The 60,361-nt window shown below is 48.9% G+C and overlaps 4 protein-coding genes across 8 annotated transcripts; 1 reads left to right on the forward strand and 3 right to left on the reverse strand.

Moving 5' to 3' along the window:
* Nucleotides 1–539: 539 nt before the first annotated feature.
* On the reverse strand, nt 540–9,912 carry LOC142360538 (uncharacterized). 3 transcript variants are annotated; one of them, XM_075413665.1, is made up of 7 exons: nt 9,504–9,912; nt 8,703–8,886; nt 5,143–8,397; nt 4,257–4,427; nt 3,760–3,932; nt 3,323–3,440; nt 540–2,294 (listed from the first exon to the last, which is right to left on the reverse strand). In XM_075413665.1, the coding sequence occupies exons 1-7, from the start codon at nt 9,707–9,709 to the stop codon at nt 2,037–2,039; spliced, it is 4,365 nt and encodes a 1,454-aa protein (XP_075269780.1). In that variant the 5' UTR covers nt 9,710–9,912; the 3' UTR covers nt 540–2,036. The 3 variants fall into 3 exon arrangements, with proteins under 3 accessions (XP_075269780.1, XP_075269779.1, XP_075269781.1); XM_075413664.1 differs by having other exon boundaries at nt 4,257–4,442; XM_075413666.1 differs by lacking the exons at nt 540–2,294; nt 3,323–3,440; nt 3,760–3,932 and having other exon boundaries at nt 4,275–4,389.
* A 213-nt stretch (nt 9,913–10,125) lies between these two features.
* Nucleotides 10,126–21,842, forward strand: NAPB (NSF attachment protein beta). The gene is made up of 11 exons (XM_075413669.1): nt 10,126–10,443; nt 13,252–13,331; nt 13,965–14,081; nt 15,251–15,297; nt 15,420–15,497; nt 16,471–16,526; nt 16,981–17,065; nt 17,796–17,900; nt 18,165–18,233; nt 18,625–18,675; nt 18,991–21,842. Exons 1-11 carry the CDS (start codon nt 10,346–10,348, stop codon nt 19,093–19,095), a joined length of 891 nt encoding a protein of 296 aa, XP_075269784.1. The 5' UTR covers nt 10,126–10,345; the 3' UTR covers nt 19,096–21,842.
* On the reverse strand, nt 17,894–42,233 carry LOC104337849 (GDNF-inducible zinc finger protein 1). Of its 2 annotated transcripts, XM_075413667.1 has the most exons (7): nt 42,159–42,233; nt 37,065–38,431; nt 35,059–35,153; nt 27,430–27,597; nt 25,780–25,937; nt 25,012–25,240; nt 17,894–18,087 (listed from the first exon to the last, which is right to left on the reverse strand). In XM_075413667.1, exons 2-7 carry the CDS (start codon nt 38,408–38,410, stop codon nt 17,945–17,947), a joined length of 2,139 nt encoding a protein of 712 aa, XP_075269782.1. In that variant the 5' UTR covers nt 38,411–38,431; nt 42,159–42,233; the 3' UTR covers nt 17,894–17,944. The 2 variants fall into 2 exon arrangements, with proteins under 2 accessions (XP_075269782.1, XP_075269783.1); XM_075413668.1 differs by lacking the exon at nt 17,894–18,087 and having other exon boundaries at nt 22,391–25,240.
* Nucleotides 42,234–42,492: 259 nt separating this feature from the next.
* On the reverse strand, nt 42,493–57,702 carry LOC104337848 (uncharacterized). Of its 2 annotated transcripts, none has more exons than XM_075413670.1 (7): nt 57,636–57,702; nt 50,110–51,426; nt 48,037–48,975; nt 46,391–46,485; nt 45,958–46,125; nt 43,868–44,025; nt 42,493–43,063 (listed from the first exon to the last, which is right to left on the reverse strand). In XM_075413670.1, exons 2-7 carry the CDS (start codon nt 51,423–51,425, stop codon nt 42,818–42,820), a joined length of 2,922 nt encoding a protein of 973 aa, XP_075269785.1. In that variant the 5' UTR covers nt 51,426; nt 57,636–57,702; the 3' UTR covers nt 42,493–42,817. The 2 variants fall into 2 exon arrangements, with proteins under 2 accessions (XP_075269785.1, XP_075269786.1); XM_075413671.1 differs by lacking the exon at nt 57,636–57,702 and adding an exon at nt 57,207–57,360.
* Nucleotides 57,703–60,361: the final 2,659 nt, after the last annotated feature.

The raw sequence follows: 60,361 nt of genomic DNA on the forward strand, positions 1-60,361 counted from the left end.
CTGTTGTCTCCATGTGTAACTGCTTCCTTCCTTCCTCCTTCCTACATCGTGCCGTACCCAGTCAGCAGGTCCTGGGCCTCCCCAGCTACAGTGCGAGGGTCTGCGGGCTGCTGCTTGGCTCCTCCGTCCGCCTGTGCTCGCTGGTTTATTTGCTGCAGATTTCTTCCCTGTGCCTACGCTTGCTCTGGTGTGCCTGCTCCTACTACGCTCTCTCGAAATGTGGAGGAATTTCATTCATTGCTACAGCGCAAGTACCAAACTACCTGGTATGGGGACGGGGCTGGGGGTGCCAGAGGGGGCAGGTGGGGACAGTCCTACCACACCGAGGTGGGCTGGAGTGGGCTGCAGCCACCAAGCAAGTCAAGTCTGATCATCTGTGCGGATTGATTGTGTCTTTGGCAGGGGAGGTTTGTTTCCACCGGCACGGAGCAGCGTTTTCCTCAGTCACTTGGAACTCATGGCCCTGAGGCTGTGAAGCACGGGTGCAGAGAGCAGTAACAGGAGCAGCTGGTATCGTTGGTCCTGGATACTCTGGAACCTTGTAGCTACAAGGTGGGTGATCATCAGCATTGAATGTTTTACTCTGGGTAAAAAGAGACATGGGGCTGAGAGGGATTTTGGGAGAAAAGCCTTATTTCTCTGCAGGCTGCAGGATCTGCAGAGTCAGGGGCAGCAGGTGAGACAAAATGCTTCCCACACCAGCTAGCCTTGGAGATGTGGAAGAGTAAAATGTTTTTCTCTGATCTTCTCTGCTCTCTGCGGTTCAGAAAGACTGAGCATTGCTAGATCACCGCCTGGTGTTTGCTGCCCCATGATAAAAATACTCGCAGGGAGATTTCTAGGCTCCCTAAGTAGCCTGTTTTGTTTTTCTACCATGATGAAAAGACTAACATGAATCCTTCATACTGCAAAGTAAATCAATTTGTTCTTGCAAAGTAAAGAATACTTAATCACACTTATGTTTTGCATTTCAAAAGTGAGTGATCCTATCCCTTACTCTTCCTTCTCATTCCGCTCCTCCTTCCCCCACCTTTTGTACTGCATATTACCCTCTGAATTTGTATTTTATGTATGAGCTCCACCCAGTGCGCTGGCTGTTCTGCAGGGTTATGTATCTCTGGCTGCCCCTCCCGTGCAGCATTTAGGATTGCTACCCTTAGAAGAAAATGTGACGTTTGCTAAAAAGGTGATAGTTGCAAAAAAGTTTGATAGTGTGCTAAAGATCAGGGCCTGAGAAAGACTTCACAGCTCTGAGGCTTTCTTGTACAGGAGATGAGCAATTCAATCGCTTACAGAACCCCCTGATCCTTCCCTTCAGACAGATTTGCTGGTGCTGCTACAAATGTGTTCCTACATCCTTCTGTTCACATCTTGGGTGCTGAAGAACACAGAAGAACTGGCAGTTACTGAAAGAAATATAATGAGGATACCTCATCAAATGCTGTCTTCCCTGTATCGATGTTTGTCAAAGAAAAAAAAAAGCCTGACTAACTACATGAGAGCCAGAGCTGGCTTACAGCTGGACGGGGGCATGCATCATACCAATAAAAAGAATTGCAGCCCTGCTTGGTGGCCATTTATTCAAGAGTAATGGTTTCAGAGTGACTGCCATGCCAGATAACAAAGATCAGTGAATGATGTTTTACTGAACAGGAAACCCTCTGATTTCCCTTTGACTGGGCCTTAAAGCTCTTCCCCAACTCCTGTGTCCTCTGCGGCTTGGTATCACATCTTAGTACTCAACTTCAAATGCCATCTGGACGAGAGGCCTCTCAGGAAATACACTAGCTTGTGGCATCATTTTATTCTTCTCTTTGTTCAGTCGCCAAAGGGAAGCAGTGTCTCTGCAAGGTGGAATTTGCCATAGGAGGAACGGCCAGCACACAAAGCCTTTCCAGGCCTTGCACTCAGTCCTCCTGCAAGAGCAGCTCTAGCAGAAGAGATGTGAGCCGGGAGGAGGGCAGCATGGGCTGTGTTCTCGCTGCTGAGGCCAGTTAGCAATGCAGTTCACGTCCAGCAGAAGTCCCTTCCTGTTTTTACAGGTGGCTGTCCGTAATTGTATGTCCTTTAATAGGTTTTGGACGCTTGGGGGTATTCGTGGTCTGAGGTGATTGTTCTTGCACCATAGCCGCCAGGGTGGGTTCGGCCCTTGCCCAAGTCTTGCGGAGCCCTAATTCATCCCTGTCTGAGTTTAAAGACTCCTTGGCTCTATGTCGCAACAGGTTTTTTCTCCACTGTATGCAAAAAGCAGCTACTTCTTCTTCTTCAGAGTCAGGCGGGGGCTGTCGCAAACCCTATTAGACAAAATATTTGCACGCTTAAATATATTGTACATGAACTCGTTTAAAACACCTTAAATGATATAAAAGTCTGAATGTACCAACGTGCGTGTGACCAATGTGGCATCTCTACCTGCTAATGCTTTAAAAATGCTTAAAATGCTTAGAAGTGCTTGAAAACCTGCTTACAGAGAGATAAAAGGAATGCAGTATAGTTAGTTTATTGATAAGCAGGGAAATTTCCAAAGGGAAAAAGCCAGGTCATAAAGGATTTTGTAGTCTAGACAATCAAGATAAAAGAATGGCTGGTTACTTCACACTGACATCAGCAAAGTGAAAAATAGACATGTATAGTATGTTTTTAACAGTTTGGGCAATTAACTGCAGGAGGAGCTTTTCCACACTTGTGGCTGATTCTCTCTCCATCAAACAGAATTCTAGTCAAAGCCATGTCTCTTTCAAAAAGACATGCTGAAGCTCAGCAAAAGTTGTAGGATTATATAGGAGGCTAGCGTGCGCGATGAAAAACTGCACCAGTGGAGGGTCTGGTTATATTTGCACTTGTTTTCTGAGTGCTTTCAGATAAAGTCTGCTCTCACAAACTATTTACAGTTGGATCAATCAGCCATCGCTGGCAGCTGCAAGGGAAGCTCCTGGGAGTTTTGATCAAACGTCATCTTGAGACAACATGAAGGCTAAGACTGACATGGACTACGGCCAAATAAAGGTCTCCAACGAGATCCTGCTGCTGCTTTCCTACCCAAAAATGAATTGGGAAACAAACCAGCTAAAGATGATTCTAGAGTTAGTAGCACTGACAGAGCAGATTCAATGCCTGGAAAGATGCAGAGTGGGCTTTGGAAACAAGACAGAAAGGCATGAAATAAAAACATCACAGTAAGATTCTTTACCCCTAGCTGGAGTCAACAGAGGTCCCACGGCAGCCGGCTCCCACCTCCCCATATCCAGACTTGGCTGCAGGAGCTCCCCACAGCGTGGACTCACCTTGAAAAACCTGTTTGATGCCATCAGCATTAACTTACTTTGATACATGCTGCCTCGGCTGCCCTCAGAATGTGTAAAACTGCTTGAATTAGGTTCTGCGCGTTGCTCACGAGCAGCTCAGAAGAGGACTTGCTCTCTGTAGTGACTGCTTTTACCCTTAAAAGACATTTTAAAGGATTTTACTGGAAGAACATCTGACAGCATGCCTCCCCTGTCTGGCCAGTACTCGGTCATTACTCCAAAGCCAGAAGATTGTCCCCTGCACTAGGAGAGCGGGTTTCCATAGAGGCAGGCAAACCAGGGGAGGAAAGGGCTGTTTACAGCAACAGGAAGAGGAGAGGGAGCCCCCTGAATTGTAACTGAACTCTAAGGGCTACACCCTGATCCAACAAGGACCTCTGGAGACCACCATGCACATCTCTGAGAAGGGGGCCACCAGCCTTGGGAAAGACTGCCCTTGACCCCAGCAACTCACCGGGCCACCATGCCAAGCTGGCTGCTGATGGTGTGGGTCTGCTCTGCGGCGCACAGCAGCTCTGCGGAGCACCTCGGGTCGAGGCAGTGCTTTGCAACAACAAGGCCAAATTTAACAAATACCTGCCCGTCGGAAGCAATTTGACTTGCGCAGGCGACAAGCTGGTCCTTACTCTAAAAGAAAATAGAAAGAAATGTGTCTGGGGAGGGAAGGAGAAAAAAGACCGCTTTTCCTGCCAGACAAGGGAGGCTCCAGGAAGCCCAGACAGATTGTGAAACAAGGAAAGGACTGGACGCCAGTTCACATCTGATCAGGACAAAGTAATTTCTAGTGCTTTGCATAAGTGCAGCCGGTGCCACTCTTACAAGAGCGGGGTAATGCAGGGGTTTCAGCAGGTGCTGGGCAGCCCTGTCACTGGCTTTGACTGCGCGCTTGAGGAAAAAAAAAAAAATCTTTATGCCTACTAAAGTGCTGGGGTGGAGTGAAACACTCCATACCGTAATGGGGCCCTTCTTCCTCAGGAACTGAGTCATGTGAAGCATCCTTGTTGCCATGTCCTTGGTGACCTGGGACAGCTTGCTGGGGCCACTCTGCCACATGTCACTGTCTTCTCTCTCATGCTTCGCAGGGCTGCTGGCAAGGGAGATGCTGGGAGGACCGTTCTGGTGCTGTCGAGACAATAACTGAACAGATTTGAAGTCTGGAGCGTGCGGGCGCACCAATGCTGAGAAGTCTCCACCTGCGTGTTTCTGAAGCAGTTTTTGGTGAGTAAAGGAAACGGGAGAGCTGCCCGCCACCTTGCTGGGTCTGCTCTGCCTTCCCAACCAGCCCTGCCTTCACCCACAGTGGGACTATCAAATCCAAATGCCCTGTGCCATTGTCTCCTGGAGCTATTAGCTGTCACGTGAGCTGACAGCGCCCGCAGTTGAGAGGTGCGATTAAGTGCTCCAAACCACTCTGCTGAGTGATCTGGATCGTGTTGCTGAAGCCTTTGCCAGCTCCTGACAACCGACAGCAGTTGTTGTGGGAGTGGAGTTGCTGGTACTCCCAAAGGGTGCTTGTGCGGAGATGAGAAGCTGAGCAGAGACAGGCAGTGTTTCAGGGGACAGAGAGGAGTGCAGCTCCTCAGAAACAGCGTTCTGCAGATGGGTTTATTTATGCAAGAATGCCCATCAGATCAGATATCTGGAACTCGGCTGAATACGGCAGCCAGCAACCTTATCTAACTTTGAAGGTGGCCAGGGAGACGGACTACTGACCTCCAAAGGTCCCTGCCAACATCACTTATCTTAATGCTCCCTGGTGTGGGTAACAGGACTGAGCGTCAGACCTGACCATCACTTTGCAGTAAGTGTTGATGAGGGGGGGAAGAAGCTACTGTACCATTTCATGTGCCTCCCTGGCAGCTCCACTTCCTCGTCTGCGCCTGCTTGGGCAAGTTTCTGCTGACTTAGTGTGGTTCAGAGCATCAGGCTCTTGGGCTGGGAAGAGCTTGGCTGTGCTGCTGTGTTTTCTTGGAGAGTGCTGGTCCCCTGCATTCTGCAAGCGTTCTCTGATGAGCTGCACAACATGTCCACTGATGCCCTGGACAGCCTGAAGCTGCGTGACAAGGTAGTGCGCCTTTGCTGACCAGTACCAGGCAATACTGTCTAGGTGGAGATGACGCCCTTCGTCCTGGCAGCTCTGGAGGAGCTGGCTGGCGCTGCTCACTGCATCAGATGTGAGGACCAGGAGGTGGTCTGTGATGGAGAGCAGGTTTGCCTGCGACTGCAGTTGAGTGCTGGCCTCCAGAACATCTTGGAGGGTGGTTTTGACCCACTGAACATTGGACATTAGCTGACTTGCCTTCTCTTCAAAGGCCTCTCTTCTCCTCTCCCTGTCCTCTTGAGAGAGGGGGGACAGGGCTGGTTCAATGACACCTCGGATGACCCGCAGGTGTTCAGTATTGACCTTCTCCAGGTGCAGCAATAGTGCCTTGGCCCTGAGGGCCAAGTCTCTCTGCAGGAGCTCAAAGCGAATGTACAAGCTGGCAGTAGACAGTGGGGAGACCGAGAGGGTATTGGAGGCATCCAGCAGTGCTTCCATTAGCACCTTTATCTCCTCCCTGAGCGCTAGGATTTCGCTGCGATCGCAGTCTTCGGAGCAGGACAAGTAAGAGAGCCGGGCGGCCTCCTGCAGCCTCAGGGAGTTCTCAGACACAGCAGCCAAGAGGCTCTGCGAGCAGAGCTTGTTCTTCATGGCGCTCCTTAGCTCCCTCAGGAGCAGGACGTCCCTGCCTATGAACCGATCCACAGCGCCCAGCAGGACATGCATGCTGACGGCCCACTGGACACAGTGCAGCTCCAGCGTGGCCTCTCCTGCCCTGCAGGAGCCCTCAAAGGACGCTGCTTTCTCCAGTAACACTTTGGTGTTCATCTGAGCACGTGAAAACTTGGCTTGGACCTCTAGAAAGCTCTTCCAGACATCAGAGGAAGTGGGATTTCCCTTACTACAGGCCATGCTTGCAATGTCTCCTGCTAACTGAACCGCTCCTGCTAAACCCATCATGGTCTCATCCAAAGCCTGTTTGCCTCTCAGAAAGTCAGCAGACAAGATAAAGCCAAATACTTGCTGAGACAGACTATACCAAGAGCCTGCCACGGCTGCCAGGCACTCTTTGGTCTCACAGATCCTTTCTGAGAGCATGAGTGCCATTTGGAGAAGTCTGCTTGGACAGCAAAGCTGCCTTGGGGCTGTTTCCCTGGCCAGGCTAATCACACATGGTGTCAGTAATACAATCTTCGGGTACTGCCCCAGCATCTCCATCTGGGGAGACTGGGCAACGGGCAGCACTTCCTTTGCCGCATCAATACAGCCATTGGAGAGTTCAAGCAAGGCAGAGCAAGCAGCGTTGACAGCTGCCATATCACGGGCTCTTGTCGCTGCTAGGAGAGCCGTAATGACAGGGTGCATATCTCCTTTCCTTGGGACACCATCTGGGTGTAAGTTACCCACTCGTGGAGACGGACGACTTAAGATGTCTTCTTGCAACACCGCCTCACCTGTAATGTTTTTTAGCCCAGCACACAATGGGCTGAGTTCAAGCACCTTTGCAACATCAGTGCTTCGTGCTTGTTCCCGGAGAGGGCTGAGGATGTCTGGGTGGTTGGACCCATCCAGCCCGTCCTGGACATGGTGAGCAGTATCCATCAGGCAGCTTGCTGCCTTTGAAAAGACATCCCTGGCTTTGGGGCAGGAGAGTCTCGCTGGGCAAAGGGCTGCGACTGCTTTCAGGTCAAGGATGGAGTTGGCCAGTTGTTGAACCCAAACCAGCAGGCCGTTCCTGAAAATGGGGTCTGTGGCTCTGTCCACGTACCTGGTGGTAGCTTCAACCACCCACTGAGCCCCACTGGTGAGGTGAGTTGCATGCCAAGAGAACCTCTCAGGGTTCTGACTTTCCAGGGCCTTTTCACACCATTCCATGTGCTTGGCCATTTCCTGGACAGACAGCTTAAGGAATTCAGGCATGCCGACCGTCTCCTCGAAACCCCGCAAGAGGCTTTCTGTTGTCCCAGCCCACGCGTGGTACAAGGACTGCAGTTGCTCAGCAGCGCTCACCTGGGCTGTATTTCTGCTCATTTCTGTGAGCAGGGGAGGGAGACTGGCAAGGAGTCTCTTCAGATACTCTACGCACTCCCCAATTTCTCTAGCGGTTTGGGTTTTGGTGCACCTGGCCAGAACAAAGTCTGCTGCTCTGAGCATCTGCTGGGCGTGTCTGAAGAAGGTGGCAGTGAGGGGCTGCAGCTTCTTTAAAAATCTTCCTTGTCCTGCTGGAAAACCCCCTGTACCAGCAAGGCGAAGGGCATTTTCAACTAACTGCCTCAGGGGCTCCTTACCCTCAAAGGTGGTGTCGAGGATTTGGCACAGAGTAGCTGTGAGCACCGCCTGGTCGAGAGTCTCCACCTCCTCTCTCATGGTGTGACATTCCTCCTCCAGGCTGCTTTCTCCCCAGCTTTGCCCTGGCCATCCCTCCTGCTGTCCTGCATGGCTGCAGATGCTCTTCCTCAGCCGTAACAGAATGCAACAACGTTTTACCAGGTCCAGCTTCAGATCTGGCCTGGACAAGTCTGCTAGAAGCATGCAGCAGGAAACAACCGCTTCCACATGAGCACTGAACTCGCTGTCAGAGAGGTGCACTGGGTCTGGGCGAGAGAGGAGAGCCAGCAGCCTGCTCACGTGCTGGGAGAAGGTCCCATTTCTGTCCCGCGGCTCCTTGCTGCCCGTATTGTCGATGAGCAGGGATGCGAGCTCTTTGATGGTCCTCTCCGTCAGCTGGAAAGCATAGTCTTTGGAGAGGTTGACTTGCCGATCACAGGGGTGTTTAAGATCGGTGTGCTTGGCTGCATGGAGCAAAGGAACGCACTTCTGAAGGAGCTGCAAAGTCTGGGACAAGCTCTTCTGTCGAGGACAATCTCCGAGTTCCTCGAGGCGCTTTGCTGTCAGATTGCTCAGCAGAAGCAAGGCCTTGGAAAAGGCCTGGAAAGCAGCCAGCAGTCCTGGCATGTCCCCTGCATCCCGCAGCATGCTCAGGCACTCCAAAAGCCAGCTGGCAGCCTGAATTATCCTCCTCACCCCAGCAGCATCTTCGATCTGAAGGATCTAACCAGAAAAAAGGGCAGAAAAACTGGTCAGAGTGGCTAAGGCTCAAGAATCCCCATTCACTATTTCTCCCCTTGTGCAGCCAAAATGACACCGCAGCCCTTGTAGGGAAGAGGTGTGTTTTGCCCAGCAGACCTGCCCTGGTGAGCACATGGTGAAGAAATAACCATTGCTCCAGTGAGGACTTCCCCCAAGCTCCGTCTGGTGTCCTGGTGGAGGGCAGCTCTTGTCCCTCTTGCAGCTGCACCCTTACCAGCCCGACCTCCTCCCCTGCTCGCTCCGGCAATGTTCCCCTCCGCGGTTACCTTCAGTGTCTCTGTTAGGACCCTTTTTGCCGAGGCAGCCAGCTCTTCCCTGTGGCTGGGATTGTCGGGCTGTACCTGGAGCTTGCGGGCTGCCAGCAGCACGCACCTCCCTGCCAGGACGAGGGACTCGGCCGCGGGACACGTCTCCTCCCTGAACACGTCGTCACTGGACTCCTCAGCCAACCTGCAACAGAAGTCGCTGGGCTCAGCTCTTCGCCATTGCATGAGTGCCAGCCTCGGCGGGTAGCACGCGCCAGTCTCGGGCTTTATTGCAACAATTGGCCACGCCAGACCTTAACTGGGCTTGAACGGGTTTCAGCTGTATTTGCAAACTGTTTCAGAACCTGTTGTTGTGGCTGCAGTTCACTTTAAGACAGCGTGTCTGCAGTCTACCAGGTCCTAGGTGTAACAGCAAAATGACTCAGTGGCCAGTGCCTAATCTGTGGTTTTGGGCTCCAGTTCACAGAGGCGTTCAGTAAATTCACTGCAGCATTTGCTCAGTTGTCCAACTGTTATTTGCAGACTTGTTTAGCTTAAATGTTGCATGTTGAGGTTCCGCTTACTTTGCCGTGTCCCTTCCAAACATGCATCCCTGCTTTGTCCCATGTCTCCTTTTCCCTTCCTCACCCAATTCCTCCCCTCACGTTTCCCATCCCTTCATGCTCGTGTTGCCACCTCTCCGGCGGGGCGCAGGCGAGGAGGACCAGGCAGGAGAGGCAGGCTCCCTGCCCTTTTCTTTGCCATCCCTCCCTCCTCCTTCCCAGCCCCCAAACCTGCCCGAGAGGCACCCGGCAAACTTACCTTCTGGCAACAGAAGCGAGTTCTTCCGTGGCTTTGGCTAATTTTTCCGCACTCTCCCCTAAATCGGGAAAGGCCTGACGAATCCCATCTTCCCATTCCAGGGTGAGGATTAGATGGCAGAGCTGCGTGGCCATGGGGCAGAGGAGCCTCCGAATAGCTTTGTTTTCTGTTAGGAGTCCGAGGTCGTAGAGATAAAAAGGCTCCATCGTGTCCCGCCTGGAAAGGGGAAACAACACAACCTGGGATTATTTGGGACCCTTTGCTTTCTTCGTCCCGCGGTGGCCCCCCTGCCCGCCTCTGGGCTGCAAGGCCCGGCCGTGTCTCCGGGACGCCGCAGCCCCACGCGTGTGCGCACTAGGCCGTGTGTTTTACATCGTGACGTGAGCCCGAGGACAGGGCCGCTGGCCTGGGGGCGGCTGTCGTGTGTCGTTATCCCCCCCCCCCCCCCCCCCCGTCGCCATGGAGACGCGGGGCAGGCGGTCGCAGAGAGGTGACGACGCGGCGGGGCGCCCGGCCGCGGGGCACGCTGGGAGCTGTAGTCCGGCCGCGGGGGCGGGCAGGGCCGTGGCGCCCGAGACGGAGGCCCGCGGCCTGCAGGCCTCCGTCTCGGGCGCCGCGGCCCTGCTGCTTCTCCCGGGAGCGTGAGCTTCAGCCGAGGTGATTCCGTAGAAACTCCCCGCCAGGGACCCCTGCTTTCCCCTCCCCTCCCCACGCCGGGGTGGGCGTCCTGCGTGGATCCGGCAGCCCGCGTGACGCGCGCGCCCCGCCCTCCCCCCCCCCCCCGTTACGCCGCAGAAGGAGGAGGAGGAGGAGGCGGCCGAGGCCGAAGGATCGCCGCCGCCATGGATAGCACGGGGAAGGAGCGGGAGGCGGTGCAGCTGATGGCGGAGGCCGAGAAGCGGGTGAAGGGCTCCCACTCCTTCCTGCGGGGGCTCTTCGGGTGAGCGGGGCCCTGCGGGCGGGCGAGGGGCTCCCGCGGCCTCTGCAGCGGCTGGGCCGTGTGTGAGGGGGAGAGAAAACGCAGCCCCCTTTCCCCCCCGCCCCCTGCGGTGCTGCCTCTCCTGTCCGTGAGGGGTGCGATGAGCCCGCTCGGCCTCTGCAACTCGGGGTGCCTGCCTGGGCCCCCTCCCCCCCCCCCCCACGCGTGTCCAACCCTCCGTGGGTGCCCCCGGGTCCGGCTCCACAGCGGCTCGTTCGCTCATCCCGGCTTTATCCCGCTGCTAATCCTCTCACGGCCTCTCCTGTACACCCCCCCCCCCCCCCCCCCCCCCAGCATCCCCGAGGCTTTTTGGCAGCTCCAGGCAGGGTTTGGACCAGGGTCGGGGGGTTTTTAGGGGCGAATTTTCTGCCCCATGGAGCCCGCCGTCTCTTCATGGCACCGAGCCCTTGGCCCCTCCAGAGGGATGGGTTTGCTAGGGGCAGCGATACCCCCAGAAAAGGGCAAATCGTCCTTTTTACTAGGTCTTTTTGCTCAAAAGTAAGATGTTGCTGGAGGTGTGAGAGCTCCACACCTCCAGCAACATCTTACTTTTGAAAAACTAGCAGTTTTGGCGACCTTGATCTTTGCTTCCACCCCCCCTTCAACATATTTTAGGAAAAGAGCGTTTATGGAGCGATGCTCCCGTGGAGGCCTCGATCTTTCTAAACAACAGCCTGGAAAAAAACCTAGTGCCCACGGCCCGAAAAGCAGAAGTTTTAAAAATAAATTCCTCCCTCTGGCATCTGGCAGATTAATCGGGCAGGGCATGCTCCAGGGGCGTAATCCAGGCGGGAAATTGCTGAAAATCCTTGGAGTGAGCCGGCGGAGATTTCAGGAGGCAAATTTCTCGTGTGCTTGGGCTAAAAATAGATGCAGGAAAAATCGCTTTTAAAATGGAAGAAAAGGTGATGGGTGACTTAGCTCTAGGCGTCCTTCTGGTGAAAGGGAGTGCCCAGGCTGCCGAGTGCCCGGCCAGAAGCATTATTGACAGCCGGGCTTTTTCCTGAAGAGCTCCATTAACTTGCACAAATGCTTTTCTTTTTTATTTTTTTGAGACTAAAAGGCTGAAAACCGCCCCGTTTTGGATGCCTTGCAGGGTGTAGCGCTACCTTGTGCCGCCTCCTCTGGCTTGAGTTCACGCAAAAGGCGGCTTTCAAGGGCAAGGAAGAGCAGTCCAAAAAACCCGCCTGTGCTTAGAAATGAAGCGTGGTCAGCTGCCAGAAGAAGGAAGGGAAAAAAAAATGGCAGTAATAAATGTTGTCACCTCCCGCGCTCCAGCCCTTTTTTGTGGGGTCAGCAGGGCTGTATCCTGGGGTGCATTAGGAGCAGTGTGGCCAGCAGGTCGAGGGAGGTTCTCCTCCCCCTCTATTCTGCCCTAGTGAGGCCCCATCTGGAGTGCTGTGTCCAGTTCTGGGCTCCCCAGTTCAAGAAAGATGAGGAGCTACTGGAGAGAGTCCAGCGGAGGGCTACGAGGATGATGAGGGGACTGGAGCATCTGTCCTGTGGGTGTCAGGAGGATGGGGCCAAGCTCTTTTCATCGGTGCCCAGCGACAGGACAAGGGGCAATGGGCACAAACTGAGGCACAGGAAGTCCCGTCTGAACATGAGGAAGAACTTCTTCCCTCTGAGGGTGACGGAGCACTGGAACAGGCTGCCCAGGGAGGTTGTGGAGTCTCCTTCTCTGGAGATATTCAAGACCCGCCTGGACAAGGTCCTGTGCAGCCTGCTGTAGGTGACCCTGCTTTGGCAGGGGGTTGGACTGGATGATCCCCAGAAATCCCTTCCAACCCTGAACATTCTGTGTGCTGGAGAGGGCAGTACCAAGCTTGTGGGAGTAAGTCCATGAAGAAATCTGCATTTAATTATCAAAAAAACTTCACTCTCAAGATAAATTAATCATTAATCATCCTTTCTGAGGAGCCGAGTTACGCTTCTGAACCCTGTCAGTTAGACTTGAGTTGTTCTTTCGCCCGCATTCCCTACCGGAAGATGCAGAGGTGAAAACCCACCGGCGTGTTGGGGCGTGGCCTGATGAGGTTGGTTTGCTGGGACCCGGAGAGTGCACACTGGCTGGCGTGTGTTATGCAAGCAGCGAGTTGTCGGGCATCTCTTAATTTTTGATTTGCTTTATGTTCTCGAAATGATGCAGTTGTTCGTCACATACCAGAGTTTGCATTTTGCGGGTGTTTTTGCTGAGTGTCTCATGAGACTCTTATGAGCTGGCTGCTCCTGCCCAAAAAGGAGGGACCCAAGTCAAGGAGCAGATGGGGGCTTGCTCCAGGCTCCAACTCTTTAGCAACGTGCCAAAACCTGAAGCTGCCATTTCAGGAGTGGGTTCCCCTCTCCTTCCTATCCCTGCTTTATGCAATGAGAAACTGCCTCCCCTTTCTAGGAGGGGCTTGGTTGTTCGGTGCCTGCCTACTCTGCCTGCTCCCTGTTCGCAGCGGGGTGGGGGACCCCATTAGGCGCTGACCGAATTTCTCCCCGCTCCACCGTGCATCGGTACCAAGCTGGCACCCCTGAGAGAGGGTCTGGCAAGGGTGGGGGGCTGCTGGTCCCCCAAATCCGGCTTTCCCCTCTCTGAGCAGCGTGGTGCTCATGCTGTGTTTTAAAATGAAGACGATCAGCCTTGTCCAGCCCGGAGGGGCCATGTCACCTGAGCGCACGGGGGGGCTCCAACATCCCAAACCCCATTTCAGCTCTCAGCCCCCATTTCGGGCCGGTGTTTCGTTCCGGCCCAGCATCAGGGGCTCTCTCGCTGCGTTTCAGGGGCAACACCAGGGTGGAGGAAGCCTGCGAAATGTACACCAGGGCTGCCAACATGTTCAAGATTGCCAAAAACTGGAGCGGTGAGTACAGCCCCTGCCGTTGGGGGGGCTGTGAAAGAGGGTGGCTGACACCAGGGTGACCCACAAGTGCCTCAGCATCTTCCTGCGAATTATCGCAGTGGAGCTTTACATCCCAGGGTGTTTCCATGGGGATGGTCCCTGTGGCGATGCAGTTCCTCTGCTCCGCCCGGCCCTGCGATGATTTAAGTATTGGGAGGGTGGGCAGAGGGTTTCGACCTGAACGTTCCTGCCGGGCTACCGTTTACTGTTTGAAAATGAAAGCAGAGAAGCCTGCTAAAGGGGCGCTGCCCTGGGCTTGCCCTGCAGCAAGGAAATGCCTTTGGAGTGGGATGTCAAATCTGCTGGGTTTCCAGACGCGAGGGGTCCCCCCTGCTGATCCTGTAGATGCAGGGCGCAGCATAGCGAGGGTGACCACGCACTGCCAAGGACGAACATGCGGGTGGGTGGGATGCTCCCACTGCCCCCCGTGGGGACCGGCTCAGCCCCCGGCAGGCGAGCAGCACCTGGCCGTGCATGATTTGGCATTGTGGCATCTCTCAAGCTCTCTGGGTCCTGGGAAATGACTTGTGCTTGCAATCCCGCTGGTTGCCGGGTCGGAGGGGTACATGGGGTCGGTGTGTGCTTCTCTCCCAGCTGCAGGGAACGCGTTTTGTCAGGCGGCCAAGCTGCACATGCAGCTGCAGAGCAAACACGACTCAGCCACCAGCTTCGTGGATGCCGGGAACGCCTACAAAAAAGCAGACCCACAAGGTAAGGGGAGCAAAATCGGGACTGTTTCTTGCAAAGCTGCTTCGTGGCAGAGGAGGTTGTGTGCGGAGGCTTTCGGTGGTCACTGGCTCCGCGGGGCTGCGGTCCTCACTGCAGGCTACCCGAAAGCCGTAATACCTCCTGCACCTCTGCTTCTCCAGAGCAGTCCTTCAGATGATGTGAGGTAGTCAGCATCATCTTGATCTGCCGCACGGACCAGCATGCATAGGGCTGTCATCTCCTTGTAGGGGATCTCTGGTGCTTTGGCTGTACCTTTGGTGAACTTCAGTACGCTGCAGGGCGTTGGTTGTGAAGCGCTGCCCCTTGGTAGCTTCCTTCCTGGTTTAGCTTGGCCTTGGAGAAACACTTGCTGAAGGAACATTTCAGGCAGGTTGCAGGTCTGGATCGCAGTGGGATCCCTGCCCTTGGCCCTGGCTCCCTCTCAGGGGGTTTCCCCGGGGCAGAGGCGAGGCTGGAGGAAAACGGGCTGACCTTTCATGGGATGAGGAAAGAGGATCTGGATTCTTTACACCTGGTCATAAGGAGCAGGGCTGTGGTTTTCTGGAAGACCTCCGATTCCCCTTACCTTACCTGAGCTTTTGGAAACCAACCAACCAACCTACCAGTATTACCCTTGCTTTCCTGTGCCAGCAGGCTGAAGAAACTAACTCAGGGCTGATAATACTGTTTTATAGTTGTAAACCACCCAAATTTCCTAGAAAATGGCAGCCTTTGCATGTTTATGAGATAGGCATTTTGAATTTTGCTGTTTGAGGATGCAGCCTGACAGACCTGTGGTAGAAGTTGTTCGTATTTTGTCCATCCTAATTTTTGATCGTTACCTTTCAGCGTCGCAATTTCTGCGCGGGTGAACTGGCGAGCTGTCGGTGGGATGGGAGTGTTCGGGCTGTGTGAATCGGGATTAGATCTGCAGGTGCAAAAATGCAAGAGACGTTACTTCTGTAGGTCGTGGGGTTGAAAATGCTGTGTCTGCTGTTCCAGACCTTCATACGTACATGCGTGAGCAGATACTTACTGAAGAAGCTGGTTTGTGGTCTGATGAAGAGAAGTGTTACCGAGATCTGATTTTTGGAGGTGGGGGGAAGGTCTTGGGCTGGGAATTCTGACGTGCTGGCTGACTTTGTTGTTTTTCCTGAACACTCATGCTGCAGAGGCCATCAACTGCTTAAATGCAGCTATCGATATCTACACTGACATGGTAAGAAGCTGCACTGGCAGCTCGTGGACCAGTGTGCTTGTGAGAGATGCAGCTCGGTAAATGCCGTGCGTGCTGGGCGGAGGGAGAGCCCTCGTCTCACGTGCAACCTCTGCCTTCTCTAGGGGCGATTCACTATCGCTGCCAAGCACCACATCACCATCGCGGAGATCTACGAGGCCGAGCTGGTGGACATTGAAAAGGTAAAGATGCTGGGTGCTGTTCCGCAGGTGCTGCGGTGACGGCTGCATTTCCTTCCCCGGCCAGAGCAGCGCCGAGCTCGGCGCGGCCGACAAAACCCGTCTCCCATCCGGCACCAGCCTTCTTTGTGTAGGTGCAAGTCACCCATAACTTGAAGTTAGTATTAATGTGGTGGGTGATGATTTTTGCAGCACGGGTCTGACGGGGTAATGCTGGCTCTTCCGTGTGCCCCTCTGCTGAGCAGCACGGCAGGGCTGGCAGAAACACCCAGGTGAGAAACCTCCTCAACCGCAGTGGTGTTTCACGTCTGAAGAGCACTTTGGGAAAGTTGTGGGGGCAGTTTTGTAGCTATTTTCTGCTGCACCCAAAAGAAGCTGCTGTTACTTTCAGTTCACGCTTCAGCACCAGCCCTCTCTCGTTCCCATAACTGAGGGCCCTGCGCAGGAATCCTGCAGCAGCTCAGCTGGCTGCAGATCTTCTGCCTGAAGTTTGCAGAATGAAAATTTAGGGTTTCTAGACAACCATTTGCTTCCTCACTCCACTTCATTGGATCCCATCTATCTCTCTTAATGACTTCAGTGTTGCCTCTCCATGCGCAGCCCCACTTAAATCAAGCCCTGCTATGTCAGGGCTGTTCTGTTAAGCGATTTATTCTGTCGTCGCAAACCTGGCAGAAGCCTTGTCGCACTGTCATCATGAGCGTTTGTGGTTGTTACCCCAAGCATGCTGTCACCTGTGTTAAACCTGCACTGGCATTCGGAACTCTCTAACAAGTTCACAGTCAAACTTCCAAGGGCAGGCTCGTGTTTTGAGTGTGCAGGGGATGCGCGGCAGCGCCTTGCTCCCCCAGAAACCCCCGCAGCGCGCTGTGCCGCTGCTCCCTTTGTGCGCAGAATGGAAAAGCTTTTGTGAATGCGGTCTGACCAAAAATCGTACTTCAGAAGTGGCGCTCAAGTGTGCTGTTTCTGTCCCCAGGCGATTGCACACTACGAGCAGGCTGCAGACTATTACAAAGGAGAGGAGTCAAACAGGCAAGTGGTCTTTTTGTAAAAAGAGTCGCAGCAGGGAAGGGCTGGAAATGGGGATTTGTCCTGGATGCCCCACGCGCTTGCACACCTCGCCTGCCAGCCTCTTCTAAAATGTCGTTTGGTGGGATGCCCGAGTCCTGCTTCGACAGATTGCTGTTTGAGGTTCTCCTCCTGCACGCAGGCTTGTCTGGTTTGGGGTGCCCGTTTTGGGTGCAGAGAAAGCACGGAGGGATTGAGTGGTGTCCTGATGCCAGGTCTGTGCTGAGCTGAAGCTCTTCGCACCTTTCCGTGTGTTTTAATTTTGCCTGTTAAAAAAGAAAATTCCCTCAATTTGCAGCTTTTGGGTCCCACTTTTATATACGCTAAGTAGTACAGGTAGTGCTTGGAGGTACCAGGGTATGGATTTCCTCCCCCCCCTGGACACAATTACTTACTTTAATGCTATAATTGATTGTAGCTCAGCCAACAAGTGTCTGCTGAAGGTGGCTGCCTACGCCGCGCAGCTGGAGCAGTACCAGAAGGCGATTGAAATCTATGAGCAGGTGAGGATGTGTGCTTCGTCCAACGGGGCAAAAATGTCTTGAAAATGCAAAGTGGGTCAGTGTGTCAGTCTCACAAAACTGCTGTGGCCTAGAAGCTGCTAATCTCACTTGTTTCGGGGCTCATTATGCCTTTACGAGACCTGGTTTGCTCCTTCACTTGTAAGGGTTGCTCTAATGTACTAAAGGCATTTTTTTCCCCCTCCCGAATCCTATTGTTTCTAGAGAAAGGCTAGGGGAAGGAAATCTGTAATTAGACTTTTGATGGTATTTACAAATATGTTTGGCAGAAAATTCCCCCCCTGGTTTGTAAACTTGATTGCGTTTGTGCCAGGAATTTACCTGAGGATACTTGCAGTGCTGCTTTTGTGCTTCTGAAGAGTTAATGTTCAACTTGGTGAAAATCTGCTCCGCTTGCCTTCCCCTTGCTGCATCAGATAGGGCACATTGAGGTTCCAGCGCGGTACCCCTGAACTGCGGCGGCAGCTCCCTGGGAGGACGGGCTGTGTGGGTGCGCTCTCGCAGCTGCCTGCGGGTTTCTGATCTCCCTTGGCATTAGTTAAAAGTCTGTCTGGCTTCCCAAGAGCTTTTTCTACGGACGCTGGCATTTTTTCCATGGTCTTTATTCGCGTTATGGTGCCGTGTGTCATTGCAATCAGCTGTCCTGTTTTTAATTCCATTCTTTACGATGCAGTTTCCTTTCCCAACTCTAATAATATCTTTTTGTGCCTAGGTCGGAACAAACACGATGGATAATCCTTTGCTCAAGTATAGCGCGAAAGAGTATTTCTTCAAAGCTGCTCTGTGCCACTTCATTGTGGACGAGCTGAACGCAAAGGTCAGTGGGCTCAGAGTGGTTATCCCAAACCTTCTGCATCCCTCTTAATCGACCTTTGTTGGCAGAGACATATTCTTGCGTGCACAGGGATTTGCGTGGCTGGTGCACAGACTGAAGGTTGAAGTGCCGTCGTGTCGAATTGGATTTGCCATCAGTACTTTCACAAGCTCTCTGTGTGCTTTTAGGACTGGAAGGCAAAAAAATAAAATAAAAAGCAAGTAGTTTTGTGTGAAGTGAGCGTAAGGGTTGTCTTCTTTCTTTCAGCTTGCACTTGAGAAATATGAAGAAATGTTCCCAGCGTTCACAGATTCACGGGAGTGCAAGCTGTTGAAAGTGAGTAAAGCCAGTATTAAAATAATAGTCATGCTTGAAAATGCGTACTGCCCTGCCCTTTGTGCTTTTTCACCTTGCCATAGACTTGCTCACTTATTTGAACGTTTTAGAGGACGTCAGACTCCCTTTGCACTGGGTTTATACCAGACTTGTGGAAGCAGCTGCAGCAGAAAGATGATTATTCTAGCTAACTTAAAAAAGCCCAAATGATTTCCATGTTCATGGCAGGTGGTTTGAATAGGTTGGGAAGGTGCCACTGCTGGACACGTGGGTGCCCTGCAGTGTTGGGGCAGAGGTCCCCTCTCCTCTGGGGATGAGATGCCCACGCACCAGCCCTGCGGGAATATGCAGTAACAAGAGTATTTTCTAATTTTTAATGGTGTTTTCCTAGAAACTGCTGGAAGCCCACGAGGAGCAAAACTGCGAGGCATACACTGAGGCAGTAAGTAGTGACGAAATTGCACTTGTGGATGGTGGGTTGTTCCTTTTTTATCTTTTTTTTTGGGTGCGCGTGCTGTTAAATGTTGGGTAACGGTTTGTCTAAGCTCCGAGTGCTGCGACCGAGTCCAGCAGGGCAAAACACCGGGCACTTTGCTGCTGAGCCATCCTGCCACGAAACTACCCGCAGGAGAGATGGCCGTTAGCAGAGCTGGTTTCAGCCTGTGCTCTAGCAAGTCCCAAACTTAATGCTGTAAAATTAGTAGTTTGTCTCTGAGAGTTAAGGATTTTAATTTAAACCTTTTCTTTTTCTGGATAGGTTAAAGAATTTGACTCAATATCGCGGTTGGATCAGTGGCTTACAACCATGTTGCTTCGCATCAAAAAGTCAATCCAAGGAGAAGGGGATGGGGATCTGAAGTGAATTGCACGTGGTATTTGTGGCATGCAGCCTAAGTAATTTGTTCTTGTGTTACAGCCAAGGACCACTATGGGATACGTGGTAAAATATCTAGCTTTATTTTGTTGCTCACAAATCCGATGACTTGTGTGTTTCTTTAGTATCCTGCTCTTTGTCGTGACAACATGGGTAGATGAGAAGCGATGCTCTGGGTATGACTGGCAGATCTTTCTGAGGTGAAAGAAGCACTTCTGGCAGAAATCCCTTCTTGGTTTTGTTAGCTGTGAACCCGAAGTCTGCACTTGCAGCTACTGTTTTTTTCTCGCTGTTCTGTCTTAAGGCTCAGTACCGTTGACTCCAGCGTGTAAATATTTTGTCCACGCCAGTGCAGTACAAATAATGGCTTCTGATCTGTTGCTGTATTGTTACTGTTTTCCGTTTCTAAATGGACCTCTGTCAGATGCACTCGGATCGTGTTTTTTTTTTTTTAAATGATGGAGCTTTCTCAATGGTGCTAGTGAAAGGCTTTGTGACTCTCATATACAGCATGCATGTGTGTGTATACGTCCTATACAGATACATGTGTGCATGTATAAATACAGAATCCGTCATGACCTAGTGCTGAAAGGGTTACACGCGCGGGGACGGGACCGCTTAGATTGGTGGCAGCCCTCCACGCAGTCATTGTGAGTAGATGTAGCTAATGGTGTATTTTGTATTTCAGATCTAAATATAAAATGTAAGGTTCTTCTATATTTTCTTGGATCTATTTTTCCACTTCCTTTATTTTGTGGTGCATCCCATCCCTCCTACCCCGAGATGACTTGACCCAAGTAATATCTATTTTTCTAGCTTTTCATTTACATGAAATCCTGCTGCTGTCTCTACCACAGGTCTTGTGTGTGCGCCGGGCAAATACCCGTTAAGAGTCTGACCTCTTTGCCTCCTTCTTGTGACGTGCAAAGGTGTTGCTCGAGACTTATGTTACACAGAAACCTTGTTTTGGTTGTCTGGGTGACAGATGAATCGAGCTTGCTTTGAAAAGGTGTAGACATGTTTAAAATTTCCTGCAGTAATTTTAGAAATATATTTGAAAATGTCTGCACCCAAGGCTCTTCCATGCAATGCTTTATTCAACTAGAGCTGATTAAGCTACCTGTTATTTCATGTGCATGTACTAAGAAGGACTCGGGAGCCTATACAGTTTGGCAGTGGGAATTGTCACTCAGTATTTCTCTGTAATGAAGTGATTTTCAGCTGCACTAGTGACACATAAAGAATGAATGAGTAATTAATTAATTGCTTTATTTGGCACAGCTGCTGTTCAGGTGGGCCCTTTTCCATGGCCAGAGCAGTAATATCACAATAGTCTCCAGCAGCACCTTCGGGTGGTGCTGCCGCCCAGTGTGGACTCTGCCTGTTGTTTCTCTCGATGAAGTGATTGTCTCCGCTCGTATTCTGGCAGCCAGAATGCTGCCTTTCACACTTCTCTTCAGTTTGTTTTTAATCTAGGTATCTATTTGTGTTAAACAGAGGTTGGCTTATTGGTCTAAGGGGTTTAGTTCTGCTGAAGGTGGTACTTTCTCTCTACCACCTGCTTATGAAAAACAAAACCAAAAAACGCTCCTGGCACCTGCCAAAGTACTACTTTTGTTTTGTTTTCCTGACTGATCTCACTGGTCACTTATTTTCTGTAGACTATTCTGTGCATGCCAACTTGATAGGAAAGACCCATGAGCTGCACAGAACTGGCACAGTGAGTGCACTGAAAAAGCCGAGACAATGCTCATTCTTCCAAGCGACTTCAGTTTCTTCACTTCTCAGATGTGCTTTTAAGGCTACAGCTCACGATCAACCTCTGTCTGCAACAAAACTATCACTTTAACTTAGACCACCATGTGTCACGTCCGGCTTTCCCACAAACTTGGTGAAGAAATACTTTAAATTTTGTTTAGCTTGGGGTCCTGGTCTGTGTCCACCCGAGACGCCGTGAGAGGCAGGTGCACACCTCAGCTCATTGGAAACGAGGACTGACTGACATTTCTGAGGGTGTCCCCATCCCTGCACCAGAGTCCTTCATGTGCTTGTGCCACCTCCACTGGGCAGAGAAAGTACTGGGCTTAGGACACGGCCCGCGTGGTAGGTAGGTCATCCTACTGCTGGAGTTGGAGTAGCTGCAGATTTGCTCTGATTTTCTACAAGAGGGCCCAAAGCTGTAACTGCTGCTGGTAAAAGGACGGGGTTGGAACCATTTTTGTTTAAAAGTTTACCTGTCTCCCTAGCCAGCAAAGACCCATCGTACTGACAGGTTTGTCTTCACTTACATCCAACACCCTTGGAGCCCTGGTGAGGGGCAGTGCAGGCTGTGAGGTTTACTTTTCCTAGTGTCGTCACACAGAACCGAGGCAAATATTTGATGCCTTTTTTTGTTCACTTTTCCAGTTGTCAGTATTATGCACGGTTCTGATAAGATGCATACGGAGCTGGTGGACCAGAAGACCGTACCCATGGGGTTGTGTGGTCTGTTGCTGTGCTCTGGAGTAATATAATTAAAATACAACTGTTAGTTCTGTATAAGTAGGCTACAGCATGTCCTCCAGTGTATCAGTGGTAAATTGTGACAGTTTTAAAATGACAATCTGCCACTCTGCTGTATTTTCCCCTCAGTACACAACTCTGTACTATGAAAACTTATTAATGAAATGGCCTTAGCAAGAATATAATGTTTTGTGTGAATCTGTACATTAATAAAGTGAAAATCATGAATGTAAGTGGCAATAAATGCTCTTTCCTGGAAAATGCAGAAGGCAGGCTCAAGCTAGAGCCTGACCCGAAACTGCGGGGTGTGACGACAAAAGCCATTGTGCATAGTGCTTCCTTTCAGTTACTCTGGCGGCCTGTGAAGGTACCCGCTGAGGGCGAGTACTCGTATGGGAAAGCACGGGCTGACCATTTTACAGTGACTGTCACAACCCTTCACTGCCTGTTGTACAAGGTGTCAGCTCCAGGAAACTGGAGTGTCCCCAAGGGTCACGTTCCCTATTTTTTTCCAGGAGCACTTCTTAACGCCTAACGAAAAGTATGCTCCAGGAAACTGATCCTGGCTCACAGAAAGGTGCGGTCTAGCCCAGGCTTCCGCAGGGCTGCGCTGTCACTCTGGCAGCAGGGCCTGAGGAGGGAGAGTGGCACCCGCAGCTTCAGGCCTGCAGGCGAGCCGAGTTGGGACTTACCCCAGTCTTCGTGCATTCACAGCGACGGGTGTCTATGCATTATGTGGAGGGTACAGAGACGCTCGATACGATCATCAAGTCACCGGCAGGGTCAGGCTTAAGGGTTCAGTATTTTAATAAGAACAGTTCATACGAGTAACTCACTTCCGAATATCCACGGAGTACAAAAGTTTCCCTGCCTACAGGTGCTAATGCTCAGACTTTAAATATATCTACAGATTCTTTACGTTGGCCATTGGGAATACCGCACTTCAACAGGAACGTCGTGCTTTGAATAAATATTTCAAATATAACCTCTTGGAAATGTTATCTTTAAAAAAAAAAAATTCCCTTTCTATAGATTAAGTTAAGATTCCATGGTAACATATCAGACATCCCTTTAAGGTTCAAAAATAGCTCTGTGCCAGGGTTTGGGTATCTTTATTGCTTTGCCAACCCCTAAGCCTCAGGACAGGCCCTAACAAGGCTTGATTGTGCTTACCTTTACACTAACGCAACCTTTCAGAAAGGTTTTTCTCACAGCTTCAGCTGAGAAAGTTTCTGTGGAAATACTACATTAATACTAAACTAAAGAGAGCAGAACAGAAAAATGGTTTAGAAAAGCTCCACATTTTATGTGGTGGCACTGGGAATCTGGTCCTGAGTTTTGAAGCGTTAACCATGCCAGCAAGTTGCGGCTGATAGACAGCTGCTCCCAAAACCAAGAGTCAGCCCAGTCAAATGTTTCTTTTTGTCAGTGCCAGCTATTTCAAAGATTCCTTCCCTGCACAGGGAAAATAGCCCAAATCCTCCCAAGTGCTCCAGTGAGATGAATCTGAAGGCAACCAGCTCAGCTTTGGTGTTAGCACAGGTGCCTGAGCTTCAGCAAACGCAGCAAATGCTTACCCTGGACAGAAGCGCTCTCGGGTTTCCCTGTGCAACAGCTTTCCCAGCTGCTGGACGTGACTGGGGGGACACGGGGATGCATGCCCTGGGGTAGGGAGGAGCTAGTAAGGAAAGATCTGTCTGGCTTGGTAAGAAATGCCCAAACAGAACGTGATTCTCACAGCAATTGGTGGTGCTGGGATCCAAGCCCGTGGCTACTGGAGCAGGCTGTGTGAAGTTGCAGGTGTGAGGCATGGGCTGAACAGGAGTCATGCTTAGGGCCCTGAGTCCCTGTGCTCACTTTGTCACATTTCCTGATTTAAAACAAAACAAAGGCACATTGCCAGGGTTATTCCACTAAAATTTAGCAGCAGATGCTAATCCATTAAAGCCTTTGAACTGTAAGTTTATTCATCACTTACATTCTTAAGGCCTGCCTCTTTAACACCTCACAGGGGACAGTTAAACAGACACTAGCCTAAAACTGCCACGCAGATTCCAATCTAGTCTTACAGACAAAGTATTCGCAATCTGGGAGAGAGAGGCCTAAATCCCTTGAATAGTCCAGTACAGTTTTCACTTACTTGCATCTTTTTATGCCATTAGTCATATGAACCCGGACTGCCTCCCATTTGTATCTGAATTTGCCTCTGGAGACTCTTCCACTGGTGGAAATGGTTGTAGTAACTCGACACCAAAACAGTAATTAAATTTTCCCACCCAAGTTTTACTTAATTTAAAAGTAGGTCTGCAGTTCAGAGCAACAGTGATGTTTGAGTTATGGTGGAGAAAAGAGCATTGCTGACCTATCTGGACCAGCAGAAAACAGTTTAGATGGTACAAGTTAACAGGAAAATGGCAATGAGATGCCTTTCCACATTAGCTTTCCCAGCATAGCTGAAGTACTACTTTTCATAGACATTTGTACAAGAGATGTTGTGGTCTCTCAACTGCCAAGGTCTGTGTACGCCAGGGCAGCTAGAAGATGACAACTGACTGAGTGGAAGTGTCAAACTGCACCAGGTTTCAGCGAAATGTCAAATATATACCACCACCCGTACGGCCGCAGCACGTGGCTCCCACTTGCCCATTTTGCTACTAGAGAATCAAAACCCCTGGAATCAAACTCCAGATCTTTCCAAAGCTTGCTACCACTCCCAAGGAGCGAGCTGGATCACTGCTTGGATCTTTGGCAAAAGCAGAGGGAAACCAACATTTCCTGAAAAGCGATTTAGTAAAACTTACTTTATGTATGAATTTCCACTAGGGAAAATGCAATTAATTTCACTAAGCTACCAGGCTGAGAAACACAACATCATTTCTCTTGATTGTACACGTGTCATCAAATTGACTGCAAGTCAAACTCACACCTTCTTTATCACCTATCTGAATATAGGTACTTACTTTCACCGCAGGCCAGCTAGAGTGAACAAGCTGAACTACACCCTTTTATTGGCAGGGAATAAACTTCCTGGGACTTCTGCTTCCTCTACACCACGCTGCTGTGGTGTTACCCTGCCCTTCCTTCAGGAGATGGAGCAGTACATGTTGGAGGTGGGTAATGAATTCTTTGAGGAAATTCTGGAAATCCAGCGCATGTCTTTCACGTCTAGCCCTGCTTCCTTGTAATAGCTTTCCCTAGTTCCCTCAGCTGGTTATTGGCAAAGTCAAAGGACTATACAAAGGGTGCAGCTTAAACTGGATTTGTAAATACCAGATTATTCCATATTCACCAGAGCATGAAGCGGTGGCTGAATAGAGTCTGTCTGCGTGTGGAGCACTGTCAGCTCACTTAAAGTGGTAGCTATAAGGGCTTCCTGGGGGCCCGGAGTCCCGTCCGACTTACAGTCTGTTCCCGTGGCAGAACCGTTGTCATGCAGCGCAGCCACACTCCCTGGGACAGCAGTCAAGTTTTGATAGTGGCCATTTTCAGAGAAAGACAGCAGCTTCTCTGGTATTTTCGGTGACACATCATATTCTTCATCGGGAAGCTCTGTTTTGTGACCTTCATCATTCTTAGATGCTCCTTCAACAATGACAAGGAAGGACTTCCAGGGTGTGTTTTTATCATGTATCTGAAAAACAAAAAGAGCCAAAAACCAGAAGGTTGAACACATGATGACTGTCCAAGAGGCAAAAGCTTGGATCCAGCTTGCACTTGATGCTGGTAGAAAAGGCCTCTCTTTTCATCCCACAGAACTGTCTCAAAACTAGGTCAGTACAGATCCATGCACTCATCTCTGTCCCTGGGGAGCTTCCAGTTTTCGTAACGCACCTAACTGGTCCAGCAGAGCGCCTGGCCCAGGCAGCGAATTCTCCTGCCGCTTGCCAGCTGCATGGGGAACATGCTCGGAGGAACAACTCTGTGACTGAACAGTCTTCAGGTGTGACCTACATGGGCCACACCACAATGGATTAAGTACAGCTTCACTGCAGACCCGGGACCGAACACAAACCATCCGAGTACTTTAATGCAACATCAGAGAGAGGACGATGCGCTTAACCCAACAAAAACCGGGCACATTTCCCTCCAGGCCTGACAGAGCTGGCAGGTCTGTAGGTGGCCATGGAGAAGTCTCTAGGGCTACACGGCAGTGGGATGACAGGTTCTTACCGAAGTGTGCCGTCGGAGGGTGGACTTGTCAGTGAAAGTTCGCCCACAGGCGTTGCACATGAATGGCTTCTCGCCGGTGTGTATTCGATGGTGACGCTGCAGTGCATTCAGCTGCGTGAACTGCTTACCACACTGGTCACAGCAGTAGGGGCGTTCGCCTGGAGGCAGAGCACAACATAAAGTGGTGATGTCAGGGTGCTACGAGTGCTGCTCACTGGGGAACCTCCAGTAACCCCTGTACTTCACGGAACAATCAGGCATGCACAGCATCTTCAGAAAAAACCCAAGATGTTTTCAGAATTCTCACAGTTGGATAAATTTTGACATATCTGAAGTAAGCAGATACTTACAGAGTAAGGGTTAGACCCATAGCCCGCATAAATCTGTGCAACCACTGAAGTCTTCACATTTTTTACACGTATTTTCCATTAGCAACTGAAGTCCTGCCCGGAATACAAGTTTTCCTATTTACAAGGTACATTCTGTGAGCACGAATATCAGAGCTGCTCAGAACCACTAGGTTCTCTCCAAATACATCAGGAACTATCATGTTGCAGTGTATTAAGCACTTTTTGAAACAACCAGATGGTTAGAGAGTCTCCTGTTTACTCCTTCCTCAGCTAAGGCAGAAAAAGGGATATTGAAAAACTTTCTAACAGATGCAAGTAGTGTCACAGAAAAAGAGATGACATTTCTGAACAGGAAAAAAGTGTTACCATCAGCACTGCCGTGCCCATGTCCCTTGCTCCCGCACAGTAATGCCACAGTAGACACACAGATGCGGGAAGTAAAGAAAGAGCAAGGCACGGCAGCCAAACTAGAACTTGGTTAGCAGAGAATATTGGCAAGGACACTTCCTACAGGGTGGCACTGGCTAAGAAAGTGTGGTATTTGTTACATGATGAAAGTAACATGGGTATTTGCAACCTGCTCTATTGCTGAATAATGTGGACTTTGAGAAAGCGGATAAGAAAACTTGAGAAAGAGGGAGGGATGAAATTTAGAGGTAGCACTGGGAAGAAACCAGAGTGCTGCCCCTCTAAAGAGGCAGGGTAAGAGAACATAAAATGGAGAGAAATGCTAAGGTTGCAAAGAGTGAAAGTGACTGCTCTCTTGTCCTTCCACACCGACACAAAGTTTATGTGACACAGACAGCACCACTTGAAAGTCAGTGTTTCTGTACCTATGGTCACTGCTTTCTACTCAAAATACAGAGGAGCAGGTGGGAGTAAAACAGCCACTGAAAAGAAAATCCAAGCAGGAAAGCACACAAGTGTGAAAGCTGGACAAGCAGACAATAACGAGAAAAGCTCTCTGCAGTGCTTTGCTCAGAGCTACAATGGAGATAGTTCCCTGGTCACGAATAATCTTCTTGCTAACAACGCAGCAGCATTATTAACAATATCTGCATATCCCTTGGAAGTATTTCAGAGAATTTCTGCAACTCAGTAAGAAGCACAGGGAGTGTCAGGAGAAGGGAAGCGGATGAAAAAACCACACTGCACCAAGAATCAAAACGCGTACGTAGCGTAGGAACTAAAAGTACTGGAAAATTTTGGTTGAGAAATCCTTTGTCTAAATTAAGCAACTGTGAGGCCTACATCTTAAAATTGTGATAGTTTGTTTCAAACAAAAAAGAGCATCTCCTACCTGTGTGAACTTTTATATGCTGGTAAAGTGAGTTCCTCTGCGCAAACGTTCTGAAGCAAACTTCACACTTGAATGGTTTGGATCCGGTATGGATTCTGTTATGGTGTTTCAAGTACTCCTTAGAGGCAAAGCTCTTCCCGCATGTTTCACACATAAAAGGCCTTTCCCCTGCAGCAAGGGCAAGAAGGAGAACTCAACCAACATAGTGTTTGAGAATGCTATTAAATATCACACACAAAAAACTGAATGCTATTAGATACAAACAAACCACGTGCCAATCTCACAAAAGGATCTGAACGGGCTGCAGCGAGAGCAGCGATCTCTGCATAAGGCACAGAGTTTTCCTACAAGCAATCTGCACGAAACCTTCCAACTGCAAGGGCAACCACACTTATCCAACAGTACACAAACAGCTCCGCGCAGTACATGAAAAGCCCAGGGAGGTCTGCAGCTAGCAGTCTTCTCACCATTCTTTGGAGCATTCTGGCTTACTTGCATCAGAAACACAACACTGCATGCCTCTGATGAAAGACTTCCACCTGTAAGCAGCCAATTTTAGTCATATGCGTCTCAAAAAGCATTCTTGGAAATGTAATTTAATGTTTTCTGCCATCCACAATTAGATACAAATTACTGATGGAGGGCAGACCGCTGTAAGACAGGTCAATTAAGAGATGCAAAAGTACCACACACAACCCCTGGGTGGTAGGCAGGGTCAATTCATAACACCAATTTACACCACGAGGGATACCCAGGCGAAGGACACGTGCTTTTGAAAAGATGAGAATAAGCCAAGACAGCTGTTTTATACTCCTTGGGCAAACTGTTCCAGAGTTAGAGAGAAATATTTTTTTTTTCAAGAATTCAACTAGACCTTTCACTGATGACGGATCTTTGGATATTGAAGACTATCCAAAGCAGCCTCAGCTCACACTTCAGACATCCGATCCCAGCCAGGTGGGAACTCCTTTTGTCTTTAATTGGCTCCTGTCCTGGGTTCGGCCAGGACAGGGTTAATTTTCACCAGAATCCAGGAAGGGGCACAGCCAGATGGGCTGACCCCACCTGACCAAACAGAGCAGGGTATTCCATACCATGTGCCATCATGCTGGGTTCCGGTGGGGCGGAAACTCACTCGCGGCTCGGGAGTGCGGGCAGCAGCTCTCTGGGTTGTTCAGTCTCCTTTGCACCCCAGCGGGGGGGGAGGGGCGGCCGCGTGGCACTTTTGTTGCCAGCCGCAGCCAAACCATAACACTAAATTTGGCGCCCAACGTGGGGTGGGGATAACGGCAGGGCTGAGCAGCGTGTGTTAAAACAGCTTTCTTAGATTTTGTTAAATTTTGTTATACGCATTTACTGTGTTAGTTAAATAGTTGCCGGTAAAAATGTTTCTGACTTTGATCAAATGGCTGTGGTATTTGAATCCCTACTTGCAGTATGTGTTCAATGCCGTGCTGTTCATCATCACTGGCAAAAAGATCCGGATGATGATTTTGCTCTACTGTACGATATCGACTTATGACATAGTAACATCACTGTGCATGAAATTAGGCTTGTATTTGCATGCGGCACTGCAGTCATTTCCATACCTCGGATCCTATGTCTTAGAATTTGTGAATAATCAAACCCAATCTGTGGGGAAAACCGGAGGGGATACCTTCCCCCACTCTTTTGCCCCCCCCTCTCTCCTTCAGGATGGTCCTAATGGCTTTTGAGAATTTCGAGTACCCGTGGGATGCTCAGACCAGCACGCTCCTATTGTTCTGCCTCCTGAATGGGCTTCAGGTTTTGTTTAGGGCTAAACAAGTCGTTAAGAACATCGTGCAGAGACCTGCCCCGGGGCCGGATAGCTGTGAGTGGCTGGGTGTGTGGGACAGCATGGGCAGGTGTCTAGAGCAGTGGACACCCCCAATGTTTTTGAAACTCACCCCTGAGCAAGTGCAGGATCCTGACAAACGAGTAAAATATCTGCAAAAAGTGTGCTGCCACCCTGGGAACTCCAGAGAGACACAAATCACTGCCATGTGCTGGGGTCTGGCCCATGCCTGCCGAGCTTCCCTGTTCAACCCGATTCAGTGCTCTAAAGGGGAAGGGGGGGAGAAACAAAGCGGCAGGCACTGCGGCTGGCGCTGCCCCCCCAGCTGGCCCTGCAGCCGCTCCAGCCCAGCAGGCAGTCACAGCCCCCCTGACCGGCACCACGGCTGCCGCTGCCACTGGTGTTGTCCCGGCTCCCCTGGCAGGCGCTGCAGCTCCAGCTCCAGCTGCAGGCATCGCAGCTGAGCCCAATGACCAACCTGTGCCAGTAGCAGTCGCCCCTGTAAAACTAAAGAAAGACGCAAAGAGAGCAGATCGCTCCAGGAGGGATGACAATGAGCCAGGGTCATCACGGGAGATAGAGGCAGAGATCATCACCCGGTCCCTGTCCCTGGGTGAGCTGCGAGACATGTGGAAAGATTTCAGCCACCATCCAGGCAAGCACATTGTCACCTGGCTGCTGCGGTGCTGGGATAATGGGGCCAGCAGCTTGGAATTAGAGGGCAAGGAAGCCAAGCAGCTGGGATCCCTGGCCAGGGACAGGGGCATTGACAAGGCCACTGGGAAAAAGGAACAAGCCCTCAGCCTCTGGAGGAGACTTCTGTCAGGCGTGAGGGAGAGGTACCCCTTCAGTGACGATTTTGTATGCTATCCTGGCAAGTGGACCAATATGGAAAGGGGTATTCAGTACTTGAGGGAATTAGCTGTGCGGGAGCTGGTTTATAATGAACCAGACGATGAGCAGTTACCCACAGACCCAGATGAAGTCCAGTGCACACCATCTATGTGGAGGAAGTTTGTGTGGAGCGCACCATCCTCATATGCCAACTCACTGGCAGTTGTAAACTGGAAAGGTAAAGAGCCACCAACAGAGGATCAGGTGGCTGTCAGACTCTGGCAATATGAGGAAAGTCTCTCTTCCTCCCTTGTGTCAGCTGTGGAGAAACTGGCCCGAGAGGTCCGGCAAATCAAAGAGAATATATCCCACTCCCCACCTGTACGGGCCAGCATCTCAGCTATTAGGGGCAAGCGTTCCTCTGCTCAGGAGAGAGAATACAGAGGCTACACACCACGGGGCACCCTGTGGTTTTACCTGCGTGACCATGGAGAGGACATGAGGAAGTGGGATGAAAAACCCACCTCAAGTCTAGAGGCACGAGTGCGTGAGTTGCGAGGTAAAACAATCACCAAAGGGGATTCTGTTAGGAAAAATGCCGCTCCAGTTTCCAGCAGCCAGCTCTCCAGACCAGGCAGGCAGTTTGACCTTGATTCTGATCCTCTGGAGGGGACCTCCAAGTCATTTTTACAGCAGGTGAGCAGCAAATTCTCTGACCAGGATTAGAGGGGCCCTGCCTCCAGCCAGGTGGAGGAAAGGGACAACCGCGTTTATTGGACGGTGTGGATTCGGTGGCCTGGTAAGTCAGATCCACAAGAGTATAAAGCTCTAGTGGACACTGGTGCACAGTGTACTTTAATGCCATCAGATTTCAAAGGGTCAGAGTCCATTTGTATTTTGGGAGTGACAGGGGGGTCCCAAGAGCTGAGTGTATTGGAGGCTGAAGTGAGCCTCACTGGGAAGCAGTGGCAGAAGCACCCCGTTGTAACTGGCCCCGAGTCTCCGTGCATCCTTGGTACAGACTACCTTAGGAGAGGGTATTTCAAGGACCCAAAGGGGTATCGGTGGGCTTTTGGCATAGCTGCTTTGGAGACAGAAGAAATAAAACAGCTGTCCATTTTGCCTGGTCTCTCGGAGGATCCTTCCGTTGTGGGGTTGCTGAGGGTGGAAGAACAACAGGTGCCAATCGCAACCACAACGGTGCACCAGCGACAATATCTCACTAACCGAGACTCCCTTCTCCCCATTCATCAGCTGATCCGCCAGCTGGAGGGTCAAAGAGTGATCAGCAAAACTCGCTCACCCTTTAATAGTCCCATATGGCCAGTGAGAAAATCTACTGGAGAGTGGAGACTGACAATAGACTACCGTGGCATGAATGAAGTCACACCACCGCTGAGTGCTGCAGTGCCAGACATGCTAGAACTTCAGTATCAGCTGGAGTCAAAGGCAGCCAAGTGGTACGCTACAACTGACATCGCTAATGCATTCTTCTCCATCCCTTTGGCAGCAGAGTGCAGGCCACAGTTTGCTTTCACCTGGAGGGGCGTCCAGTACACCTGGAATCGACTGCCCCAGGGGTGGAAACACAGTCCCACCATTTGCCATGGACTAATCCAGACTGCACTGGAAAAGGGTGAAGCTCCAGAACATCTGCAGTACATCAATGACATCATTGTATGGGGTGACACCGCGGAGGAAGTTTTTGAGAAAGGGGAGAAAATAGTTCAGATCCTTCTGAAAGCCGGTTTCGCCATTAAGCGAAGTAAAGTCAAGGGACCCGCGCAAGAGATCCAGTTTTGGGGAATAAAATGGCAGGATGGGCACTGTCAAATCCCAATGGATGTCATCAACAAAACAGCAGCCATGTCTCCACCAACCAGCAAAAAGGAAGCACAGGCCTTCCTGGGTGTTGTGGGTTTTTGGAGGATGCACATCCCAAATTACAGCCAGATTGTAAGTCCTCTGTACCACGTGACCCGGAAGAAGAATGATTTTGAATGGGGCCCTGAGCAACGACAGGCATTTGAACAGATTAAACGGGAGAGATAGTTCATGCCATAGCCCTTGGTCCAGTCCGGTCAGGGCAAGATGTTAAAAACGTGCTCTACACTGCAGCCAGGGAGAATGGCCCAACCTGGAGTCTCTGGCAGAAAGCACCAGGGGAGACTTGAGGTCAACCCCTGGGGTTTTGGAGCTGGGGATACAAAGGATCCGAGGCCCGCTATACTCCCACTGAAAAAGAGATTCTGGCAGCATATGAAGGTGTTCGAGCTGCTTCAGAAGTGGTTGGCACTGCAGCACAGCTCCTCCTAGCACCACGACTGCCGGTCCTGGGCTGGATGTTCAAAGAAAGAGTCCCCTCTACGCATCATGCCACCGATGCTACGTGGAGTAAGTGGGTCGTGCTGATCACCCAGCGCGCCCGAATGGGAAACCTCAGTCACCCAGGAATTCTGGAGGTAATCATGGACTGGCCAGAAGGCAAAGATTTTGGAGCATCGCCAGAGGAGGAGGTGACACGTGCTGAAGAGGCCCCACTGTATAACCAGCTGCCAGAAGATAAGAAACAGTATGCCCTGTTCACGGATGGGTCCTGTCGCATTGTGGGGAAGCAGCGGAGGTGGAAGGCTGCTGTATGGAGCCCTACACGACAAGTCGCGGAAACGGCTGAGGGAGAAGGTGAGTCCAGCCAGTCTGCAGAGGTGAAAGCCATCCAGCTGGCTTTAGACATCGCCAGTCGAGAGAAGTGGCCAGTGCTCTATCTTTACACCGACTCCTGGATGGTGGCCAATGCCTTTTGGGGGTGGCTGCAGCAATGGAAGAAGAACAACTGGCAGCGCAGAGGCAAACCCATCTGGGCTGCCCCATTGTGGCAAGATATTGCTGCCCGGCTGGAGCAGTTGGTTGTAAAAGTCCGTCACGTGGACGCCCACATCCCTAAGAGTCGGGCCACTGAGGAACATCAAAACAACCACCAGGTGGATCAGGCTGCTAAGATTGAAGTGGCTCAGGTGGATCTGGACTGGCAACATAAGGGTGAACTCTTTATAGCTTGGTGGGCCCATGACACCTCGGGCCACTAAAGAAGAGATGCGACATACAGATGGGCTCATGACCGAGAGGTGGACTTGACCATGGACGCCATCACATAGGTTATCCATGAATGTGAAACATGCGCTGCAATCAAGCAAGCCAAGTGGGTAAAGCCTCAGTGGTATGGAGGACGATGGCTAAAATATAAATATCGGGAGGCTTGGCAGATCGACTACATCACACTGCCACAAACCTGCCAAGGCAAGTGCTATGTGCTCACAATGGTGGAGGCCACCACCGGATGGCTGGAAACTTACCCTGTGCCCCATGCCACTGCCCGGAATACCATCCTGGGCCTGGAAAAACAAGTCCTGTGGTGACATGGCACTCCCGAAAGAATCGAGTTGGACAATGGGACTCACTTTCGCAACAGCCTCATAGACACCTGGGCCAAAGAACACGGTGTCGAGTGGGTGTATCACATCCCCTACCATGCACCAGCCTCTGGAAAGATCGAGCAGTACAATGGGCTCCTAAAAACCACTTTGAGGACAATGGGGGGTGGGACTTTCAAAAACTGGGATACTCATTTAGCAAAGGCCACCTGGTTGGTTAACACCAGAGGATCCACCAACTGGGCTGGTCCTGCCCAGTCAAAACCTCAGTGCCCTGTAGAAGGAGATAAAGTTCCTGTAGTGCACATGCGGAACATGTTAGGGAGGGCAGTTTGGGTTAGTCCTGCCTCGGGCAAAGGCAAGCCCGTCCGCTGGATTGCCTTTGCTCAAGGACCTGGGTGTACCTGGTGGGTAATGCAGAAGGATGGGGAAGTCTGATGTGTACCTCATGGGGATTTGATTTTGGGTTAGAATAGTCCATAAATAAATTGTATAAAGTTAATTGTTAAAAAACCCTGTCACTGTCTGTTATCACTGTCAGAATTGTTGTATGTTATACCAGTAGTATCATAGTAAGAATCGTCCAAATTAAAGAAAGATGGACTTTTTAATGAAACCTAGCAGAGCACAGCGATGATGGAACTGGACCTGGTTTTCAACAACTGGCACCCAGCAACTTCATCAAGATCAACATCTCCTGCAGACTGTGGGCACGGGCTGCACCAGATACATCAGCCGTGAGCTCTGGATGCAGCAAGTGACCGCCCATCACCACACATCACCTCTCCTGCCATGGAAGACCATTACGACAGATGGAGCCCAAAGTCATGGATTAAATGAACTCAACAGACACTTCAGAGTGATGATCCATAGACTAAGGGAATGGTATCTGGAGACAGGAGAAGTGGTGGTGATCAGCTGGACAATGGGGGACCTGGGCATGACGTAGATGGTATGGAATAAGGGGTGGATAATGTCCTGAGTTTGTCCAGGACAGGGTTAATTTTCACTGGAATCCAGGAAGGGACACAGCTGACCCCACCTGGCCAAACAGAGCAGGGTATTCCATACCATGTGCTGTCATGCTGGGTTCCGGTGGGGGGGGGGTGGCGCGGCGGGAACTCGCGGCTCGGGAGTGCGGGCAGCGGTGGGAGCAGCTCTCTGAGTTGTGCGGTTTGTGTTGTGTTTTCCCCTTATCTGTATCATTCTTGTTCCCTTTGTTTGCTGCTCTGTTAAACTGCCCTTATCTCAACCCACCAGTTTCTGCCTGTTTCTTTCCATTCTCCTCCACACCCTGGTGGGGGGGAGGGGCAGCCGCGTGGCGCTTTTGTTGCTGGCCGCAGCCAAACCGTAACAGCTCCTTTTACCCTCTCCACTGTCTGCCTATCCACCTACAGGAACCTTTCTCAGTAAAATTGCGTCTAGGGATGACAATATCTGATTTTACATAAAAACCAACAAAAAAGCATTTTCTGAAAGAAAATAAGATCTCCTGGTTTCACCGCAGGCCTCCTCCTACATGTGGTACATTGTAAAAGAAAGCCTTACCTGTGTGACATCGTTTGTGATATATAAGCATGTGATTCTGAGTGAACCTGGCACCACACTCATCACAGACAAAAGGTTTTTCACCAGTATGGATTCTGAAATGAGAAAGCAACATTAAAGCACTGAGCTACATTTCTCTCCTTTGCAGCACAACGCAAACCGTCTTTACTTTGTGGCTGCTCTCTGAAGAGTGACTGTGCAAGACTTTAGCATCTTTTAAAAATACCTCCAGCTGGACCAAATTCTGCATTGTGGTTTCTGTAGTGCTGCTTTATTGCTTGATCATGCATTAGCTGCATGATCAAGCCTCAGATCCAGAAATATTTTTAGTGTAAAAGCAAACCTTTGAAGGTAAAAATTGAGTAAAGTTTAGAAAACTTTTATCCAGACAGACAGACTGAAAGAAAAATGTAACCATCTTGGGATCTGAAGTAAAGCAGGTATCTTTATATTGCTGACACTATCAATGAAATATTCCACATACAATGTGAGTGATGTGTTCCCTGGCATGCTGCTTCTGCAGGGCCATCAAATAGAGAGTCACTGGCTACTCTGGAACAAGTGGCATCCTAGGAGCAGAATAAAAAGACGCCACTTTTATACAGTTATTTTTCTTGCTGTCACCCCCAGCCCGCAGTGTGCCTGGCGAAGGCTGTGTGTACACGAAGGGCAGTTTACAGAATTGTTGCCTATATATTCCAGTTTCCTCTACGTTAAATGGTGAGCCCATGGACACTTCAGGCCTCTACTGAGTAATGCTGCAGGATGCAACACAGGCCAGTTTTCATGGCAATACATCAACACAAGGGGCACAGATGTAAAAACATACATAAAACCCCGAGAAATTCTCACTACAGACTCTCACGATACACAAGGACAGCACTGAGTTTCCAGCATTCAGTAAGCTTACTGAAAAGCCATAGTGGTGCATAATGGAGGAGAAACTTCGCTTATGCCAAAAAACAGTTTCTAAGCAGCATAATGCAGTTACTTGCAGTTAGAAAAGGACACATGATGAAAGAGAAATGCCATACAGCTGCATCAGCAATAACATCATAGCAGCACTGTAGCAGAAGTTTGCTTCTGGATGTGCTTTCCACCACTGGCAGTAAACCCACCGACTTCAAAAGGGGCAGTGAAATAAAGCAGTGGTTAACGAACCCATCTACCTTGCAAGAAATGCTGCCTAGGAATATGCTGACACTACTGCATTCTCTTTCTGGATCCGAGCAGTAGTACTTCAGGATATTTCTTCTATATCCCCCTCTCCACGCTTACTCCCTGGCTATAATCTGAATTTTGGTTGCAGATGATTGCTTTGGTGGACTGGCAAAAGCAGGCCGAAGCCCTTAGTAGCAAGAATTTTTGCCTTGATAAGAATGTCTCTCCCATGAACTTTCAAGACCATGTGTTTGCACCTCCACCTTTGAGTCTCACTGCAATATACACACTACAACTGATTTCATCAGCTCCGTGTGGGTATCTTCGGTGCTTCACTCACTTCTAGGCGTGTCAGCCTGTTTCTGGTCACATATCATTTCTATGCTTAGCTCCCAAACCCAGTGTTCTTCAATTTAACGCATGGCCAAATCTTTTTAGAATATTTTCATACTTACTGCGTAACATTATTCTATTGAATATAAAGAGGCCTCAAATTAGCTGAAATAATTATAGCCCTAATCCCACCAATAATTTGGCATGGGTGTTTCTTTTCTCATATGAAACATCCCACTGACTCTTAACAGTCTACTCCTATGAGAAAAGTTAACTGTGCTTCAGCAGCGGCAGGCCTTGACCCACGCACCTCTACTTTGGCTTAAAGAAAATTACAGCAATTCCCTTAAACCGAAAAGCAGGTGAAAAAAAAGCTATGAAGAAAGGAAATACGGACACTTTCCAGTCAGTCACGTTTTACATCCCCACTTCACTTGAAGGCTCAAGGTGTGCTCCAGGGGATTCTGCTTCTCCCCCCAGAATCTTACAAGGCCAGTTAAGTCTGTTCATACCTCATGTGTGTTTTAAGTGCAGAAGGCTGAGAAAATTTAGCCTCACACTCTGTGCACCCATAAGGCTTGTCGCCTGTATGCGTCCTTTCATGGAGCCTCAAGGCAGTTTTGGAGCTCAACCCCTTTCCACACTGTTGGCACTGATGACGCTCCCCACCACCCTCATGAACCTGGAGAATATGCCTCTTGACGTCCTTCTTCCTCTTGAACTTCTTACCGCAGAGCTCACAAGGGAAGTGGCGCTCGCTGCTGTGGACATGGCGCTGATGGCTTTTTAGGTTGCACCGGTTGGCAAAGGTCTGACTGCAGGTTTCACAACGATAAATTATTTCAGCTGCGATGCCGTGGCTGTGCTTTACGTGCTTGAAAAAACTTTTCTCATACAGGAATTCCTTCTCGCATGTGCTGCACTTGAAGTTGCTGCCTCGTTTCTTTCTGTCCTCTTCGGATTTTTTCAGGTTTTCTTCTGATTCACAGTTGCCATCGCATTCTTCACTTTCAGGTTTGATGTTGTTCTCCGCTTGCTCCTCCTCCCTCTCCGTATCACACATATCCTGGTCTTGAGGATATTTGCCACCTTCAATAGCAACCTCTGCATTCTTCTGCTGCTCTCTCAGCCGCCTTGTGTATTTCTTCTTTGGGATTTCCACAAATACTTTCCTCCCAGCCAGTCTCCCACTCGCCCTTCTGATTTTGGCATAAGGAGGCTTCATCACTTCCTTTTTTTTGTCCATTTTCTCTTTTGATTTGGTAGCCGGCATCTCAGGGGACACTCCATCACTGGGCCTGTCTGCTGGGGAATCGGGAGGATCCAGAGGACAATCTACCTGGTCAGCTTCTGCCACAGCAGCTGCTTTGGACTCAAGCAAAATGCCTGGCTGGGTAGCGCTCTCTTCCTCAGAGTTCTGTGATTCAGAGAAGTTTTGCAACTCCAACAGCACTGATTCAAGCATCTGCTTCTTTAATTGAAAGCAGGTTTCCGAGAGGTCCAAGCACTTCAGCTTTTCAGCTATTTCTAGCATACGCTGCACTCTGTCTTCTTCCACTTCTACCTTAGCAGTGTAGACAAACTCAAGAAATGAAGCAAAATCGGCAACCTGGACCTCATTCAAGAACACGTTGGTCCGTGGCCCGTCCATGCCCTTCTCATTAAGGAACACCTCCTTGAAAAATTTGCTTGTTGCTGCCAATACAGCCTTGTGAGCAACAAACTCTGCCCTGACACCTTGGTACTCCACGCTGACAGTCACGTCGCAGAGGTGGCCCAGGAGACGCAGCTGATGCATTTCATTCAGAAGGTTGATAGGAGAGGACTTTGATTCCAGCAAAACTGCATTACTTTCCATCTTTCTTCTCTCTGCAAAAAGCTGTTAAGAACACTGCACATTAGCTATTTGCACAGAAACTAACAAAACTCAAAGATTTCAGCAACCAAAAGTCACATCCAGACTTTCGAGCGTCCTTTGCTTCAGATTTGAGTGCTTAAGGCACTTGAGCTTAAGTGATCAGACTTTCAAAGCAGCATTGTGAGAAGTCTGGCTAGAAGCGCAGGTTTCAGAAAGTGTCACCCTAAGCAGTCATATCTAAAACCATGCCACCAGTCATATACAGAGATTTCTCTGAAGTTAATTTGAGTTTAAATATCAACCGTAATTTTACCTGAAACACTAGAGACTATTAGAACCTGTAATAGGGACAAAGCAAACAGTGGAAGATCAAAAGAAATGTTCTCGTCAAGGTATGTGGAATTAAGGAATTATTCTCCCTCCCAATCAAGCAATAAGAGAATAAGTAAAGTAAGTAAGATTAAGTAAAGTAAGTAAGATTAAGTAAAAGTTAACTGCAATCCTAAATCAACACTTCCTTAAACAGGCTTCTGAGATAAGACTTTTAAACAAGACTCGGATTAAATTCCAAATGCTTAACCAACCAAAGCATAGGAGACTGCATAATCATACTCTCAAACTGTAAACAAAAGAAATCATAAAACTTCCTCAAAGTGTTTTCTTTTTAAAAAAAATTCATCACTCCAAGTGGACTTACAGCCTCTAAAATTTGAACGCCCATTTGCAGCCTTACCAGGGCTTTGCCATTTCCACTACTGTTTAGGTTATGCCGCATTTCAAAGTAACGTTTTAAGCTACTCCAAAGTTCTCAAAAGAACTGAGTTTTTTTAAAAAAGATATTTGATCCCAACCCAAACAGTTTTTCTGTGAACTTTGCAGACACTCTGAGTAGCAGCCCCCATGCAACCTATTCAGTTTTACTGTGTTCCTAGAAAATACATACACATGCATTTTGAATCTGAATAATTTCTTTCCACTTTCTAGAAGTTAATTAAGGTTTCTGTTCTCTGTACATGCTCAGATACAGTAAACTTGCAGCCTTTTATGCACAGGACACTAGAAACCTTGCTCAGAAAAATCAGTAAAAAAGGTAATGTATAGATGGAACAGAATTTATATAACAGTGAGGAAGCCATAATAAGCATGAAAAAGACATGAGAATATCCATAGCATCAGAAAGAGATACTCTTCCCCCTCTGCCCTCCCAGTTATAAACTCAAATTTTAGTCCACACTCATTTCAACAAAACAAAAATCAGACTCGCATCCCAATACGGTTTTCTGTTAAAACTGTTTTGATAAATACTTTAAGAAACTGTAAAATGGAGAGCTATAAAATACAGTTTCATGGAGATTATCAGTAGCCACGCAAAATGAATGCTTCACGGACTTGATACAAAATCACAGAATCACAGAACGGTAGGGGTTGGAAGGGACCTCTGTGGGTCATTCTAGTCCAGCCAAAGCAGAGTCACCTACAGCAGGCTGCACAGGACCTTGTCCAGGCGGGTCTTGAATATCTCCAGAGAAGGAGACTCCAGAACCTCCCTGGGCAGCCTGTTCCAGTGCTCTGTCACCCTCAGAGGGAAGAAGTTCTTCCTCATGTTCAGACGGAACTTCTCATGCTTCAGTTTGTGCCCATTGCCCCTTCAAGTAAAAAGCAACAGGGAGCCCCTGTCCTATGCAGTTTACAAATAAGGCAGACAAGACTCAAGGGAAGGAGAATGGTCTCCCTGACTGACCCAACAAGCAAGTGGGAGAACAGGCAACACAATCCACCACGGGCACCCAAACCCCTACCTTGGATTATACAGAAAAAGATTATCCTCAGAACCAAAACCTTCCTGTTTCCTAACCTTTGAATCTACATGTCAATAAACACTTAAGATTTAAATAGTTCCGTTAACATTATCCTAGCCAGTACCTAAAAACCACTGTTACTGAGTGACACTTACTACACCTAAAACAAAAGACCCAGGAAGGGGACAAAGAATCACCTGTGCCAGCTCAGAGCTCAACAAGCATCTCAAAACACTGTCCACTACTACAAGCAAACCCCAATGCTACACTTTAGTTTTGACAGAAAATTTATGTGAAGGAGGACATGATTTGACTCCTGACTGAGAGGCTCACTTTTACAAATAAGCATAAAAGATGATGTTTAAACTTTGCTTCCCTTTCTCCATAGTCATGCTGCATTTTTTTTCCTCTCAGTTATACAATACACTAGCCCTCCAAGTATATGACGATGAATTAAGCAAAGAGTCACTGAATGCTTTATCTGAAATAATCAATGACATAAAAACATAACTTTTTTCCCCCAATACAATTGTTTTTGAACTACTTGTCATGCTATTTGACAACTATCCAACTAATTTCCATTTGAGCACACAGCCAAAGCTGTGGTCACATGTAGACAACGGCGAACCCCAGGAGGAAACAAGAACCCAAACCACAGACTTCTCTCACTGGCGTGAATGAGCTCATAACTGTATTTGGTGAGCTGCTCGTTTCAGGAGCTGACCACAGACGCGTGTGTTAACAGACACATCATACCAATTCCTTAATTCTTTTTTTCTTAAGGCTGCAAAACAGAAACCTCCTGTTCTTCTCACCACAGTACTTGCTGAATCAAAAGCTACTGTGGAAACACATTGCTTGCTCTCATCGCTAGCCTTCCACTTGTTTGGAACTTGTTTAGAAGAGAAGCATTAATTCAGCATATACAATAAGATGTGTTCCACTGTGAAGGCTTTTCACTGCCACTCCTGTGGCAAGCACACTGAGCTGCTGAGCGCGGGGCTGGCACAACACCTTCAACAGATGTACAATATATCCACCTTACCAAAGACAAGGCCTGAAAATCTGCAGACTGAGCCTGCTCACTAGGACTAGCCTGTAGAACTGAAATTCAAATAAAAGCAACTCTTGCATACAATCAGCCATCATACAGCATGCATGTGTCCCCTTCCAGAGGCAAAACTAGGTGAAAAGAGATAAAGACCAGTTGGGCATGGCAGAAGTGCTTAGGGACCCACAAGCTCATCTGTTCTTCTGCACCAACAATTCCACACGGTCTAAGAAGAGACATCACTGCTACGCGCCAGCCTGCTTCCCTTAGCCTTGCTCCAAGCATGGAAGCTAAAAGAACGGCACCACAACCGTAGGCAGCGTCTGCGGGGCTGAAGCAGAGGTGAAGCCTGGAAGCAGAGGACAGCACGCCGCAGCAAACGCCCAGCCCGAGGTCTCGATGACATGTGAGAGCAGCCCCGGGGGACCCGCGCTGACCCCGGACCAGGCCGGGAAGCTCCTGCGCGGGAGGAGGACGGGGCACCGCCGGACGCTTCCCCGCAGCTCACACCACAAGGACAGCCGCCGTACGTCTCCTCTTCAGCAGGCTTCTTCCCCGGCCGGGCCGCGGCGGCAAGCACGGGAGACGACGACGGGCCCAGGGACGGGCCGCAGCCCGCAAGCGCGGGCAGCAGCCCCCGACCGGCTGCCCGCCTCTAGGACAGGCGCCGGGGCTAAAGCCCTGCTGCCGAGGGAGACCCGCTCGCCCTCCGCTTCCTCCCCCCCTCAGAAAAGGCCGTGGGTCGCGCAGGGAGCGCGTCCCGCTGCCTCCCCACGGCGGGGCGGGGCGGAGGGCCGCCGCGGACAGCCGGCTGCGAGGGGAAGGGCAACGGCCAGCCGCTGGGGGAGGCAGCAAGGCCGCCGAGGGGGCCGGAGCCGCCGCCGTGCCCCGCACTCACCGGGCAGCCCCGCAGGTGGAGAGGAGCGGGCTGGGCCGCGCCGCTCCTCGCCCCGCTGCCTCCGGTCGGCGGCCGGAAGCGCTGCCGCGCGAGAGTGCCGCCCCCGCACTGACAACCACCACTGGCAGCGCACGGCGCAGGCGCGGCCGCGACGCGCAGGAAGTGGCGTCAGGCGGCGCGACGAGCGTTGCTAGGCAACGCGGCCCGGCTGGCCCAGCTCTGCCCGGCGCCCGGCCCTGGCTCTCCGCTTGCCGAATTAACAACTTTTCTGCACTCAAACCCATGCGAATAAATCAGTTACGGGGCGGGTGGCCACGCACGTCACGAGCGCCTCTTTATTTAAAAAAGAAAGAAAAAGCGGCAATTCACAGCGACAGCACCACAGCCCCGCCTGTTCGCCCACGCACGCCTGCAGACGCTTTCAAGGAGACACTCCACGATGCATCTGGCTTCGCAAAAAATAAAACTCTGCACGGGTCTAAAAATCTAACGGGCAAAAGCACTCGCAAGCAGCACAGCGGCCCCTGCCCCGACCGCAGCGCCAGCTCAGCCGCGTGGAGATGGCACCACGCCGCAGCGTGTAATGCGGCGGCCGCGGCCAACGGCCGGGATGATGGTGGACCTGGAGAGTCTGCAGAGAATCCTGGCGACAGCTGACGTTATGGGTACCGCAGGGAGCTATCAGCATCTTCCGCGTTACTAACACCAGATGGCACACGTTCTGCGTTTTTAAGAAGAACGCTTTCTGGTTTATAAAGTTTACCTCGGTCAACTGACCAAATTTCCGGCGCAGAGCCCTCACCCATACACGTTTCTGAGAATGTTTCTATTTTAGACCAGTTATGGTCTTTTTTGGTTGTAAGGTCTATTAAGAAGCTTCTCCAGTGAGCATTCCGGTCATGAATCTAGGGGGGGGAAAAAAAAAAAGGCGTAGAAACAATTACATCTGAGTATTTTTAACAACAACTTCAGTAACTGAGAATTTAATCCAGTGCAAAATCAAACAGTATCGAGGTTAACCCTGTGATATTGTGCTCAAATGCAAAAGCTGAACTCTGAAATGCACTGATTTTGTGGCTCCGCTGCCAGGCAATGCTTCCAAAAGCAGCTGGAATTCTAGCATACAGGCAAACATGAACTTAAAGACTTGCAACTGGGAAAACCCCTTATGTTTTGTCTTGGCAGTCGCTTCAAGGACCCAAAGGTCTCTGACAACAGCAAAGCTCAGCAACCCACTTTTCAGCATATCACAATGCTGGAAACGCATAAAATGGTATTCATCTGCAACACAAAGATGTTATAAAACATCATGTTATGGCCTCTGTGTAAGAGGCTTAAAAGAGACTGTAGTAATACAAAATGTGGCACCTTTCCTTTTTTAAGAAAAGGATTCAATCAGTAACCAGCATTTTAAATAACCAGTCCTTCCTCACACGTTTTTATAAGATTAGATTTTCCTTTTGAAGACAATACAAGTACTTGGGAGACGACTGGTTTGACAGCCAGCAGTGGGAGCTGCCGTGCTGCCAGAGGAAAATTCTGCACGCTCCAGAAACATTTTTAAAAGCTGTGTATAGATGGTAGATCAATCCCCCAACCCTAATATTCATCACCAGCGTGAACCCTCATTAAGGCAAGAAACTCCTCTCAGGAGTTAAACGTCACCGCTGCAGTCTGCCTGCCACCACGACACCCGAGGGGCAGCGTACCGACACGTGTCTGCGCAAGGTGGACATGTCCGTGAAGGTTCTCTCGCAAGCCCTGCACTTGTAGGGCTTTTCTCCGGTGTGAATGCGCTGGTGGCGCCGGAGAGCGCCCTGCTGGGTGAACGTTTTTCCGCACTGCTCGCAGAAATATGGACGGGTCTCTAAAACCAAAAGAAAACCCAACCCAGGAAGCATGGAGTTAGAAAGCACGTTCTTTTGGCCTTGATTTCCACAGACAAAAAGCATAAAGAATTTTTAAAACACCAATACTGATAGAGTGGTATATGTAGGAGATACGTGCTTGAGGCTCTGTTTTTTAAGGTTATATGGTAAGTGTTTCTTGGCTGCAAGGGAAAGCCTGAGAACAGCTCTCTGATCTTGCAAGGGGAACGACAGCAGCTACAGCTGCTCTCTGCTCCTACGCCCTTCAGCAGCACAAAACAGGCCTCAGTCTTCTAAGCAAACATTGTCTGATGTGATACAAGATGATCGTAGGTTGGAAAAGACCTCTAAGATCATCAGGTCCAACCATCCATCCAATACCACCACGCCTACTAAACCATATCCCAAAGTGCCACATCTACATGTTTTTTGAACGCCTCCAAGGATGGTGACTCAACCACCTTCCTGGGCAGCCTGTTCCAATGCCTGACCACTCTTTCAGTAAAGAAATTTTTCCCAATATCCAATCTAAACCTCCCCTGACACATCTTGAAGCCATTGCCTCTCATCATCCTATCGATAATTAGTTGGGAGAAGAGACCAACACCTGCCTCACTACAACCTCCTTTCAGGTAGTTGTAGAGAGCAGTAAGGTCTCCCCTCAGCCTTCTCCAGACTAAACAGCCCCAGCTCCCTCAGCCACTCCTCATAAGACTTGTTCTCTAGACTCCTCACCAGACTTGTTGCCCTTCTCTGGACACGCTCCAGCACCTCCATGTCTTTCTTGTAGTGAGGGGCCCAAAATTGAACACAGTACTCGAGGTGTGGCCTCACCAGTGCCGAGTACAGGGCCACGATCACCTCCCTGCTCCTGCTGGCCACACTGTTCCTGATACAAGCCAGGATGCCGTTGGCCTTCTTGGCCACCTGGGCACACTGCTGGCTCATGTTCAGCCGGCTGTCGACCAACACCCCAAGGTCCTTTTCCACCAGGCAGCTTTCCAGCCACTCCCCGCCAAGCCTGTAGCACAGCATGGGGCTGTTGTGACCCAAGTGCAGGACCCAGCATTTGGCCTTGCTGAAACTCATAGAGTTGGCCTCGGCCCATCGATCCAGTCTCTCCAGATCCCTCTGCAGAGCCTTCCTACTCTCAAGCAGATCGACACTCCCGCCCAGCTTGGTGTCACCTGCAAACTTACTGAGGGAGCACTCAATCCCCTCATCCAGATCATTGATAAAGATGTTAAACAAGACCAGACCCAAAACTGAGCCCTGGGGAACACCACTCATGACTGGCTGCCAGCTGGATTTAACTCCATTCATCACCACTCTCTGCGCTCAGTCATTCAGCCAGTTCTTTGTCCAGTGAAGAGTACACCCATCCAAACCATGGGCAGCTAGTTTCTCCAGGAGGATGCTGTGGGGAACAGTGTCAGAGGCCTTACTGAAGTCCAGGTAGATGACATCCACAGCCTTTCCTTCATCCACTAGGTGGGTCACAGAAGGAGATCAGGTTGGTCAAGCAGGACCTGCCTTTCATGAACCCATGCTGACTGGGCCTGATCCCCTGGTTGCCCTTCACATGCCCGGTGAGCGCACTCAGGATGAATCGCTCCATAATCTTCCCCAGCACTGAGGCCAGGCTGACAGGCCTATAGTTCCCAGGATCCTCCTGCCGGCCCTTCTTGTAGATAGGTGTTATATTGGCGATCCTCCAGTCACCTGGGACCTCCCTTGTTAACTGACCATGATATCGTGCCCTGCTTAACAAGTCAGGACTGGTATGAGCCCTGCTTCTCCTCCTCACCTCATTCAAGGCAGTTATAAAAGTGGTTCTGAAATAAAACATCCCCATCTAAACTGGAAGGTACTTCAGACCCAAGCTTCCAGTGCCGTTTATTTTCTCAACCCCAATGAGTTTATTTTGTTACCTGCATGGACATTGCTGTGCTGGGCTAGCGAGGCTCTCAGGCCAAATGTCTTCCCACAAACGTCACACTTGTAGGGCTTAGCACCCATGTGGCACCGTTTATGGCATTTTAAGTACTCGTTGGTGGCAAAATGTTTTCCACACACATCGCATTTAAAAAGGCGCTCTCCTGAGTAATGAGAAAAAGACGTTGTGAACTCTTTCAGCAGAATTTTGTACTTTGAAGTTAGTTTTCAAATGTCTTTCTATCCCTAACAGTTCCTTCCTGGTACTTGAAGTCTCTTCTGTGAATCACAAAACAAAGCGTGTTTCTTTTTTGTGAATTACAAAACAAAGTGTGCATCTTTTTCAAACCCCAACTAGCCCTTTTCTAGCAATATAAAGGGACGTGATGGGAGGAACCACATGGAAGGACAGAAATATTTAATGCCTACCTGTGTGGGTCCTTTTGTGGCCAGTGAGTTTGCTTTTATCAGCAAAGCAAGCCCCGCAGTCCTCACAAATATATGGCTTTTCCCCTGTATGTGACCTACACGGAGTGGAAGACACATGACCATTAAGAAACTAGCTCTTGTAGCGCATTCTTAATATAATGTATTCAAAATTACATTCTACACACTACAGGCAGCATACTTCATTTTTTAAATGAAGCAGGAAAAAATACATTCTGCTCAGTCAGGAAATAGAGTGTTTGCCAGTCTAGGTGCTACACTAAAGCACTAAAATTCTCATTCAAGGTTTACCTTTTCTTCCCTCTCAGGGCCTACAAAATCCATCTTTCTTTCACAAATTATAGCTCATAGTCTAGGCACTGGAAGGGAGAAAGCATGGAAGATGACAAGCTGCTGCTGTGCTAGGGACTGAAAGCGCATCCAGACTGTCCCCAGCACAATGCCAGCAGCAGATCTCTTCGGACACTGTGGGCCACATTCTTGGCTTCTGCAATCCCTCTGTCTCATGTCCTTTGGCCTGCAAACTTTAATTGGCAGGATACTCCCATTTTTAAGACAAAAGGCACTAAAGAAAGTCAGGCAAGAAGTATTTCCGAACGCATGCTAGACAGCTCCTTTTAACCTAGCTCAAATCAGAGAAAGTCTAAACCTAGTGTTTGGTCTTAGCACTGTGCTGACTTCCCTTATTCCAACCCAAACAGTATGATGTGCAAAAACATGCATAATTTTGAGTTCTGAGGCAAAATATGAGACAGCTAGTTACCCAACACAAAGGCCATGAGTCACTGCTTTGTTGCAGTCCTATCGCATCTTACATGCAGCGCAGCTCTACTGCGTTTCAGCTGACAGAGATTATCTTGACATTTCAGATGTTTTGCTGGTCCTGAATCAGTATACCTCACAATTTTTAAAATCACTGTAAGAACAATTAGGAGACAGAAGAAAGCTACATTCCCCATTGTACGGGTCCACAGTCTCTACTGACTGGATTTCTCTCACATCATTTACCCTTCAACAGTTAACCTCCTATTATACGCTATCTGCTAGGCTCCCTGTGTGGAGAAAGATGGGAAATTCCACGGGATGATTCATCCTCTCCTGGGAGAGGACATGTTTAACACAGACACCACCAGAGAGCAATTCATCCAGTCTACTTCCAATGACTAGAGGGAGCCCAGATTAGAAGTCCAGCTTTTGCATTGCATACAAAAAAATCAAACTTCACACTAAATGACTTGCTCAGAGGGATAAAGAGCGAGCAGGGCTTGGTGTCTGGGTCTCTGAGGTCTTTGACTAATTCTTCAGCCTACGCTACTTTTCATCAGTGAAGGCCACCATCTAATTTTGCAGACTGTCTCAAATGACTGGCTTTTGCTTACAAGTTTGGATAGGGCATCTGTTTCAAAATCCCTACCAGAACTGATGCAATGATCAGATGCAGACAAAGCCTTTACATAAAAGAGTTAATCACAGACACTACAGAATAAATTATATCCCAGTGTTCCTTGTCATAAGGACACGCAAGGAGAATGACTCAGAACTGGGAAGTTGGAAGGGGAAAAAAGAAGTGCTGAAGTACACCGGGCATGCAAGGAGTGGTAATGGGAGAAGCAGTACTGTAGGCTGACCTGGTATGGATCTTAAGTTGTGACGGCTGAGCAAATTTTGAATGACAAATGCCACATTCGTAAGGTTTTTCTCCTGTATGCGTCCGCATGTGAAACACTAGTGCTGTTCGGGAGCTGAGGATCTTCCCGCAGACAGAGCAGAGAGGGCGTTTGACTCTGCCTTCATGCTTCCGCATATAATGCGTCCTCACATCTCTCTTTCTTTTAAAGGTAGCATTGCAAAGGGTGCAGGCAAACTGCCTTTCTTCAGTGTGGACACACGCCCGATGCTCCTTCCAGCTGTTGTAACTAGCAAACGACTTGCTGCAGATGTCACACTGATAGACTTTACCAGGCAAGCACTGATGGACATCTCTGCAGTGATCCACATACTTTTTCCGGGAAACAAACTGCTCATTACACTTATCGCACGTTATTACATAGGCAGATTTCTTATTCACTCCACTTTTATTTACCTTCTTTATCTTAAACTCTTCATCTGATTCACGTTCTTCACCATCCTTCTCATTGGAGTATTCATCATCCTCATCGTCCTCCTCAGTACAGACCTCCTCATTACCTCTACTGTCTTCAACTTCTGAATACACCGCGTTGTAATCTACCTCCTCCTCACCCTTCACACCCATTTCACCCTCATCCTCACTCCCTTCTTCACTCATTTTTTCATGTCTTGCTTCAGCTTCCTTACATTTCCGCTTCCGTTCTTCCTGCTCATTGCTACAGTCTGCTCCAGCAACAGATGAACCCCCGGGTTCTTCCTCACGACTTGTTGCCTCTTCATGCCTAGCACACTTCTGTTGTTCAGCCGCCGACGTCCCACCCCATGTCTCTCTGCCATAATCTTTGACACAGCTTGTGGCTTTTGGTCTATGCGCAGGCGGAACCACCATCCAATAGAGAGGCATAAGCTTCCTTTCTTGCCCAGACTCATGGATTTTTCTGTTAAAACAAACAAACAACAGAGCACTACTTCAGTACGTCTTAATTGTTTCAAGTCAGGCATGTTTGCCTCAGAGGAAGAGTCATTTTCTTCTAATTGTTCTTCACACCATTTCAGAAATTAACAGCACATTCGGAGAGCCAGGATCAGGGAAATTTTATGTAGAGTTGGACCAGTTAATTAACAAAATTAGGTGGTCTCAGTTACCAAGGATGGTGCCTCTCAGGTATACATATTTGTCATCTGACAAGTAACACAGTATGGACTGCAAATTTTCCTCTGAGGCCGTGATGGACAGGATAAGAAATGATGGACTTCAAAGAAGGGAAATGCAGATTAATTGCCTATATGTAAAATAAAAACAGATCCCCTTCTAAGCGATCGGTTGCAGCAGTTAACTCTACTTAGCGCTACTCAGTGTGTGGAACTAGCCACATCATTGCACTCACAACACATCTGGAATGTTTTTTCTGCTACTGGACGGAACTACAAACAAATTTTGACATTATTCACAAAGGAAGCTGGGATCCAGCAGAAAACCACCTACCTCCTATACCACAAAAGCAGAGTATGGAGATGTTTGACATGTACAGTGGCTTCTGCAGTTCTGGAAACTACTGTGCAATTTCAACATCTGCTTTTCAGTCAGGCAGCACTTACTAAGCCTATCCAGAAGCTCACTCTAGCCAGAAAAACAGCACACAGGGTATTTGGCCCATGAAAACCCTACTAAAAAGCACCACACTTGCCCCGATGTTTACGAAACTGGAATTTTCTTGTGTATTTTACACAGATGCCGATTCTTTTTGGGCTCCTATTTAAAAACCCGAATCTGAGGCTTCCAAAAATCACCTTAGAGATCCAGCTGCACAAGTCCCCTCTGATTCAACGGGAAATGTTCGCCCAAATTCCCAGCCTGGGAGAGCTCAATCCAGTAATCCAGACTGAGAGCTTGATGAGGTCATCAGAAAAAATATGTGCTGATTTCAACAAACTTCTGATCAGGTCCAAGGAATTCTGGAACTAAAGCAGCAAGGACTTCAGGAACATTTTTATCCTGATACGCAGAGAGAAAACACATTTTCCTGCGCGTGCATGGACATGGACACCCCCCCACCCCGAGAATGCTGTACCTTACATGAGTATTGTAAGCAGACCGCTGAGCAAAGCTGGCGGGGCAGCGTTCGCATTTATAAGGTTTCTCCCTGGTGTGCGTTCGTATGTGGACTGTCAGGCCACACTTGGAACTGATGACCTTGTCGCAGTATGGGCAGGCCTGGGGATCCCTCTTCTTCTCGTGCACCCTGCGGATATGGTCGCCTATGTCCTTCTGACGCTTAAATCTCTTGTCACAAAATATGCAGGAGAAGCCCCACTCATCACTATGAACGGTGAGGCGGTGCTGCCGGAGGTGCTGGTGAGTGGAGAAGAACTGCTCACACGTGCTACAGCTGTACTTCACAGCCAGATTAACGTCATGCTTGAGCTCTATGTCCGACTGGTACTGCTTGATAACATGGAACGATTCATGTCGCTTCTCGCATGCAATCTGTGGCAAGACTTTTGCCACATGCCGCAGTGATTTCCTACGTGCAGTTTTATTGGCAAATTTGGAAATCAGACTGTTTTCATCTTCCCACTGCTCTGTCAGCGCGTTCCCAATTACTACGCAGGCTTTGTTTGACTCAGTCTCACTTAGGAGAGAATGACTATTCTCATTTTCCAGACTAACAATATCCATGTTGAGTCTGTTTCTGGTATTTGTCTTGTCACGTTTTGGTAGCTTTGCTGTCCTGGATTTTGATTCTGGAAAAGCAGTGTCCTCTTGCTCCAGGCTTGCCGTCTGGCCTTCAATAGTTGAATAGACTTCATAGCCAGTCAGCAACTTCTTATGTTTTTGCCTATCCCAGAGTTTCTTCTGCATGGGTATCGCCACAACTTGGGAAGAGTTACTCAGTTTGCAGTTCTCCTCTTGCTGGATGTCAGTCCACTGTGGCCCACCATTTTCACACAGCTGACCTTTCAGATGGAGGCTCAAATCTAAACCCTTCTTGCTCTCTGCTTTTACTTCTTCACAAATGTCAAGCAAATCCTTGCATTCAAGTCTTTCGGCTATTTCTTTCATCCGTTGCAGTTTTTCTGCTTCAATCTCCACTTCTGCAGTGTAAACAAACTCCAGGAAGGAGGTGAACTCTTCCGTGTAAATGTCTTGCAGAGTCACTGTGCAATTTTTGGCGTCCAGCATCTCATCATGCAGAAAAAGCCCCTTGAAATAGTTGCTGGAAGCTGCCAAGACAGCTTTGTGAACCAGAAACTCCTCCTGAATTCCAAGATGTTGTGTGTGAACTGTCACGTCACAGAGGTGACCAAACTGGTACAGAGAATACAGTGCCCTCAGCAGGTTAGGAGCAGCGACCTTGGATTTCATCAGAATTTTCTTTTTCTCCATCCTGCCAGAAAAACAGACAAATATTTGAATGCTTTCTCTCTCTCTTCCATGAGCCATATTTTCATTCATGTACGACATCAATCACTTAAGAAAAAGCTCAGTGGAGACCTATGTCCTAATTCCTAATTTACAAGACGAGGTTGAGACCTCAAGGTTACCTCTATCAATACAATCATCATCAGCAAACACACTTGGTTACAGTCACAGATTTAGATTTACACTCTAGAATACCACTGCAGAGTGTATGTAGCACAGATGGTATAGGTAACAAAATATGAGTAATTGGCCCTGCTTAATAATAAAACATTCTTCCTACAAGCACTTTTCAACAGCAGAAGCCACAACAATTTACAGTGGAAACAAGCATCTTTCCCTGCTCTTGTACCAATGAAGAACTGAAGCATAGCAAGTCACTTTGCTTCCGATTGTTTCCAGGCTGGTGTGGAAACAGAGCCTGTGTTTTCAGTCACACCACGCTCCACTCACTGTGCCAGGCAGTCCCTTGTGCCAAAGCAGGGGGATAAATCTTTGGATCTGGTTCAGTTTTTTTTCTGATTTTTTCCCCATGTAAACAATCAGACCTGGAGGTTAATAATGATAATAAGCTTCTATTGTATTTGGCCACTTAATTACTGGGACAAACTATGTATGTAGAAATAGCTACATTTTTTTTGAGGAGGTAATAGTGCTTTGTTTGAAAAATATTTCAAAACTGTTGGCTCCTCCTCAATCAACAAGCAGAGGGGTCAGAAGTTTTTTGACATTTTCAGAAAGAACAATTTGCATTTCCCGACCAGCTCTAGAGACTGACACTAGCTATTATTACAGTGAATCGGATGCCTGAGAACTCTGTGGCTTTCCTGTCTCAACTCGCATATAACACCCATACCACTGAACAAGAAGTCTCATTTACCCTCGCTCATCAAGCACAATGATGCTGTCGACCTTACTGAGGCCTTTAAATGCTCTGATCTGATCCTCTACGCTGGTATTCCCTAACTAGCATAGTTTTTAGATGTCTGTTATTTAGCACATGCTTACCACAGCTTTGTAACCAAGGGAAGAACATTAGGCCAAAATAAACAGACGAATCAACTTGTTATTGCTTAAAGGCTCCATTTAAGCTCAGCGCTGTGCTTCCCTCTCACAGTAATAATGGTTGGCAGAAAATGACACCAAATTGTACTTTCACTTCTCATCTAAATTACATTTGACATTATATTAAATACATTCCTGGCAGATATAAACTGTCTGATTAAGAAGGCAAACGTCTCTTCAACATAAAGCACAAGGAAGTCAAATACAATACAGAGCCTAGAGTGAAAAGCTTTGAATAGCAAGCTTAAGAGATAGCTTTGAGAATACTCTTCCTATTACAAGCTACCGCAGCAAGCACTGGAGAGGACACTCATCTTCTAATCTGCAAGGCATAAGTCATTCAGTGCTTCTGACACCACAAATGATGTTTTAAAAATTGCATTTAAAGATTTAAACTGCTTTTCTAATGACCCCATTAAGTACCGCTGGAATGTGTAGATCTATGTTTGTAGGAAACGGACAAGATTTCTACTCGATATAAAACATCTGTAAATTTGAGTTATGCAGAACCTCAAATATTTGTACTTAACTGGGGGGTTGATCCTGAGTACTCGATAAGCTCCTGCAAGAAGTCCTGCCCCAATCAACGGGACTGCGTGGGATCTTGGCCTTCTCACCCAGCTGATGCAGAACCCCCTCACTCCCACACTCCCTACCGCTAGCAAGTTCAAACATGTTTACTCAGAGAAAAGAAAACAAAAACATTACTACAGGAAGAATACTAAGGAAAAGTAACTAGAAGAAAAAGACAAACAAAACAGGTGTTGAAATACACCACAGAGGCTCGAAATTGCAGAGGCGGAAGTGCAAGATAGCATCGGCTAAACTCTACCAGAAAAGGACTGCTCACATCCAGACTCCTACAAACGTACAATTATCACAGTCTCTGCTTCATGAACTCTGGCCAGCAGGCATCTTTAAAACACTCCCAGCTCAACATCTGTCAACTATTCCCTGCCAATGATCACCGGCTACGTGGAGACATAACCCTAACAGCTCCCACATTTGCAGACTGTAAGAAGCAGCACAGATCCGAAGATTAATACTGAAGTTAGCCCACAAGTGCACAAAAGCTTCCCACCTTATCTGTCCCCTGGCTTGCCCTTCTTAATGTTTTCCAACAGGATATCCTTCTTCAATTGCGAGGGTTGCGAAGCTCACTGATCAGCAGCGCTTAAAGAAATCAATGAACAGAGCATGTGCTAATTTCCTCCTGCTCCTTTTTAAGATCCCCATCTACGATAAATCCTTGATACATGCTCCCATGTGAGCTCTACTAACACTAATATCTGATACTAAGCCAAATAGAGAGGTACGTTCCAACATCATCTCTTTAGTTCAGCTGGTTCTAGACTAAATCAGCCCAGAAATGGTTTACTGAAATGTCTTTACAGTTAAAAATGCCACAAATTAATCAATTCTCACCTTTTTTTTCCTTCAGAAAAAAAGAGGCTGTACATTTTGTTACCATTTGTAAAGGAAATTAATCTTTGGCTTTCTGAAGTGGTGTTGAATATAGTTTGTCTTCATATTTTACAGTTTCATGAGGTTGAGAGTAGAACACAACATTTCAAGCGTATAACGCAGTATGAAAGACTCCCCCCCCCAAAAACAACAACAACAAAAAGTTGAGCTAATGGAAGATTTCCAAGTATTTTGCTTTCATTTTGGGGGTGAGGAAGCAGCTTCTTATCCCCAATGGATTAGGAAAGCTATTTTCTCCTTACTCTCTACACTTTGTCAACACTTAATGACAAGAGAAGATTCTTGAGGAGTTCCCATCCACAGCAATGGGAATGAGGATGACAAATGCTGCAGTAAATCATCCAGTTATTGAATCAAAGAGAAGAACATATTCTGTTCTAATTGCTGGTTAATGTTGGCTTTAAATAACCACCAGTAATTAATACGAAAAATAATGGTAACATCATTAATAGGTTTAATTCTATCCCTCCATTTACAAGCACAAGGCACCCTAGTCTTCATAATCCTAACTTTGGCTCCCAACTGCATCCGTAAACCAAGAATTCCCAGAGCTGCACCCCATCTCTTTTGCTTTCCACGACTGTAGCCAGCCCAAAATCTCGAAAGGATCAGCACTTCTCTCTCCTGCCCTATTTCAAACACGCCACCCAAACCTGGCAGAACAAGCTCCTGAGCGGCAACGTAGGACGGTCACAAAGGCGGAAGAAGTGCAATACAGCAAGGAGGAGTGCGCCCTGCCACTCCACAACCCCTCTGCTATTTTCTCACACCCTCAGAAACCCTCTCGGAGCTGCTGCTGGGAGGCGGCAGGTTCACAGCCCACCGGGAGAAAGAGACCACAGATCACTGCGGGTCATCCTGAACCTGTTACCACTTACACAACCAGCAAGCAAAAAGGGAGCTGGTTAGAGGTTGACAGCCCTAATAAACATCACTCTGCTGTACCCTGAAGCTACTTCTGAAAGCAGCACGCTGCTAGTCTCCCAGACACTGACTTCAACTGGAAGATGTAAATGAAAACAACTTTTTTTTTCCACATACTGCATTTTATGGGTTTCTTTGTAACTTCTTCCAGCTTTTTGCTCAGTAATAAGCGAATAAATGCTTTAAAGAATTTGCATGTATGCAAGATTTAAAGAAAACATAATTAATCTAACAGAACCACTGCAAAAACCAAAACATATTTCAACTAAATCACATTTCCTAGTAAGGCCACTGGAATAAGTACAGCTGTTTTCAGAAATAAAGCCTGAAAGTGGCTTCCAATCTCTAAGAAAGGATTTATATTTGGTGTGTGCTATAGTGCTCTTTTTTTTAATGATCATAGAATCATAGAATCATAGAATGTTAGGGGTTGGAAGGGACCTCTGTGGGCCATCTAGTCCAACCCCCCTGCCGAAGCAGGGTCACCTACAGCAGGCTGCACAGGACCTTGTCCAGGCGGGTCTTGAATATCTCCAGAGAAGGAGACCCCACAACCTCCCTGGGCAGCCTGTTCCAGTGCTCCGTCACCCTCAGAGTGAAGAAGTTCTTCCTCATGTTCAGACGGAACTTCCTATGCTTCAGTTTGTGCCCATTGCCCCTTGTCCTGTCGCTGGGCACCACTGAAAAGAGTTTGGCCCCATCCTCCTGACACCCACCCTTCAGATATTTGTAGGCATTTATAAGGTCCCTTCTCAGCCCAGCTCCCTCAGCCTTTCCTCATAGGAGAGATGCTCCAGTCCCCTCATCATCCAACAACATAGTCAATAGCAGCTACCTAATTCAGGATAATTAACACAGTAAATGAATACTTTTGTAGGAAGGACTGTAAATCTTTCTAAAACATCTTTGTTTCTTGGACTTTCACTGTTCACATCTACTTCGCAGTTTCTATGGGCCAGAGCCTTAACTGATGTGATATGGCTTAGCCCTTTTGAAGCGAATCTAGGTGAGAAAAACCCAACAGGTCAGAGAAATTGAATTGCATACTTCTCAAAAATCCTGTTATTTCACACAAATATGCCCTGCTTTTTGTGAAGTATATATAATCTTTGGTTGCTTGATTTTCCCCACGTCTTTTCAATTAGATCTTAAGTTTCTCTTTCAGAGAAAGCGAGGAGGAAGTTCTGCCTTATTTTCCTAGGAAGGGTTCCTTTAAACTCTCAATAGCTGCATGTACATGTACAACAAAGGGCCCGGACAGTGATCAGAATGAGAACATTTGAAATATCGATGGTGTTAGGAAAAAAAAGAAAAGGCCTGATATGATCTTACTTCATCATCTTTATCCTCCACAGAAACTGCCCAAGTATCTCTTTGAAGTGCTGGTATGGTGTAAGGGCATGTAATTGCTCCTCTTCATGCCTGTGCTGCCACTTGGCAAAATAAGCGCAAGGTGGGTAGATCATAACAGCAGTGCAACACCCTGGATCCTGACCGATAAAACGAACAGCTCAAGAGGTCTGAGATTAAGCAACCAGAGCTGCAGTACAACAGGCAGAGTATTTAAGAGCACACAAACCACCCTAAATAAAGGGCTGTAAGACTTATTACCACAGATGCACAAGACCTAGCTTCAGTCCTCAAACGAGCCATACCTATGGTATTTTTTCTGATTTGTGTTCTTTTTTTTTCCTGTAATATGTACCTGTCTTAAAAGTAGAACTGTGATGATAAAATACATTAATGACAGTGAGATAATAAGCTACCACAGATGAAAAAGAGCATCACAGGAACATGAACAACAGCTAGCGTTATTCAACTGTGTTAATCATCTGGGAAACTGAGCATGTTCACATGAATTCCCACAGGTTGCCGACACATAAAATTAGGTATGTCAGGATACCGGGCGAACAGTAACAACTGCGCCTCTGCTGCCACAGCTCCTGGCCTGTTTGTGCACTGCTGAGGAAGTTGAGGAATCGCCATCTGGAGCATCCCAATTTATCCTACAGGGCACTGCAGGTCAAATTCCTCCAAGAGTCACTGAAAATTGTTTTAAAACGTGCAGAACTTTTTGATTTCCGCCTTGCTAAAAAACAAGTTCATAACCTTAGAGACAGAACCGGAAATGCTCCTCACACGGGAAAACCAAAGGCGACCACGCTTTCCAGGTGGAACAGCACTGACACTCGCGACCCTATCTGCACGATGCCGCGCCGTGTTACTCCTTACGCCAGTGACAAAACACAGCTGCGATCGTTTTCTGGGTTTTACCGTTCACTTTGCGTGGCCACCAGATTACCACGCGTGCACCAGTCTGCGGGAATCGGACACTACAGACGTTTCTCCCTGCGCTCGACAACGACGCGACTCCCCTCAGGGCACGGTGGGCACCAGAGGCTGGACAGACCGCACTGGGAAGCGAAGCGTGGGGAACAACCTCCGAGCAGCACCGGCGCGGCGACGCGGGGCGGGCCGCCTGTCCCCCGCCCCCCGCACACCGGCCGCCCGACGCCACGATCCCGGCCGAGGCCTGGCCGCCGCCATGCCTACGGGCGAGGCGGCGAGGCCCGGCCTGCGCCTCAAGGGCAGTGGTCGCCCCCCCGCGCCGGGCGGGGCGGCGGCGGTAGCGGCAGCGGTAGCGGCAGCAGCCGGGCCCCCTCCCCGCCCTCCCGGCGGTCCTGCCCCGCCGCCCGGCCTTACCCTGCCAGGCGGGGCGGCCAGCTCCCGCGCCCGCCGCGCTCCTCCCGCCCGGGCACCGCCCCGGACCCCTCCTCAGCGGAATGGTACGGCGCGGGGAAGGCCCGCTCGGCATTGCCCTACTGCCCGAAAGCAACATGGCCGCCACAGCCTCGCCACATCAGTCGCCTGTCTTTTGCAGCCATCTTGAGTGAGGGAGGTGGCCGGTCGGGAGCAGCCCGCCATCTTGGGCGCGGGCAGGGGCCAAGGCGTGCCCTGAGGAGAGGTGCTGCTGGGCGCGCTCTCCTGACGAAGCCCTCAAAATTCCTCAAAATTGCAGACGGGGAGGGAGGGGAGGCGTTTTTTGACGCTGTTACTTGCCATGCCTTCCGATACACCGTTAATTATTTTCTCTCAAGAAACTGCAGCATTTCCCTGCCTTGTTGGTCAGGAATAACACAGGGTGCCAGGCCTTGCTCTTGCTTGTACACATGGCCTAGCCCACAGATTTATTTCGGGGAGGGTACCCACCCCAGACAGAAGAAAATCTCTGTGCAGGTTTGTTTTTTTCTGGGAGAAGGTGAGCCAGGTTTGCTCAGTCTTGCAGCAGATTAGGTTCTAGGGCCCCAGACCTGAAAACCAATTTAGGCTGGCTGCCAGGGCTTGGTTCACTCAGATGTGGTACCATACTGCCTATTTATCCGGGCTGGACTACAGCAAAATTAATTTCTGTGGGGACTTTGTTTTTCCAATGATCCAGGGTTGATTGAAAAAAAACCCCATGAGTTTTCGTAGCTTGTGCTTAGCTGTTTCTACAAAACTAAAATAAATTCCAAGTCAAAAGAATTGATTTTCACATTTGCAATGCGCAGTATTTAATCAGGTTAAATTTCTGCTCCTGCCAATGGCTGTCCACGTTGAGTTTGCTCCCCAGGCGCAATAAATGCCTTCACTCATTTCACAGCACAATTTGCTCTGCCAGCTAGATCCAGCTCTTCACCATCTCCCAGTATGGGTACTGACCGATTGTTTCCAGTGTTAAGAGAAAGGTTATAGGAACTAACATAACGATCTGGACTTTGATGGGGTAAATCTGGGCTTAGGAGAAGCACAAATGGGGTCTCAGATCTCCCAGAACCATTGTTCCTTCAGGATGAGCTGCTGTTTCTCACCGGTGACCCCGTATTGACGTCATTTATCACGTGAAATGATTTTAAACAGCCGACGGATGGGACAAGTCACTTTGTGGGCTGCCAAGTAGTTTAAACACACAAATCTTGTTTCCAAGACAAATCAGAGATAAATTCCTCCTTGGAAGCATTTTTTAGTTAAGTGCAGGTCAAATTTTAACGGCTTGTAAAAATGTTGGATGATGATTGTAGTTCCTCGAGGTAATGTAAAATGAATTCCTCCATTAAAAAAGTCAGAAAGTTAGTATGGTATTTACCTTTCTTTTCTATACTTCTATCTCACAAATTTGAACCCAGATCCTGTAATTAACAGGCTGCTGGCTAGATATTAGAAAATGTTCACACATTTGTGTGAAAATGAGACTACCGTAGGAAAAGCAGAATAAAAATATTTAGAATAAAAATAGTGCAAACTCAACTTGCGTGGACTCGTACAGGCCGAGAAGCAAATCCAGCCTGACAGATAGCTCCCACTGAGGAGTGCATACTTCCACCATGAATTTGTTTTTCAACCCTGATTATTTTGTTTGTATTCAGGGAATGTTTCTATTGTCAAGACACAGCTCTAGGAGTGGAAAGAACGAGCAGCAATATGAGTGATCCATGCTAAAATGTCAGGATAATATTCCTGTATCTTAGCACAAGGGAATGGTGTTTGCTTTTACTTTATCGGAAACCTGGTCTGCTCAACAGTTCTCACCCAGAGGAGTTGGGAGAGAAGATGAAGTGCAGGCTCCTGTCCAATTTAGTCTTGCTTTCATAAGGATTGAGTGAATTGCTGCAGAAGTTGGCAGCGCTGTTGCACTGGGTTGTATCGACGTGTCAATCTTTGCGGAGCCGTGCCCAGGAGGGATTCTCCCGATGCTCCTTCGGCACGCCGGCAGCTGCGTGACTCCAGGCTAGATTTCACACTACCCTCTGCCACCAGTCCTCTGTCTCAGGCCAGAGGAGATGAACTCAATTCTCCCAATGTCCTGGGTGCTCAGATGCTCTTCAGGGGTGAATGCTACTCGTGGCTTCCTAGAGCAGAAGGTTGAGCCCTGTCTCCCCCATCCCTGGTGAGTGTCCCAACTGCTGGGGGCGAGAGGGAGGGAAGGGTGTCTTATTCACTCTCTCTGAATCATTAATCCTTTTCTGCACAGTTTCAACAGGAGAGGTGAAACAGCTGGGAGGTGGCCCAGAGGTATCTGAATCCTCTCGGGCTGAGGAAGATGCTGAACCTGGGTGCCCCGTGCATGGGGCAAGCGCTCCAGACGCGGGGTTGTTGTAATAAAACAGGATGCAACAACCCATTTTGCCCTCTAAGCCAAAACACAGCAAAGTCCAGGAAAGAACTGCAGCCTGGGAACCCAGATTTTATCAGAGTACTTCCTTCGCCCGTGAGTGAAGGCTTTGGGCTTTGATCTTGGTGACTAGGACCAGGACAAGGGGAGAAGTTGGGGAGCATTTCTGCCAGCCAGGTCACTCAGCTGCAAGCACAAGGTCTGCTCCTGCAGCACCAAACCGTCAGAAATTTGCGGACGCTTGCCCAAGGTCACCCGGGACATCTGCAGCAAAGCC

Source organism: Opisthocomus hoazin, chromosome 2 (genome assembly GCF_030867145.1).
Source record: "Opisthocomus hoazin isolate bOpiHoa1 chromosome 2, bOpiHoa1.hap1, whole genome shotgun sequence".
NCBI lineage: Eukaryota > Metazoa > Chordata > Aves > Opisthocomiformes > Opisthocomidae > Opisthocomus > Opisthocomus hoazin.

Bases quoted from the DNA above. Each gene is read 5' to 3' on its own strand.
- LOC142360538 (XM_075413664.1), bottom strand. From the start codon at position 9,709: ATGGAGCCTTTTTATCTCTACGACCTCGGACTCCTAACAGAAAACAAA. The intron at 3,441-3,759 runs GTGAGTTGCTGG...ATGTCTTTTAAG, and splicing joins CAGCTTGGCATGGTGGCCCG to GGTAAAAGCAGTCACTACAG. The intron at 2,295-3,322 runs GTAAGTTAATGC...TTTGTCTAATAG, and splicing joins CCGAGGCAGCATGTATCAAA to GGTTTGCGACAGCCCCCGCC.
- NAPB (XM_075413669.1), top strand. From the start codon at position 10,346: ATGGATAGCACGGGGAAGGAGCGGGAGGCGGTGCAGCTGATGGCGGAG. The intron at 13,332-13,964 runs GTGAGTACAGCC...CTTCTCTCCCAG, and splicing joins GATTGCCAAAAACTGGAGCG to CTGCAGGGAACGCGTTTTGT. The intron at 18,234-18,624 runs GTGAGTAAAGCC...GTGTTTTCCTAG, and splicing joins GGGAGTGCAAGCTGTTGAAA to AAACTGCTGGAAGCCCACGA.
- LOC104337849 (XM_075413667.1), bottom strand. From the start codon at position 38,410: ATGGAAAGTAATGCAGTTTTGCTGGAATCAAAGTCCTCTCCTATCAAC. The intron at 35,154-37,064 runs GTATGAACAGAC...TTCTCATTTCAG, and splicing joins GCACTTAAAACACACATGAG to AATCCATACTGGTGAAAAAC. The intron at 18,088-25,011 runs GTAAGTCGGACG...TTTGCCTTCCAG, and splicing joins TTCTGCCACGGGAACAGACT to TCCTAAAAGCACACAGAGAG.
- LOC104337848 (XM_075413670.1), bottom strand. From the start codon at position 51,425: ATGGAGAAAAAGAAAATTCTGATGAAATCCAAGGTCGCTGCTCCTAAC. The intron at 48,976-50,109 runs GTACAGCATTCT...TTGTTTTAACAG, and splicing joins GCTTACAATACTCATGTAAG to AAAAATCCATGAGTCTGGGC. The intron at 46,486-48,036 runs GTCAGCCTACAG...CACTCCGTGTAG, and splicing joins CAACTTAAGATCCATACCAG to GTCACATACAGGGGAAAAGC.